We start from the raw sequence: 64492 nt of genomic DNA on the forward strand, positions 1-64492 counted from the left end.
CCCAGTAAAATGTCCTTAATAAACCTTAAGTCTTCATCTTAAAAAGCCTGCCTTTGCCTCATCTCAGTTAAAAAATGAGGGTGTGCTTTTTGCTTTCCCTTTTTTTAGATAAAAAAGAATCAGTAAATTCCTTTAATTTATAAAAAGTCAAGAAGCAAGCAGTAAGTGATGAACAGTCTGTAATTGCTGGAGATGAAAGATGGTTTATTGTGAAAACTACATTTTTATATACACCAGTCGCAGTTAAAGGAAATGCTAAATTCTCCCAAGATTAGCTGCCAGTTCGAGCTCAGAAGCCACACCAGGATCCAGAATACATGCCTTTGAAAGCAAAGAATAGGGAGTTTTAGTTTATAGCTGAAATAAAATTGTGTGCGGTCAATATAACAGTAATGAGGCCTGTAAGTTTTGTTGACATTATCTGAGATAATCAACTTGTTTAAGGAGTGAATATATTCAGCTTTAAATCCCCTGTTTCTGATGCCATGTAAGAAAAATTCGGTGTTTAAAATGAGCGTACTTGACCGTAGTGTTCGGCTTGGTTTTGTTTTTTTATTCCCTTTGTTGGTATGGCATGTGCTGGCACCACAGGCAGAAACATAGATCTGCTTACGGGCTGGGTCGCTTTCATTCACTTCCATCAGCTATTTCAGTCCCCTCTGGGACACCCGTCTCTTCTCGCCTTTCAGAACTGACTTGGTCTGAGAATGGTAGGCCAAAACCGCAGCTGAGCGGTTGAAATTAAAATCATGTTTGCTTTTTAATTAAGGGGGTATAACTGTACAGTTAACATGAGAGTTATTTTCCAGGTACAAAAGAAAGTGAACACACCCACGACTCTTTGTCTTTTACTTGTTCTAAAGTTACTGCTTCAGGTAGCTTCCTTGTTCGCTTCCTGTTCATTCTCTGCTGTTGAGGTAGGGGTGCCTGGCACCAGTCAGTAGAAATCGCCTCTTTCTGTGCTAAAAAGCTACTGACATTCCCAGATCAGCCTGAGAGGTACAGCCAGTGAATGAGGAGTGAAAGCTGTAGTTGTCTTTCAGTTGTGGTGGTTACTCGACCTGGTGGAAGACAGTGGGAAGGGCCAGACTCACACAGAGCCATGCAGCGATTTAATCCTGATGGGCCTCTTCCATGCCCTAAGACTTGCCTAGGGCTACTGGCTGCAGTGCCCAGCTCCTGTTCCTTTCCTGGTCTCCTCCTCATCCAGCCCGCTGTAACACCTTTCACAGCAGGAGAACAAAATGTTTAAAATCTAGAGGATCACCTGCTCTGCTAGGCCTCTTGTATCAGTGGCTTCCCCGAGTAAGGAGCCACAAAAATTGTTATTTGATCATTTATCATTTACGTAACGCTGCATTTATTTGGATTGCACCAACCTGGACATCAAAGTGTTCTGCTAGCAGAAACAAATGGTCTCTGTGCACAGAAATCATAGTGTGTGTCTGAAGCACAGATCCAGTCTTGCTACTCTCCCGTCAGTTGGCATAATCGTCTTGCCTTGACTGTGCCTTTAGGCATCACTGGTATTATTTAGCAGATTCATCTTCCAGAAGCCATTATTGATCTTTTTCCTCAAGCAATAAATCTTACTTCAACTTTAGAACTTTCAAAAAATGTGACCTGTTTTTCCTGTGTATCAGTATCCTCAGCTATTGCTAAAAATGTAAACATAAAAATAAGCGGGACAACCAGTTCTGACTGCTTTAAGTATTGTTAATGAAGGCTGTAAATGTTAGAGAATCTAAAGGAGAGGAAAAGTTAGGATTTTTCAGTCTGAGAGAATGACAGACAGCAAATCAATTGGGGATAAAATTACTCGAATTGTTTAGCTAATGTCAAGGCACAGTCCCAAGAAGCAAGCCAAACTCTGCACATACGGTTTCACAAGTAAACAGGTGTTTAGAAACGTGCAACGCAGCGATCGCTAAAATTCACTAGTGGTTAATCAAAGTATCGTTTGATAAAAGATTCAGCAGAATGTTGCTCAGGCGTGCACCCTCCTGGCCAGAGGGTTGTCAGCTGTTTCCGGTACAGACAGAGGCAGTGTGAACGCAGCGTGGAGCAGGATGGAAGAGAACAGGCCTCGTGCAAGTTACCAAGCCCTTTGCTGTGATGATTATCACAGATCGTTGTTGTTTGGCACAGTGCATTGTTTGCTTAAGCAAGTGGGCAGATAGTGTCCTTTCAAGGCTATTTTAGTAGGTTTCTATACTTCTGTCACTTCATTTTCTAGCACAGATTTATTTTTTTATTTTTTTATTTTTTTTTTTACGTAAATAATTTTGAAGTCTTTAACCAAAAAGTGAGTTTAAAGACCCAAGGTATCACTCAATTTCATGAGATATAAATTAGGCTGTAAGACTTTCCCAGCTTACCTTGGAATAGTATTTTTTAGCAGCGGCTTGATCTTGCTGGACACCTCGGCCAAGCTGGAGGCACCTACCCAAGTAGAAAGCAGCCATAGCGACCCCCTTGGCTACGTATGCCGGAAGGCAGTCAGTTACCTTTGCTAGCGTGTCGATGTCATCATTTTCCGTAATCCTGTTGTGGAATATACAGCGTTAGGTGAGACAATGCTATTTCAAGCAATAATTTAAGTCGACCATATATGGCTTCACAACGCCTCCTTCCCATTTACATCATTCTCCAGAGTAAGCTGACATGTACACCTATTCAGCAGCCTGAAGAGGGTTCTTCTAGTCAGTCGTTGGTTTGAAGTTAGTCTTATTTGAATATTGTGATAGTAAATAGCAAACAGATACGTAACTTTTGCAGTCACTTTCACTCTAATTATACTAGTTATAAGAGGCAGCTTATTTTAGCTAATTGTTCCTATTAAAATATTTCATGGAAATCAATATATATGTGGAAGAAAGGCAAAGCTCTTACTTCACATAGTTGAGCAGGCTGGTCTAGTGAAGGTGCCCCTGTCTGCAGCAGGGGTTTGGAACTAGATGATCTTTAAGGGGCCAACCCAAGCCATTCTGTGATTCTGAAGTTCTGACTGGGATGTTGGCAAATCATAGTAATCTGAACATCTCAGGCATACCTGAGAGCCTCAGGTTATAAGACCCACTTATGATGACCACTTACAACTGTTTCAGCTCAATTATTTTCTTTCTCCTGCATGCATTTGTCTGCTTGCTGTCACCTTATTATCAGCATGTTGTAGGTACAACATTTTTGAAGTGGGAATTGATTTTTTTCCTAACTGCTGTCTTAAACCAGAAACCCCCAAGCCCTGTCTCCTTTCCAGATACAAAACAGTCATTTCATGCTTCTTCACACATCGTTTTAGGTTTTTTGTTGTGTCAAATAGTCACAGACTGGACACAAAAAAAGAAAGAAAAGTGCAAGTAATTTCTGTGTATAGCTACTGCCTATAAATGAGTGTTTATGAAAGGTTGTTCTGAACTAACCCTTTGCAAGTCAGTGCCAGCTAAATCACTTGAATGTGCTGAGCGCAATGTTCTCCCACCTGATTTGGTCCCATTAACAAACACAGTAACACGACAGGAAAAAACCCCGCAAAGACTTATTAGCAAGGACATTCAAATACACTAACAGTAACCTGTTACCTCTGTCATCTTTTCTGACAGACAGCATTTTTGTCTTCCTTTCCAGAAGATACACATCAGGATGCTGATGCAAATAACAACACCCAGTCAAGCCAGGCAAAAACTCTAGTTCAGCACAGCTGACTTTGAGAACACACCATAGCAATGGGTAAGTAGAACTGTATGGGACACGAAGTTGTTGCTTGAAGTGAAGTACCAGTAGCTAATCTGGACTCCAAGTATTGGGCAAGGTTATGCTGTACACAATCACATAATGTTTGTTTGTTTGTTTGTACGTAATGTAACAAACTGCATAGTCGGTGTGAACGTAGAAGGACAAATTCTAGCAGAAAAGGTAACAATGCTTGATACAACTGGTTGAACTGCTGTGAGATTTTTGCCTCAAGGCCGACTGCAATCCCAGTTAAGTGGAACTGTTTCAAGTATGGTGGCAGTATCTTTTGGGTCAGAAACGGTCACTTCTGGCTGTAGTGTGGGATTTCATTGCTATTTTGTGCAATCACAGTTGATGCTGCTGCTGAGGCGCACCATTTGCTTGCCGGAATAATCTACCGTGCAGCATTGACTGGAGGGGCTGTGTTCGGGGGAGACAAGCGAGGCTAGACTGAATAGCTGTCAGTCTGCTTGCAGAGCAGGAGAAAGGAAAGCAGCATACCAGAAAAAGCACGAATGCTGTTGTGTGCAGCTTGTGTAAGTAGTCAGCTAGTCTATCTGCATCTTATTTCCAGCAAACTCATAATCTGATGAACTTTCACCGTTTACTGGCCAGCTCTGGAGGTCTGTCACAGAAACGTGCTGTTCATCAGCTATAGAACTGGCACCGACACTGCTTTTCTCCTCCGTGACTAGTTCGAGGTACAGAAACTTGATACAGACTGGCCGCATTTAACATTGCAGCCTGTACCAGAAGTCGCTGTTTCTGCAGCACGCACACCCCTCCAGAGTGTGTGTGGGTAGAGGAGCGGGTCCCGCAGGGCTGCCCGCAGAGAGGCCAGCCCGTGCTGCCCAGCCAGGGCTCAGAGCAGTACCTCTGTGCAAGCCGGTCATCGCCAGAAGCCGCTTGCGTGCAGATGCCTGTTCTGTGGTCCAGGCTGAAAAATGCCTGTGCGGTGTGCGACCCTGTAAGCAGCAACTGGTGAAAAGCCAAAGGGCAGTAACTTGGCCCTGTGTGCTGCAGCTACTTCTAGGTCCTAGACTGTGGTGCTCGGCGTGCTTACTGCGGGATCCCCCCCAGCATCAGTGCTTGCGTTTGCTGTAAAGGACATAGGAACTGGACCAAAGCACGCTGAGCAAGGAAATAATGGGGTGGAAGACAGAAGGTCAAAATCACGTTAAGATGGAGGATGCAGAATACTTGTGGGGGTTTAAAAGGGAACAGTGAAGGCAGGAGCCTGGAGCAGGCTGTGGACTGAGGAGACCAGAAGGCAGGGTTGAGCCTGGGCGTCTGCTTGGGATTCTAGTTCAAGGCTGTTCTGCCTCACAGGATCAGAAAGCAAAGTTTAGCTGTACTGAATAATTAAGAAGCTTATAGTATTAATTTTGTCTGTTGTTTCCTATTCCCTCTTTAAAGATGAGGTCTTGCAATTCATTTTCTCAAACGTCTCTTGAGTTTGAGAGGCAAGAGCGTGAACTTAATAATTTTAATCTGAGGTCCATGGTCTTACATGAAGAATTATAATAAAAAATCAAGTGAAATTAGCTTCACCTTTTGGCTGCTGCAGCAGCTGTTGAGTAAAATTTTCTCTTGTAATAATGTTCCACAAGATGGCCTTGAGCATAGATGTTTCCACGTTCTGCTGCTTCTCTCAGACACTCCAAAGCAGCTTTAGTGTTTTGACGTACACCTTGTCCATAGAGATACATAACACCAAGTGCTCCCTGTGATTCCAGGTTTCCATTGCCACATGCTTCTGAATGCCAGAAGAAGGCCTAAGCAAAGGCACAAAGTTGGAGTATATATTCAGTTTCGCTGCTTTTGTTGCATGCTGTTCCCATAAAAGCTTTTACTTTAACCAGCCTGTAAGAAGTGCTTGTACATAAAAGGAAGCAGAATCCTTGTAAGGCTTTTAAACCTGCTTCATTTACTGTCAGAGCTTTCAATCAGTGGGACCTCCTTGATTTCTGAAGGGTACCAAGGTGACAAAACTGTAACCCATTATATCCTTCTCTCTGATACTCCCAGTTGAAAAAAAAAATAAAATAAATCTCAGCTAGCAGTGTCAAGTGAGTCAAAATGATGATGCTTAGCAGTACTTAAAATACAGTTTTCAGAGTGAGATGTATGCCTGTACTCTTTCTGTGAAATTCAAAATTAATTTGGCCTCATTGAACCGAAAAAGTACAAGTGGGCTTTACCTTTTTCAGATCTTTTAGAGCTGACGCAGAATAAAGCATTCCTAAAGTACTCTGGGCCTTCACGCTCGCTTTTGTGTTGCCATGGTCTGCAGCAATAAGCCACAACCTAAGAAAATGGGGACAAAGAAAGTTTAAGTAACACAGCATCTCGGCATCTTATCAGGAAAATTCCTGACTGCCGTTACCTTTCAGCCTCTTTAGTTGACTGCTTAACACCACATCCTTCATAATACGCTCTGCCAAGATTGTATGCCGCTGCAAACTTCAAGTGTCTTGCTTTCGGGGAATCGGAGTCAAGTATTTTCTTCATGTATTCCACTCCCTTTTCCTAAAATGGAGATATTTTCGTTATTACATTGAGACTGGGAAGAGGATGAAAAAAAGAACCTGAGAATCCACTACCTTCTGCGAGACAGGTAATTTTTCTACTTTGAAGAAAGGCTGAGGCGTATGGATAGGAGAGTCTGGAGAATGGTGTCATACCAAAGCAGAACCGATCTTTGGTTACGGGGCAGCCCCTAGATTTTTCACTCCAGCATATTTTTAATGTGAAACATTTCTTTATAAATGTTCATCTGATACTCTATTACTCTTCTTCATTGACAAAACCTTTCTCAAAAATATTCTTGTGCTTACATAAATGAATGTCACATCCCCATCTTGCTACATTTTCAATTTTAGTCTCCTGTAATCTTTTACATATAGCATGATGTCTCTGAAATCATAAAACAACCTTAACAGAAGGCACAGTGGTGTGCAAAAAACAATAGCACACTCCAAAAGTTCCTCCATTAAAAATACCTTAGATTTATAATGGACACAAAAAAGAAGATAATGTTAAATAAGCAAATGGAGAACATTGCATAGGAGCAGCTGTATAGTGTATCATCCAAGGACCTCAAAAGTATTTTGGAAACAAGATTTACTCTGTTAGAATTTATAATGGCCATGCTGTTTAAATGCACTAGAAATAGTTCTTTATAAAAGGTTCCTCTTTTATTCACCTCTCATACTGTAATACACAAAAAAGAAAAAACTTTACTAAAATGTTTATTTGCAAGTAAACCAATGTGGTGATTACCCAGGCATACAGAACAAACGAACCACCTCTAAAAACCAGCAGAATATTTTCTGCTCTGCTGACAATCCTCTAAGCACCAGACAAGAGTCCCATTTGTTAATGCACTGTTTAGTTCTTTTTCTTGGCCTCCTGTCTATCTACCCTTTCTTTCATCCTCTTTGTATTCTTTCTTAATACCACACTTTAAAATCTCCAATAAATTAACTTTTTTCTCTTACTGTAGCAATTCATTGCTTTGTCTTCCTTTTTTTTTTTTTTTTTTTTTTGGTAAGTTAATCCTTCAATTTGAATTCTTGAAATTCTTGCAAGCGTAGTTCTTCGTTTGTCCAATTTAAAAATACTACTGCCAACCGCTGGCAGAAGCACACTCTTCTTTAGCATCCATGTTAAGAGAACAGAAAGTACCATAAAAACATCTTTGTGCAACAGATGTTTTATGCTTTGAAATATAGCTGTTTGATTTCCATTTTTACATTTTATTTTCATTTATATACCCTGCTTATTAAAAAGTAACAAATTAATAGCAATTTTGAAACATATCTTCCACACAAAGTACAACCAAACCCTTAAAAGTTATATTTTAAAATACAAATTATCATAAGTATTTTCCAGGTAAACCTATTTTAGTATAGCTATTATTTGAGAAATTCTTCAGCCTAGAACCTTCCCTCTTCAATGATGGTTTGTAAACATCTGTATTTTATGAAACTAATTCTAAATCAAAGACCTGTTTATTTTAAACTAAGTAATCAAGTTTACAAAGAAGCTCTTAGTAATTATCAGCTGCTATTAAAAGAAAAGTAAAAGGTGCACAGCTAGGTTACTCACAGGGTCATCTTTAGTGCCTAGTCCATCATAATACATTACACCAAGCTGATACATGGCTTGAAAATCCATATCCTTGATTTTTTCAAATTGTATTAATGCTTCTTCATACAACCCCTGGGAAAGACAGAATAAGCCACGAAGTACACAGAACAAAGAGTACATGTGGCAGCTTAACTCTCCAGTACATGCTCTCTTACAGTTTTTCAGCCTGGAGCATTTCCCTCATGAACAAAAAATCGTGACCACAAAAGTGTCAGAAAACAGAAGTAGAGTAAATCCACAACTCCAAGAAAGTTGCATGGGGTGGAAGCACTTGGGCCTTTCAAACGAGTTTTCATTTGGTTTATATATATTTAGAAAAGTCCTAAATATAAGTAGTGGTATACAGTCATCATCTCTGAAACCAAAAGGTGTTCTGACAACCTTTCTTCCCCTCCCTCAAAATGCCATCTTATTAATTTAAGGAGCTAAGAGTCTGTCTAATTCAGGTGCCCTGCTCTATCTGCTTGACGTCCCTTCACTTAGGTGAGCTATTCTCACACCTCAAGGGTTTAAGAGTGCTTTTACATCTCAACTAAGGGCTGGTTTCACAAAGACTAAACTCAGGTGTCTGAAGACTTTGTGGACCTAACTGTCTGCTCCACATTTCTTATGAAGGCATCACCTACATCAGGAAAGATACTTTACTTCTAAGAAAAAATCGTAGAGAGTATCTGCTTCTGCATTCAGTCAAAGAAAAAACTACGTTTAAAAATACAGTTAAACAACTGTAGTGTAACAGTAACCGAGTCTGGTGTCCTTACAAAAGTATTTTTATGCATATAAGCATGTAAGCATACTAAGTATGAACAATATTGAAAATAAAATATTCTCTTTACTTTTCCTTCAATTTTTTTGTATGTTTTGATAAAACGATACCAGACTGCAGAAGCTTAGAACTGAGCGATAGTTGGACAGTCAGTCAAACATCCTCACAATGACGAACACCCCTTGTTAATACTGTGCAAACTATTAATTGTCTGAAATACTACTAATTGTCTCAGGAGCTTAGCCATTATGACTGTGTGAGCTTTGGGGTTCTTTTGTTTTTTTTTAAAGAACTCTGGGGAAAAAACCAAACCAGTGCCATTTTACAACCAGCTGTCAGGACTATCAGAAAAAGGAAGTACGGGAGGCACCTGTACTCTCACTTTTTCAGTGCTGTAAGAAGGAGCCATATGGCTCTGATCAGGTAGTGATTTTTTTTCTAACATCTGACATTGCAGTACTATGAGAACAGGCATTTTTAGGCAATACAGACATTACAGCCTGCTCAAAGAATAAATTCAGGGATGGACAGCAATATATAACATGGACATCCAGGCCAGCTCATCAAGAAACAGGCAGGTCTTCTTTTCCAAGCAGTCAGTCTTGATCGTGTCTAAATCAGGCAATTCGTTAATGAAAACATGAAGCAGGACAGGGCCCAGAAAGCAGAAACCCTGAGCGAGTTAATTCTGTTCCTGCTGCAAACCCTGCGACTGATTTACACTGTGCCACTAGCTGCACTATGAACGGTACTCAGTCCATGCACGTCACATTTGAGAATACGTGAGTCGGGACTTGTACTACATTCTTTTCCATCTTCCTGAACTGAGTTATTCTAATTTTCACAAGAAATTCAGGTTTAAGTTCACCTGCCAGCCAGGCTTACGCAGTTCCCTGAGCATTTACTTTCAAATACAGGGGCAATCAATTTTAGCCAGAGTGGGCAGGAACAGGAATCTCAAAGATAATGTTTTTCAACAAGTTTCATCAAAACTGGTGGCTAGGTAGGGAGCGAAGATGAAAAGCTGTGTGTTGGGTCAGGGACCAGCACCACCTAACTGAAAACAGGGCATGTTGTGTTTGGCCAGTCAGCTGGCCAAAAACCAACTCGGTTTGGAAGTTAGCTGCAGGGATAGGCTCCTGCTTGCTCATCTGGTCCTTAGGAGACCTGGGAGGGAGCTGGAAGACACCACGAGATGCTGGGGGAAAATACAGGAAAAACTGATTTAGGGAGAACACCCCGTGATTTTTAGGGGAAAAAACTGGCATAGGCATCTCTTACAGTTTTTTTAAGGCGTCTCTTTTTCCACTGAAATGGTATTGAAAATTGTCACCTTTATTTACTTAAAATAAGGAAACCACAACCTCTTCGTAGTACAGTTGTCCTTTCATAAAATGTGCCAGAGGATCTCCACCTGCTGTCCTCTTCGCCCACAGCTCCTCTGCTTTTGCAAATGAAGCACCACGGCTGCAGTCCTCTGCTTAAAAATAGACATTAATTTTTTTTTTTTTTTTCCCCACAACAGGTGGAGCAGCACCAATAAACCCACTAACGGCCTGAAGCTGGTGGGGTCCCCTTTTTATTACATTTTTTAAAAGACTAAGCTGAAAGAGAAGGCTGCTTGATAAAAATGAGAAGTTCAGTAAAGCAACCTGACCCTTGTGAACGTTAAGTTCGCCGTGGAACAGCTTAAAAGCCAACCTGAACAGAAGAGAGGCTTTCACCTGACAAAATGCCTGCCAGCCTCAGCCGGGAAGCAGCGAGGCTGGGGAGAGCCTCACAGGCCCGGCTCCCACCGCGCCGCCGGGGCGGCGGAGGGGCGGCTCCGCAGGCCGGAGCCCTACCTGGCGCCTCGGGGGCGGGCCGGGCGCCGCAGGCCGGGGGGAGGCGCTCGCTGCGCAGCTTCATCCTGCCGGGGCGGCGAGCGGCTTCCCGGGCGGGCGGAGGGGTGAGGGCCGAGCCTGCCGGGCGGCGGCAAGGCGGGCCCGGGCGGCGGCAAGGCGGGCCCGCCCCGCCGGCCCCAGCGGGTAGCTGCGGCTCGGGAGCTCCGCAGCGGCCCCTACTGCGGCCCGGCTGCCCCAGCCGCCGGCGCGGGGGGCGGTGGCGAGTGGCCGGTGGCCAGTGGCTGTTGGCGGTGTCGCCCGTCCCCCTCGCTGCCCCGCAGCCCCGCGCAGCCCAGCCCGAGCCGTGGACCGCTCTGTAGCCGGACCTCGGGGTCCCCTTCGACAAGGCAGAAGGAGGGTGGGAGACGTAACGGCGGTGTTTTCCCTTTGGGTTTTGGTCCATTTTCTGAAGGAAAGGAGAGTGACAGCGTCACGTAGGGCAGGGGTCTGTGACAATAACGTTTCTAGCTGTTGGCCAGTGACAACGTGAAAACACGTGACAGGACAGGACAGGCTGCGGTTTGGGCACCCACCGGATCTTTCCCACTGCCTGCCGGTCCTGTTACAAATTGGAGGCAGAAGCCCACAACGCTCTGCAGAAAGCGATTCTAGGCGAAGGTAACTGAAATGCTGAATGCAATTCAGGTAAAAGGGCACTAGGCCGGGAAACTTCGGTCTAGCAAATGGGACTTCATGCCTTCTGGTGATCAGCAGATGCGTGTGGCGATGTAATTGTTTTAATTTGTTTTCCCCATACAGATACCACAAAACTTAGAAGGGAAAACACTGTTTGAACCTGATTTCTCCTGAAATGTAAGGCATTGCTTCCACTTCTGTTGATAGCTTCTGGCGCTCTCATAAAAAGGGATGTAATACCAGAATGCTGAGAGAGTGCTTTTAACATAATCTTCAGCTGCATTCCTAGCTTTTTTTTTTTTTTTTTTTTTTTTTCCCCCGGCTGATTATCATCCTTCCATTTTTGGCAGCGCAGTCTGTTTCTATAGCAACAGGGGCAGAGGTGACGGTCAAAACAGGAGAGTAACACTGGCAGATTCGTGTGGTTAAACTTGGGGGCTCCGCATGGTGTTTTCCAACAGTCCCAATTGACTGTTCCAAGCGCCCAAAAACTCCCGAAATCCATCCTGATTCATTTTCCTCGGATAATACAGCCTAAGAATGCTACAGGAGAATAAACTTTTTTCAAAGCACCAGTGAATTAACTTGCTTGACCAGGCAGTGAAGAGCAGTGTGCGAGAGCAGCGACACCCTCCAGCAAAGCCAGTTAACACTGGGCTCTGTGGCTGCTTTTGGTGCCCAAGGGCTTGGGAGTTGGCAGCACGCCTTGGTTTATCCCATTGCTTACACACATTTGTTAGGACCTGTTTTTCCAATTTCATTTTCTTGATCCCTGTGCAAGATGTGTGGTCTGAGATACGAAGCACAGAGGAATTTTTGGTGAGTTGTGTTCAGAACAGCTGTAGCCGGGAAGCCTTGTCCTTAAGTGGCGCTTGGGCTGAGCCATACAAAACAGATCAAAATCGTTGCGCCCATGTTTATAACCAAGACAAGTGTCAGTTATGCAGAGGCAGAAGAGTTCTGCAGGCACTAACGAGGTGAGCAAAACGTGACATGAAGCTCAAGAACTAATTAATAGAATCTGAAGAGAGCTGGGGCTGGCAGGGTGCGAGGGTTTATGTAGGTGGTTAGGCTGGAAAGATGGGATTCCTCGGGTGCAGCCTGAAACCTGTGAACTGCTGAGGTAATGTAGGGGAGGGAAGGTCTTCTAAAAAACACCTCTTGGGCGATTCAAGCCTGTTCAGTCTTAAGCTACTTCTGGATCTGTGTGTTTTCAGAAGAGTCTTTATGGTTGCATAAACAATGACTCTGGATTTCTGGCATCTGTGCAGAGGTATTTTATCCCTAACAATGCAGAGGTAGAAGTGTGGGGATTTTATTTGTTTATTAACTAATTTGCTTGGCTAGCTGTTCAGGAAAAAAAACATTTGGTAATTACAGAGGTGTATTTCTTTCTGTGACAGGAGAGGTGAAAACTGGCACTTACTGAAACACTTCTGCTGAGTCGATACACTGCCTGTTTACCTGGATTTCTGCACCTTTAAAAATCATAGAATCATTAGGTGGGAAAAGACATCTGAGATCAAGTCCAACCGTCAACCCAACGCTACCATGCCCACTAAACCATGTCTTGTGGTGCTACATCTACACGGTTTTTTGAACACCTCCAGGGACGGTGACTCCATCACCTCCCTGGGCAGCCTGTTCCAATGTTTGACCACTCTTTCAGTAAAGAAATTTTTCCTAATGTCCAATCTAAACCTCCCCTGGTGCAACTTGAGGCCATTTCCTCTCGTCCTATGACTTGTTACTTGGGAGAAGAGGCTGACCCCACCTGTATGTGCGTACGTTCATATTCCACTACTTAAATAATTTGTATTTGCTTTCCCAAAGGAGAAGCAGGAGGCAGTTGTCATAATGTTTGTGCATTTATTTCAGAGCTGTATATACCCTGAAGGACCGCTGTTAGGCTTCTTTTCCCACAACTCTTTTTATCAAAACCTTGCAATTATTTTTTTTTAAACACATGACTTTTGTTTTCCATTTTTTTTAAATTATGTTGGTGATTACGAGCAACTTCCATAACAAACATGCAGGCATCTGTCACAGAAAGAAATGCTATAGGGGTAAGGAAACAGAACTGTATACCTTGGTCACTGGGTGAAGAGGCTCTTCTCTTTGGGTTTTAACTGTGAAGGCTGATCAGTGGTAATGGAGTCCTCTGCCAAATTGGATTTTATAGCACGGAAAGGACAGGCAGCTGCTTTCAAACATAAGCTGAGCAAAGATTGCGTCCATGCAAAAGGAAGTTACACATCTGTTCTTGAAACTCGAGGCAGTCTGTGATGGGGACTGTGGTTTCTCTGCACGTGGGCATCCTCCTCTGCCACGCCTGCCCTCCCCAGCAGCCATGGACACAGGCACTGGTGCTCTGCAGGGGGAAAGCGGGATTCACCATGAAAGGTTGCTTCACTGTGTTCAAAACGGATTTCAAGGAATGCTTTTTGACGGTAACTGCCTTTGGGCGTGGCTGTGGTTGGCTCTGGATTCCAGCACAGGCAGGTCTATGGGTGGAAGCTTTGCCCGTGACCTTGGCCCGCACGGTAGGCCTGGCCCTCTCTGGGACATTCCGTGCTCCACAAAGAGAAAATGAAAATTTGTTTTTTGCAAGTGTGCTCTGAGCAGGGATGTAATAGGCGGCTGCCCCGACCTCTGCGCCCACCACCACACCCAGGCTGGTGGCAGCCTTGCTGTCACCCTCGGCTCGCACTGGCGGCTGAGGTTGTCCTGCCCGGTCGTCTCCTTAACCCAGCGGCAGGAAGATGGCAGGGATTTCTTTATGCTGACTTAAGCTTTTTTTGGGGGGAAAAGCTCCAAGTTAATCCTCTTTGTCACTTTTTTCTTTCCTGGGCCAAGGCTGCCTCGATGTCGTCCTTCCAGCCCGGCGTTAAGGTGCGTTGCCGGAGCCGCTGTGGCGCAGGGCGGTGAGCCAGAGGCGCCTGGGGCTCGGCTGCAGCCCGTGTCCCCTCACGACAAGGGCGGGAGGCGGCTCCCCGCCGCGGCGCCCTCCCCGCCGCCCGCCCCGCTCCCCGCCGCGGCTCCCCGCAGCGAGGGCGCCCTTTCCGCCCGCGCCGCTGTGTGAGGGACGTGCCGGGCCGCCCCCCGCGCCATGGCCGCCCCGCCCGCCGCCAGCCCCGCGTCCCGCCGCCGCGCCGCCCGCCCGCCGCGCCCCCGGGGAGGCCAATGGGGGCCGGCGGGCGGCTGCCCGCCCATCGGCCGCTGTTTGCGTACGTGCCGCGGCCGGCTGCCGGCGGCGGGGGAGAGGGGGGGTTCCCCCGCTGATGGAGCTGGCGGGGCGCGGTGCGGGGGGAGCGCTTCGTGCCGGGCCTCGCTGCCTCGGCCGCCGCGGAGCCGCGGGAGGCGGGCGGCTGAGCGAGAGGGAGGCCATGCGGGTGCTGGACTGCGCTGCGGAGGTGAGGGGCGGGGGCCGCCGGGCCGCCGGGCCCGTCTCAGCGGGAGCCCAGCTGCGGAGCCGCACGGGGTGCGGGCTGCCTGGAGGTTTTGGGGCGCTGCCGACGTCGGCCAGCGCTCCCGGTTACGAGATCAAAAGCCAAAAAAAGTCACGCTTGGGTTGGTTGGGGGTTTTTACGAGGGGAGTCTCAGGGAACAAAGGTCCGAGGGGGACGTTTTCTGCTGTGTCGCCGCGCGCTCAGGCTGGCAATAACGGTGTGCTTGCTTCTGTGCCTTTCTCCTGTCTGTCCCGTTTGTGGCAGCCCGGTAGTTTCAGCGATCTGTTCGAGGCAGGAACCGGTGTGAACGCACCTGCAGATGCCTTTGGTCAGTCTCCAGCTCACCTGGCTGCTTGTGGCGGTGAAGCCTTTTTCCTACTTTGGCAACTACAGACAGGAGCGAATTTGAACCAACAGGTAAAAACATGGAAGTTTTGTTTGTCTCGCTTCTAATCTAGCATGTCAGTAAACGCAATTAATTTTATTTACTTTTTCTTTATCTAAGAGAGGCTTTTTACACACAGTTGTATTACATGAGGTACCTGGGGTTGCTTGTTTTACAGTAACTTTATTCTAGCATGAACCAGAAATCCTGTCTATATAGTGTTAGCAATTTCATTTCCTATGTATAAGGTGATTTTCACACTTAAAAAGAACTTAATTCTTTATACAAATGAGTATTCCTTTTTCCTCTGAAATTTGGCCCCTACTTCCAGTAAACATCAGGATTCTTCCTCTAGCTGCAGTTTCATTTGCTTATACCTCTGAGCTGGTAGGAGCAAGCTGTTGGTCACAGCAAGCCCTGAACAGTGCTGAAAGATGCTGTTTTATCAGTGTAGACGGTGTTCTGTGTAAATAATCTCTTAGAAGGTAAAGGTTAAACAACAAGTAGCATATAGGACAGTATTTCTACTTTGCTGTGATGAATACACAAAACATTTAATAGCAGATACCAAGTACACTTCACTAGCTGTATTCCTTTAATCTCTGTCTCAACTCACAACAGACTGGTATACAGAGTAACACGCCGTGTACAGTCACGTTGGAGAACAATATAGCTTCATCCCATTCCCCTTCCTTCAAATGACTGCTGTATATAAACTGTGTTTTTAGGATTGCCTTGGAGAAGCCCCGATTCATAAAGCAGCAAAAGTTGGGAGTTTGGAATGTCTTGCTCTGCTTGTTGCTGGCGATGCCAAAATTGAGTAAGTTGAGCTACATTTAGTCATTTTAGTAACAAAAGATATGTGCGTTTTACACACTTTTTCTTGTTCAGAGTGTGCGTGCTAAGACTGCCCATACAGCATGACTGTAGCCATAACAGTGTATTAAGAACTGCCATAACCACCAAAGCAGCATGGACCACGTAAAGACCCCTATAGTACCCGCTGAGAGAACATTCCTGAGCACAAGTTCTCCTTGTTAGTGTTCCATTCTGACTAACGCTGTACTCATCTTCCTCCTGCCTTTCTGGTAGGCTAAGCCAGTCGTAGTCTGATGACAACTTTATTTTAAAGTAGTTATTCCTTGTTGCATTTAATACCAGCCTGCTGTATGAGTAGAGCCCCATGCTGTCCTTTGACAAACCTTTTTGGTATTGAGTCTCTGTATTTATTTTTATACCTCTGTCTAAAGTTACCACTTAATTAACCTTGATCACTGCTTGCTCATAAGATATATTCCAGTGTAATTGAATGGTCATTGTTAATTCCAGCTTGTGCAACAACAGCGGACAAACGGCAGCAGACCTCGCACTGGCATACGGCTTTCTGGAATGTGCCAAGTTCCTCACAACCATTCAGCACACGCAGACAATGAAACTGAGGGGACAGTCTGGCTACTCACTAAGTGACAAACGTGGCTTGCTGAGAGAGGAGCCAGGTGCACAGAAACAAGAACCTGAAACCAGCAGATCCATAAGCAGGAAGAGGAGAAGATCAGATGGTGTGTAACAGTGTTGGTTTACTACAAGGCAGAATACTTTTATTTATCTTTTTTAAATGCTTTTAGCATTTAAGTAAATAAATTTGGTGTTAGATACGTAGCAGTTGGATGTAGAAGGCCGCTAGTGGAGCAACTTGCATAGGTATTTAAGGTTATGGTCTTAGCGAAAATGGATAGCGCATGGGGAATGCTACTGAAAAGGCTGCTTCAACATGGGAAAAAAGAAAAAGAGCAGGTATTTTTACTGATGTCCTGATGGAGTAGCTACAGACTTGTTCTTGTTTGTTCATATAACAGATCTCATCTCCTGAGAGCTGGCAGAAGAAAGAGCTTGTAATCCCAAAATGAAATCAAGGGGAATCTGAAGTCTGAAGAAACACGACTGGACTATGCATGGAGCAGGCAGACGTGTACGCTAGTACATTGTCTCCTTCTGAGAAGGAGGAAAGCAAGTTTATTTTTACTTCTTACAGAAGACTCCTGTGTTTTGTTTTTGGTGTGGGTTTGTTCCCCCCCCCCCCCCCCCCCCAAATAGTTGTATTCATACAGCTATAAATAAATGAGCATGTAACAGTTAATTCTCTCGCATTTTTTTTCAGTGTAAATATGAGAACAAAGTTCATAAAATTCAATACATATAGCCATTTTCCTCCTGCTCCTTTCCCAAAATGCTGTTATCAACAAGTACCAGCAGCAAATGATGGCTTTGGGCAGGCTCAGAGTGCACAAGACAGCTAGCTGTATGGAACCTGAAAGGTAGAGGACAGTTCATCTTCTTGGCAAGGAAGAATTCCATAAAATAAAAGGATTGGGCATTTAGTCTGTAAAGATTTTAGCATAACAAAAAATGCTGTTTGTCCTAGCCAAAAGAGAGTATTAGTTACCTAATAAATGTATTTGAAGAAATACAGTTCACAGCGGATAACTCTCATTTTCAGAGGTTTCATGAAAAAAAAAATTCTTCAATTACTCAAGCAATGTTTCTATTTCAACTGGGTTTTGATTGACTTAAAGCATTATTCTGATAAATAACAAGACAGTTGTATCTGGATCAGCTAGTATTCTGGCTAAGCACGTCCCAGCATCAGAGTGGAGTTTAAATAGTTTTTGGTCGCTTAGGTAGGCACAGATTGTAATAGGCATCCTTGTTCCAAAACTCCGAGCCCTTCCATCCACACCAGCCCTGTCCAAGAAAAAGCAAGATAGTGTTAAATCTACTATGAACTCGGTTTTTCGTATCTACTCCTATCAGATCTATTCCATGTTACTAATTTTAATCTAAGCTGTATGCAATCTTTTCAAATACCTACAGAAAGCAGTGACAACACAGTTTTCTGCGTGTCTGGAAACACGTTAACGGAAAACACTTCACACAGAGCCTCTCCCGCCCCACCCCAGCTCTGTTCCTAAAAAGTAGCATCTCTTCCCTCCCCCTTGCCACTACCTTCTGCTGCTAGAGATAGACTAATATTATTCTGAAACTCTTATCATTCTCAGCTTCCATTTCTCTTGTCTCAAATCCTTGCCTTCTTTGGTCACAGTTGGTATAGCACATAATTATAGGAGGTGTTTTGGAAGAAAAGAGCTACAAACTTACAGTCCACCTCAGTTCCTCCCCCTCCCCTGGCACTTCTGATGAGGACAGGGGGTTCTGCATCCCCCCCCCCCCCCCCGGACCACCTTGTAGCTGTAACAGCCTTTGGTTTTACAGATGGTCTTTGGGAACTCTCTGTATTCATTCGAAGCGTTGATGGTTACAGGGCTTGCAAAATGTTTCTTCCAACAGGTTTTCCAGTTGGGCCCAACCCAAGGGTCAAATAGAGACAGGAAACGGAAGCTGCTTTTTATTGATAACAGCCATAGGCTGATCAGTCACTTTCACAGTTCGCGTTTCTGACACTATGGTTACTGGTTTGTAATGCGCTGCCCCATCCCCTTTAAATATGGAAATAACATTAAGTATCCTTTAGCTCTTTAGTTTTCCCAGATTTTCAAAACAGCTCAGTACCCACCCTTTAAACTTAGTTCAAGGCCTGATCTGAGAATGCCTAGTGTTAGATTTTTTTATTTTTTTATTTTTAATTTTAAATAAATGGTTATCTTCACTGCTGCAAACCCAGCATTTTACAGGCTGAACAGATATTTCTGTTCCGTTCAAAATACCAAACACATTTATTGTTTATACTACTGGGTAAAAAGGAAGATAGTTTAATTCAGAGAAAGTAAAGCACATTCCTTTGTACTATAATAAATTGATGTAGTTGCTGACCCAATATATTTTTTCCAAAGACACTAAGTTTCAGTAAATAACAATAAGTAGCACATATCAGGTTAACTGGGATCAGCACTTGCTCCATAAGGAACGGAGAAGCCATAAAATGGCCAATTTGTATTTGGCTATACGTTATTTGTTTAATGCCAAAATACGTGTATATACATACATATGTATATGGACATATGCATCAAGCCTCACCTTTTCCAAAATAACATGCAGATCTTCTCCTCCCGTGTAATGTGGGTCTAGAATCAAATACTTTATGTGCCCTGTAATCTCATTCCAAGCCACTCCTAATATTGTGTGAGCCAAAACACCTCCACCTAAAACAGGAGGAACATAAATTGCTAAAAATTTTGCACTGAGATTGGCTAAATGTGCAAGCCTAAAATAAAGGTGTATCAGCGCTTTCTATTAACAGATTAGCTTGGTTATCAGAACAATCTTGCAGCGGGCCTACATAAGATCCTTCACGTTATTAAACAACGTACCTTTACTACAACTAGGGAAGATTACTTCTTTTACTTTACTTAATACAACTAGAGAATTTAACTTTCCAATTTTCTTCTATGTCAGCAAGGCAAGTTAAATCCTCAACACTTCCACCAGATGAAGTCAAGAATAGTTCAAACATCTGTTTTGCTCACTTTTTCTTTAAAGAAACTTAACTGTAGAAACGGAATCTGGAAAACTTCCTGGTTGTAAAAGGACTAAGATTAGAACAGAAATCAGAATTTCTGGATAAAGTTTATCTTTGAGTTCCATCGATGGATATTAAAGGCAGATACTGCAGGCTTTCTCTAGCCTGCAAACAGGGAAAGGGGGTATTTTGATGAGCTGGCCACAGGTAGACTCCTGCATGTTTCTTTCAGATAGCATGAGGAGTTTAGGTCCTTGGGACACTGTAGCAGTGACTCCACACAACAGATAGGAATTGCAAAAAGCCCAAAAGAACACAAGGAAAAAAAAATCCCCCAAACCTACCCCAGAAAGCCAACCTCCACCCCTCCAACAGCAGCAACAATAATTAAACCAATCTACAAAAGAGCAATACAGAGAAGTCACACACGAAACGATTTTTCAATTTTGGATTCTAAATTCTTGAAATTCAGACAAAAAGGCTGTTAAAAGGCCAAGAATATTTCATACCAAAACCTGGACTTCTGGCACCTCTAATTTGAGAGGGTAACACTATCTTCATGGACTGCCAAATACAGATTGTGAAAATTGCCAAAATAAAAATTTTATTAAAGCTGAAAATGATATTTTCAATATTCTTCATTTTAAACCACAGCCGTCTTGGAAATAGTACAGTTAAAGTTACAGCATTCTTATGAATGGCATTTCTTATATTCAGATTATTAAAACTGATCTTAAAAAAGAATTTGGATAATACCTTTCTCTTCAAAGCCAGATAAACACTAGTCTTCTGTGATGAGAAGTTTTGGGGAGCTGTATGAGGAGGAGCAGCAGTCAGCTCTCAAGCAGTTTTTGAGAACACCATTTAGACTGACTTTTGTTGCCAGGTTTAATACTGAACTTGAGCAAAATACTGAGTGAAAGGATACCAGCCAGACTAAATTGTATCGTTTTCCAAGCTCCCTTGGGAAAAGCCTAACTTTTAATTCATCTAGAGTTTTAACTCTTGCACAGTAAACTGAAAGAGTTCTAACTGAAATGAAATTCAGCACAGGGAGGCCATGCACTTTGATTGGCATTCCTTGATACTCGGGGGCACTTACCAATCATAACTGGAGTTCCTTCAGTCTTGAAGTGATTAGCAAGCTCTCTTCCCTGCAATGCTAGTTCAGAACCCTGGCTAGGTAAGAAAAACAACAATAGATTTGTCACGTTCATTAGACTTAATTCTCTAATTATCCATTATACTCATTAACTTCATAGGTAAGTGACTAGAAAGTGGCTTAGAGTTTTCTTGTGTAAACATCCTGGGACAATCTGGAAAAAAAAAAAAAAAAAAAAATTTTAATGCAACTTGCAGATTCTGGTTGGACCAAAGAATCTGCTGTAAGCCTAGTTGCCACTGGGGCACCTGGAGCCACCCAGCTTCTGTAACATGTCTGCTGCTTGTCTCCCGCAGTGGGGACAGCTGGTAAACCCCAATGGCTCCCTCCAAGCGGCTGAAAAACAGATCGGCTACCTCTGTCAGCAAGGGGAAGTCTGAAGAAACAGAACTTTGTCAGAAACGACAAAAATAAGGTGTTGATAAAGGTGCTCGTAACAATGTCTCTCAAGATAGCTTTCCACTGTAATTGCGCAAGCAATTTCAGTACTCATACCCAAGTTGGCTTAAAAAAAAAAAAAAAAAAAAAATCAAAACTCAAATAGCATTAGTATTCTATTCAAAGCAACACCGAACTTCGCTTCATTATAACCTCCCTGCTTTCAACTATAGGGACCAGCCACAGACAAAAGAAATCTACATGGAAGAGAAAGGCATGAACATGATACATGCACGTAATCCAGGCTTCAGAGCTGAAGACGTGTCTGGCAGACACTCATATTCCCTTAGAAGACTGACAGTACTCCCACAAGTGGTGACAAAAGCTAGGCAAGGAAATCAATACAGGTATTTTTAATATCTTGTCTTTGTATTTCTTCATATAGTAGTTAACCTTTCAAAAACCTAAAGAAAGTTTGCCTGCCTGCTTCTCAAGTTCCTGAAGAGAAGGATTAAATGCAGACAGAATGCAAAACTGGAACTCTGGGAAATGGTGCATTTACAATAATGGATTCAGTACTAGTGTTGCTGGTGCAGCTGTGAAGTTTTATTTCCATAAAGGAAATAAGCCCGAGACAAAAATGCTATCGACTGCCAGTGACCAGCTGAAGAAGAAGAATGGTATTTCTTCTTCTCAGCATGGTAGTGATGTTGGCTTTTCATAATCCTGAAAAACACTGGTGCTCCCTTGTAGCAGCACTATGAGCAATTCTACCGAGTTCACAAAGGAAACATAATTCTTATGTGCAGGAATAAAAACCTTCATACTGGCAGGGCTGTCACAGCTGCTATAAATAATAGGTGGATCATCTGCAAATATAAGCTCTGGAACAAAAAAGATTAAAATTGGCTGTATAAAGCTCCACAAAACATTGAAGAACTGAACTATTTTCCTACCAGTAAGAATCACCACCACCATGGTCACATGCTCTTTTAGAATATCTACAGTAGAATTTACTCTAAACAAACAACTCACGAGTAGTATTTTGTTTGACTAGAATTTTCATACAGGTAAGTTAGTATATATTATTTATTTTATGATTGCATTTATCACAAAACGTTCAGGGATTTGTTAGTCTGCTTTGTGCTGCCTAAATGACAAAAATCCTAAATGAGAAAAAAGTAATTTTACTTCTGATAAATGCTGAACATTATTCTTTTTGTCCCAAATATATTTGTAGGGTTCTTTATTGTGTATAAGAGCTTCAGATTGTCAGAATGGAAACAAACCCCTTGCTTTACCTGTCACACAAACCCAGAAAAGAGAACACTATTTCCAGGCTGCTCGGCAATTTGGCTCAATCCTGAACTGATGGGTTAGCTCTGTGAACAAAGTAATAATTTACTGCCAGTGGGCGTTCAGGTCATTATGGCTGCCAGACTACACGCCTGCTTCAAAAATTAGGCTTGCGGTGCAAAGGAACAGGACGAATTCCACATCAGTTTGCATATCATTAAGCAATATACAGCAACTGCAAACCGGAACCGCAAGCCCCCAAGAAATTTAGCAACACCTTCATCTGTAAGCACTTAGCACGAGCAAAGGCAGGAACACAGGGTTTATGAACAAGGCACCCTGGCACCCTTAAAAGATTTATTATGTTTTTATTATCCCTATTCTCCCATTGTAATAGTATTGTAATGGTAATTTGCATTTTAAGGCATTCAGTCTTTTTAATAATTACTGAGCTATTGTGCAGATATTGACTCTTACCTGACAAATAATATTTTTGATGTTATTCCAAAGAGCTGATTCAGAACAAGCTGTACCTCAATTGAACCAATCCACTGCCGAGACCCAACAAACGCTGCAGGCTTGTCTCCAGCATCAACCAGTGCCTTTGCAACATCATGAAGAAGAAGAAAAAACACGAACATCAAGAACATACAGTAGGAAATTCCCCCACTTTTATGGACAAAGTTGGCTTATATAATGGGAATGTGTTTTGCACCTATCTGGTCAAAAGCAGGCAAATGGATGTTGAACTCATTCACTGCGGATCTGTTTCGGAAATGTCCCTTGCACACTAACACAGAGCAGTGTCTATAAGCACAGAACATAGCCCTAGGTCCACAGGCAGGCTTCAAGCTGGGATGGTGAGCACCCCGCTGTCTCATAACGGAGCACACCATGTGTACCGCAGAAGCCACTTCACAGCCTGAAGGCCCTCTTCTAGACCTCTAAAAATACTGCAGGGGTGCACGGACTTCAGTCACTTTTAGGTTTAGGTGTGGACTGAGAAGTGTTCAGGAAATGCAGTTTTAACTTGAGAGCTCACATCCCCTTTGGGTATGCTGAAAGCTGTTTTCTGAACTGGATCAAACTTTGCTAAAAATGTTCAGTAAATAAATATAACACGAAGAACTACTTTTAGAAGACTGAAGATAATTGCAGTATTTCTTGCTAGGTGTACAATAAAAGCTATCCAAGCCTACAGTTTTTCTTCAATGCTGTTAACAGAAATGAACATATTCAGGTACGCATTCGAATTCACAATAGAAAAGGAAGTGGAGTTCAAACAATAGGAAAAGAAAAGCCAACTACTCTCAAAGGCGAAGTTGCAAAAGGCGTCAGTAAATCAACGCATAGCATGTGGGGACTAATCCAGCTGTCATTGAATACAACAGTTTTAAAACTGATTTTAATACGACACATTGGGTTGTTTTCTTTCGCTTGGCAAAAACAGTGAAAATGTCATAATCTGAGCTTCTAATAGAAAACTAATCCAATACTTAAAAGACTATTTTAATGAGTCTTATTTGTACAGATAACTTCACTTGACACTGATAAACACTTGGAGACAGACCTATGATAAAACTTGTTAAAAACAATAATTCAGAACCACTATAATTCAATTTAAGAGATAAATATAAAATACCACACAAATCCAAAGTCTAAAATATATTAATTTGATATTTAAAAAATAACCTATACAAACGTTTCTAGACAAATATGCATAAAATAATGAATTTGCTTAAACGTTCTGTACCTGTTGAATTTCCTTGTGGGTTGGTATAGGCGTATCAATGTAACCTTGGTGCTTGAACCAAGAACAGATTGTCTGCAAAGACCGATAGGCACAGCCCCAACCACTGTCATCAGTCCGATCCTGCATATAGTGGTGATAACTATATACACCATGTACTAAATAAACCTGCACAGAAAGGGACAATACAAATGAACCTGATCACACCTGCCCCAGTTTTCATCAAAGTCATACGACTTGTCACATTTGCACTGTAAAAGCTTTCAGCTGGGGACTGCAAGTCTTTGGAAGAATTGAAGGGTGGTTATACACACTTCACATGTGATTACTCCTGTTTTTGTCTCCTAAACATCTTAGTTCACAGTTTTAGCTTGTTTTCCTGGTTCTGAGAAACTTTTAAAATACATGCTAAAAATGTGTACATCCTTAACAAGAAAATGCAGTTTCCCTGGGACACATACAGCTAAAGCGATGCAATTTTGGGCAGAGAAGCCCTTTTGCTTAAAAGGCTTTCGCTTCAGTTACTTCGCTTTCTCACCTATACAATATTGACTATCTAACTTACTTCTCTTAATAACAAACCTCAAGTAAAATAAAAAGTACTTTCTTACAAATGTTTCAATTTAAACTTACCATACCAGACTCCGTACCAGGTGAATTAAGATGTATATGTGGATTTCTGATATATCCATCTTTGTATGGCTCATCTGGAAAATGATAAGCATTTGCTCTCTTGAAATACGGTCTGTCACAAGGCAGATTGAATAACCCATGCAATTCCTACATGCAAGTTCGAATAAAAATAAAGAGCACAATTCAAATTTTGGATTAAAAGAAACATCACGTTTTAAATAACAATAAAGACACAAGTAATTTTGAACAGCATAGTTGGGAAAATGAATATATTAAAATTGCTTAATTATACATTCAGCATGTACGTTTACTACTAGATCTCACCTCTCAAAAGGAAGCTCATGCAGGCTTACCTGCTAGCTAAAGGGCCCACTATTTTATGTGGTCCTGTTACACAACACCTGCTGCTGGACCCCCACTGAAGATATAATGAGTGACAAGTGTCTTATGAAAGTACAATAAAATACAGCATAACAGAAATGGATTACAGTTTTATCTATATAGCAGCATAGATCCACACAGTCCGAATTATAACCTTAACCAATACTGAAGACATACAAATAGCACATACTGTGACAACGTAAAGATATCGAGCTTATGGTTTAAGCAGATTCAGTCTATTTTTAAATCCTTTAAGCACTGTTTACAACACAGCAGCCACATTTAAAGAGATTTATTGCCTTATTTCACAGAGCTTAAGAGTGAAAGGAATGACGAGATAATCTAGGATAATGCGGGTAACACAGGTAATACATTTTATGCAGATGACCCAGCACTGAACCCAACTGCATTAGCTGCAGTAACCCTTAGCAATCAGCGGGCAAGAGCAAACAGAAGACAGAGAGCAGGAAAGACTTAATGTGCCACCAATGCCTGAGGCCTCTGCAAACGCAAGGAACAGATTAGGTTTTATATATCCTGTAATGCTTCACACGGAAGAAGGAAATGAAATATCCCCATGGCTTCTACACCTCTAAGGCAGCAGAAGATTCTCTCCCTGCTCGCTGAGGGACGTGTAACTGTGACCTGAACTGGTGTCTGCCAGGTACACGTCTCAGTCTGAAAGGACTGCTCCATCAGAACACTTTTCCATCTCATCCATATTCCTTTTTCTAGATGTGTGAACCCAAAAGGCAAAAAACCCAAACAACCAAAAGCTAACTAAGGCTGGTCAGCCGTGAGCCACAAAAAGCAGCTCCCCTCCTCAAACGAACAAACAAAAAAACTCCCAACAACACACAACCCCAAGAAAGAAACCAAAACAAACCAAAAAATCCCAACCCTAACCCTTTCAGGACATGTGTTAAAGCCTAAGAGTAATAACACGCTACAAGTAATCTGATATTCTACCACAGAAGTGGAGAAATTCAAAGAATACAGTACCAGAAGTATAATTTAGGTAAAACCTATCAAACCAAATCCTATGTAGTTTTAAAGTTTCTATTGTCACCTTACAAAAATAAGATCTGGCACATTTTATAAAAACAACTTCTAATAAATCTAGCTTCCACATTCAGTATAATGCTTCAGTTATAGTAAAAATAAATTTTAAAAAATAGTAGTATCTGTTAGTATTTATTCTACATTGGCTAAATGAAAAGCTTTACCACTGCTTCAGTTAAATTAAATTAAAATTCAGAATCTGTTAGTATTTGTTGGCTTTACCTTTCTGTAACTTTCCAGTTGATCATCTGAAATACCTGTAGGATATGAGATTGTTACAAGGTGATTTTTTCCTGGTAACATGAAATGAAATTGTTCTGGTACCACAATTGATGTTCCCTTCATGTATTTCATGATACATCTTTCCATGTCAGTTAACTGCCTGTGAATTGCTTTCACCAGGAGATTTTGAACCCTGCAAAGCAGAAGGGAGCACAGCAATGAGTGGATCATTTTCTCTCATAGCTCTGACAGTTATACACTACTTATGTGCACATTTGCACTTGGTCTGACCAACTTACTCCTGTGCTTCTGGTCCCACAGAGAAAGACAGAACCTCACCATGCTCTACTCATAGCATGCTCTGCATACAGAAACTACTCCCTAGTGATTCAACCCTCCAAAGTGCAGCTACCCTGGTCTTATATCAGAAACACAATAACTATGAGCGCTTGCCAAAATAAAAGTTACATATATGACTATATGGGGTTGTTTTTCTGCATTTTGCATTTTACCCACTCCATTTAGCACCCTTTGGAGTAAAACCCTATGGAAAAAATGCAAGAAAACAAATACAGAGGAAGATTAATGTTTTCCACCTTCACCTACCCAGCTGCAGCCCCTAAGGTAGTACTGAGATTACAAAGATTCACCAAATACACTCCAACTCCCACTTTTATACACACTCACATACTTACAAGAATTTTTAGAACATTTTTCTGACTTTCTCAATTCCTTGCCAAGCAATGGTTACAAATTATCAAATCTATCCGACATTCACAAACTGATTTTTTTTATACATAGCAAAAGGCTCAAGATTATTAAAGCTAGCAGCTGTCTACAGAAGCCTTTATTATTACTACAGTTAAAGTCCATTACAAAAATACCATAAGCTGCTTCATTAAACAGATTAATGACATAGCTTTACTTCATCATTTCAAGAAAAAGCAGAAATAAAGCTGAAAATCCACAAGTTCAGGATAACACTTACTTTCCCCATGTTTCTTCTGGAGAAACGGATACAACAACATCAACTGGTAATGTCATATTTATGTAGTGGTGTTCCTTGTTTTCCCTTTCAACGACTGGAGCCAAAGCAGCTAATGAAGATGTCATTTCCAACATGAGGTCTATATTGACTATCTGCTGCTGCAGAGAATAAAGACACCAGTAGTACATCTCTAACAACACACAAACAAAAAAGGCAAAAGTAGGGTTGTAGATATCAAACTCAGTAATAAAATACTTGGGTTACACAAAAAGCCAGTAATGTTAAAGATAAACTTCTATGTGTTCATCTACTGTAGAGGTATCCCTGCATTCACGCTGTTTCAATGACTTTAAAAAGATTCTTTTAAGTCATGTCATTGTCTATGTGTGTACAGAAAAGCCTAGGGAGGGCAGATCTAAAGACGTTTAAATGACAGATTGTCTGATGCAATTTACTCGTGTGGTGAGACACATACCGTATCTTGTAACTTTTTATCCTTTTTTTTGCCAAGCTTTCGTTTGGTCTCATCATCTTGATCAAATCTGAAGTATCAACAGAAAGAGAAATTACTATAGTATGAAATTACTCTATTAAATAAAACCTAATTTTTAAATATACTCACTGTATAAATTGTCTTATCTCCTTACAAGCGGAATCATCAGTCAGCTCTGGAACAGTGTTCATACCATTGTTAGGCCATACATAGACCGAACTGTGGCAAATTCTTAACACAAGAACATCTGAGGACAGTTTGTTTGCAAGATCACTGAACACGTATCCTAACGCCTTTTTTGTTGAGGCCTCTGAAACACAATAAGGATACAGTTAGCCTAAAAAATTTCATCATTTTGCTACAGCTGCTAGGGATACATTTTTAAAAAACTGGTATGTTTTGACTTTGAATGAAAGCATAAGTGCTGTTATGAGCAAAAAAAAAAGAAAAGCTATGTAAACAAAAACTGAGATATGATTTCACTTAGCAGGTCTGTCTCAAACATTCACACTCACACCTGCCTGAACAGTAGTGTATTTTTTCTCTCAGGTGCTATCAAATACGAAGAACTGAATGAATTGCAGAAGAGTAACCTACACTGTAGTTGATTTTCACACCACTATCTCTTAACCAAGCCTACAGTTGCAAATGAACTTCTATGTAGAGACAAACTTCTACATATGGTTGTATTTAGTCTTTTGAGTAAACCCTGGAAAGATTCAATCCGAGTCACACATTTCTGACTTCATATCATTACTCAGAAATACAAACCAAAAACATCCTAAATTTTTGGAAAAGCAGGGCCTACGCTCCAGCTGCAGACCAAATTTTGGCCGACATAAACCTGTAACTGTAAGCTGCACCCTGGTCAGCCTGAATCTTTATTACCGGTATAGACTTGACTACTGACTTTCAGACCTTGACTTGACTTTTTAAGTTTCACTCATTCTTTACAACCTGAACCAATACGGGCTATGACAGCGCAACTTTTGCACATTGCCAGCACTGTTTTCCTCACTGAAGAGATTAAAGACCATTACTTGGAAGGCAACAAGTTATACACAAAGCCTAACAAGCTATCAAAGACTGGGCTGAATTGTATTTCTTTAATGCATTAACTTAGATTTGGCCACCTTAGTTGACTTTTGCACTATAAGTCTGTAAAAACTACAGTATTAGAAAAGTCAAGCAAAACTCCTCCAAACAAAAAGCATCGCTGCCTTCAAAAGGAATGGTCTGCCATATTTACACACCAACAGGTGTGAATACCAAGCACTTGGACAATCTGAGTATTGCTCTGCTTTGTTGTGGTTACAATTCACTGCACTGTAAACAAAGTTAAATAAATAGCCTTTCTCTGAGGATGGACAAAAAGTTTCTATGCATTAGGCCAATCTATCCAACACTGCTATTCCACATCACGAACTGAAATGAGCCCAAGCTCCTTTTCAAGGTCACTAGCATTGCATTCAGAGTTCCTAGTGATGACATGTCCTTTTAAAATGCAGAATGAGCTACAGCTGAGCTAAGACATCCTCCATCCACACTCTGCCCTATGATCATGGGCATACTAACAGCCTTGGGCTGACTTTCTGAAGTGAATGTCACAGTACTGTAAGGATGTGGGACTAGAGCAGCCTCCTAATGCCATACGGTCTAGTACCTTGTTATCACACGGAATTGCAGTAGCCAATCCCACCTAAATTCAGTAGAGAAACTAGTTAGCTTGTTCATCTTCTCTATTTCTATAGAAAAGACTGGAATGCAATCTCAAAACTGTATTATTAATATAATCTTGTTATAACCAAATTCATTGTCATGAAGTTATTCTCTGTTTGCTTAAATTTCAGGGTCAACTTTGGATTCAAACCGAAAAGTGAACCCAATACCATATCCGTAAGTAGGAAAAATATGTAAGTAAACTGACCTAAAAACAGCAATTTAAACTTTACTTCAAAATAAAATAAAAAACTAAAATGGAAAAAGTGTGTCAGAAAATCAATGGAGATAAAGAATAACATTTTCTGTACCTAATCTTAATGGGTTTGGGAAGAAGCACTTACCACCTGGTGGAATGCCAAGAAAGTAAACATCATAGCTAGCTAATTAATAAAAGGTTATTTATAGAAATGTTAAGAAACCTATTATAGCCTTATATACACACCATCTGTAGTTGCTAGCTGAAATGCAAGATCCAAGCCTCCTCTTATTCTAAAGAGTATGTCCATGGCTTCTGGAATTACCTAAGGAGAAAAAAGCAGCAATGAAAACAAACACCTATTTCAACACGCTTTCTCTCAAGTCACAGTCGACTGTAATTATCACACCACAGAGTGGAAGCACACCAGTGACTCCTGCAGCCGCTCAGGTATGAAAGCCCAGTGAATAAAGAGGGAAGCGACTGGCACAGCAGCAGCACACAGTTGCCGGAGCAATTACATGAGTACCACTACAAACGCAGTCCTTAAAACACATTTCCTACCTAAACAAGAAAGTCTTCATTCCATATATTTACCATTTAGAAACCTTTTGGGTAAACCATCATTTTTTTCATTGTTTTGATCCAAACATCATGTTTCCCATCTTATGAGTCTTCTTCCAGTTCATGTAACCCAAGAACTGCCCCCGAGTGTTAGAGCAGAAAGGTAACTGAGCACGTCTGTAAGTGTGCATTCATCTTGGTTAGGAAATAACAGCTTCAGGGAAAGGAAAAAAAAAAAGGGGAGTGGGACACACACAACCTCTAGAGCCCAGGATGAGTTTTGTATTCGACAGAAGAGCTGCCTATACCAGCAGAGACCACCCAGCTGTTTCTTTCACCTTCCACAGTCCCTGCTCTGTGTCCCCACAACTGCTCGCTGCAGATGTTTTAACATGAACTTCATCACAGAACTCATCCAAATGGAAAACCACCCTATTATTGAGAGAAGACTTTTCCAGCCAGATCAATTCCCAGTCAAGTTCAACATACTCCTACCAAAAAAGCTGTGCCAGTACAGAGAGAAACAAAAGGTGGCAGCCCAGAAGAGTGTGGGTATTGTTCAATCTAATAGTCCACAAAATCGATGCTTCAAGCCTTAATTGCTCTAAAAAACCTCACCAAACACCTGTAAAAATAATTACACTAAGACCCTTTGGAAAGACTTATAGGGTAACTGTTTGCTTACAAAGGATGGGAAACTTCCAGGTGCAACACTATCATTATTCATGAAATAAAAGAATCAAAGCAGAGGACTAATTTTCTTTCCATTAAAAAAGTACTGTAAGTAGAAATACATAAAAAGATACACATGCCTGATGGAAACATAAGCATCTATATTTTTAGCTTTGGGCGAAGGATTTTCAGACTTCTATGATTCCAGAGTACCCAAATTTACTCCAAGACACAAAAAAGGCAAGATTGCAAGGTCTAACATTTTGGCTCCTGAAGCATAAAGCTGAACAATTTTAGGTAACATGGTTATCTACATTAAAAGCATCTCAGAGTGTGGATCCACAAATGACAGCATGTGAAAAAAAGTTTGCCTGGGCCGATGTGAAAGATGTTTATGTGAATTATTACACACGATACATACAAATAATGTTCACGAACGAAAAGCAGGGCTCTGCAAAAGCAGTAAGAGAGGACTTGGCCTTTTGAGAGCGTCTCATCACGGGTGATGAGGTCTTCCGACAAATCCCTGACAAAAGCCACGTGGTCTGAGACCCCCAAGGGCGACGGGGAAGGGCTGCTGCGAGGGCAGGTGAAAGGCTCAGCGCGGGAGGTGCCACTGCCCCGTCCGACACAACCCAGGCTCCGCGGAAAAGGCCTCGCACCCTGAGCTGCCCAAAAGGCCGCGACACCCCCCACCCACCCCGAGGTGCCCCGCGGGGCTGGAGGCCCATCAACGCCGCTGCGGGCCACCCGCCCGGAGGCGGGCAGGCGGACACCAGCCCCAGGCCCGCCACGCCGGACGGCGACCCCGGCCCTTGCCGCTGCCCGGCGGCCGTTCCTCGTGCATAGGGAACGGCTGGAGGGGCCTTTAGGGCAAGCCCCCGGCCCTGCTGCCAGCCCGGCCGGAGCGGAAGCCCTCCCCCCCTCTCTGAGGACAGACACCCCCCGCCACCCTCGGCTCAGGGTCCCGGGGGGCGGGGCGGGCTCACCACGTCCGTCAGCGCCGCAGCGGGGGCCGAGCCCGGCCGCATCCTCCGCGCGCACGCGCGCTCCGGCCCGCGGGGAGGTGCCACGCGACCTGGGGAGGCGGGGCAGCAGTTTCCCGCTCCACCCCCCACCCCCCCCGGCAGAAGCCACGTGACGGCTGGTACCACTCCTCCCCCACCCGTGCACCCGCACTGCCCTGGTCGCCTTGGGCCGTACCAATGCAGGGAGCCGCGGGGGGGTGGGGTGTTAGTAGGCGGGACTCTCGCGCTTTTTACGTAACAGGCAGCAGTAGCGGTAGCAACGAGCGGGCGAGCGGCCGCCGCCGTCTCATGCCAGTGAGGTACCGGATCCGGAGATTAGGTGCCGCTCGCTTCCCTCTTGATTCACCGGCCTTCCGTGCCCTGCGGTGCTGCCGCGCTTACCGGGGGGCCGGCGCGCTGCGGTGTTGTGCGTAGAGTTGAGCTTCCTTCAGCTTGAGCATCCAGCCCCGGCTGGGCTTCGTCCCGGTGACGCGATATCGGCGCTCTGTGCCAAAACGCTGGTATGTGCTCGCCTTTCCCACAGATTGCCCTGGGGACGCTGCGGAGCCGCGCCCGCCCCCTCGGCGTAGCGCTAGTTCAGCCCCGGGCTCGTCCAGCTCGGCCCCATCGAGCTGCTGAGGTCCGAAAACCCTTCACACTTACCCCTTCCTTGGTCAGCGGTCTGTGCTGTACACTGTAGAATTTAATTCCAGGTCTATTTGTTTTCAATAAATTATTCCTATCCTCAATAACGCCAACCAGCTTCATAACGGCGAACCCTTCGGTTTGTTTCCAATGGGTCACTTTGCCATCACCTCTTCTTCCAGTGCTGGTTGTGGTTGCCTGCCCTTTGGTTCCTAACCCAACGTCTAGGTCTCCCAATGATCCAAGAACAGGACTGAGTTCACCTGATGAAGTGATAGTGCATTTTACCCTGCCTGAACCTCCACTTGTTGCAAAAGAAAATGGCTTCACACTTCTTAAAAACTTCTGCATGCTGCCTATGCTGTGCGCTGAGCGTAAGCAAAGTGTGGCTAGCCTTCCATCATGCACAGTGTTCCAGCATATTTTTTTTTCTAATAAAATACATAAAATCTATGTTATATATATTTCCACTGCTGCTTTTCTAGTCTGCACCCACATGCCAGATCCAGCTAATGTGTAATACTAATCTCTCAGAGTTTTCTGCTGCCTGAGTTATTTTAATTCCTATTTTTCATCTTGCCTTTGCCCTCATAGTTAATACCAACATGGGACTTGATCTACATTGTCTTTAATCTGTATTCCTCCTTAACAACTTCCCTGCTCTCTTTTGAGCTGCATGGACACAGATACTTGAGCTATTTGTTTGCATATCCTTGTTTTTTTGGATAATTCTTACATTTCAAGACTTTCGAGAAATAGTTTTCCTAACATATTAACCAATTTCTTCTACCTTAATGAAAAAGCTAACTTTTACTGTAAATCACTTGCCTTAAAACCATGAAGAAATTAGAGATATTTACCATGACCAAGTCTCGGATTAGGTTTGAATCCCCTTCGGAAGAGGGCTTCCAAAATTCTGCATTTATGTTTTACCCCAGATTTGTCCATACGCTGACCTTCTATACCATTATTAGCAATGATTAGAAAATTAGAAAAAAACTGAAACCCATTGCTAGAGATAACCCACAAGATGGAGGAAGAGGCTGCTTGGCATGTTTTATTACTAGCTGTTAATACCACCAAAACCTCTCATCTTAGTACTCTGAAGACACCTGTTATAAATTTTGACCTAAACTATGTAAATTCAGTAAGAGTTACACCAGCGGTATTACAAATGCATTTGATTTTCTCTCTGATCATGTTCTGAATTTAACAGTGTCTAAATCCCATAGTCCATTTGTCCTATAAGCACCAAAGCTGTGAATCGTCTTGTAATTACTTTCTTCAGATTACTTTTATTGCTATTATTTTTAACCAAAACTTCTTGTATTTTACTTAAACTTTTTTGTTTACAAGTGTGGACTGCTTATAGACTTCTGCAGTGGAGCAAATAAACAAGGATACTTCAACCCTTCTAGTGCAGTGCACTGATACACAGATCCAGCCATGCCTGTGGAAGGGAAAAGTGATATGGAGAGAATTGGCCTCTTCAGTGAAATGGGTTATGTTACCATTGGAGATAAATATGTATCACATTATATGCGTAAGTATATTTAATTTTAATCACTTTTTTGTGATAGGGACCACATTTAGTATCCATCTATTCTCTAATGTATTATTTTTTTGTTAGAGGGAACTGCTTTTTCATACGTGTTCTTTGTCAGGTCTGTTTTATTAAGAGAAAGGGTTGATACGTTAGAATGAATGTATTGAAGAAAGGAGGAATCCAGTAAAACTGAAAAATATGGATGCACAAGAGTGATAAAATCTTGTAGTGTATACGTTGCTTTTAAATATTAATTATCTGCAAGTTACCACTATTTTCCTGCTTTTGTGAAAAACAATAGTGGGGTTTTTTGTGCTCTTTCAGCAGATTTTCTATGGTTGACAACTACATTGTCTTAACTTTTAAATCAGTGTCACAATTTTTTTTTCTGTTCTGATCTGACTCATGTGCGTGAGATCGCTCATCTTGTCTTTTTAAAGAATATTCTCCTTGTTGTTTCCTGGGAATACTCATTGAGAAATGTAATTTTTGTAATAGTAAGGTTACAGAGGTTCACCCTCAGTAGCTGCTTTGAAGTGATAATGCAAAATAATCCTGGCTTCTCAATACAGGCATTTCTGCTGTGTTGTGTCAGTGATGAACACGTCCGCCAGAACCCCAGCTACTTCTACCACACTGAGCTGCTGGGGATTCGAAACCCAACTGGAGGCACTTAAGCTATTCTATGTGGTCTGTAATCAGTGAGAGAGAAATATGCTCTACTGAAGTATTAACTTGTAGTATATAAATAGGCATCAGCTTTAGCTCTGAATTGCAGTCTGGAGTCTCCATTGCCTGTAAAGCAAGTGTGGGGGTTAGAAAACTAAAACTAGGTGCTGTGAATACCTTCTCATAGCATTGTCCTTCAGACACAACCGCTTACATGGATGATTTACAAGTTAAATACTCTTGTGCATTCTTTGAGACACCCAGATCCAGACCTTAGTTTTTTAATGTAGGCTAAGAGAAGCACTAACATCAAACAGTTATTTACAGTGCTTACTTTTTTAAAGGCCCTTGTAATGAAGCCGCGACCAAGAACAGACAGATGTTACCTGGGGGCACCAAAACATTGTCAGCTCTGCAGGCAGGTTATTTTGAGCCTCAGTTTGTGAGGATTTTCGATGGTGAAGCCTACTCAAACCCTGCTCAGCTAAGGAGACGCTATAGATTGGCAGAATCAAAGAAAAATTTGGACAAAGCTTTCCTTCCTAGTAATGGAGACAAATTGCCGTAAGTGTTGTGAAAACGTTTTAAATTGATCTTTTTTCTTTTCTCTACGCTAAAGATGATTTTCACAGATTTCTTGTATAACCTGTAATGAGAGTACAATATTGTTGTTTTATCCAATATAGTGTTAGTCAGTACTGAGCAAAAAATTTTGATCAGCAACAGGGGAAAGGCTGAACAAAGGTAGAAATCATGTCCTGATGCTTGCTCTTAACTACTATTTTTTGCTGCAAACAGTTTTCTTACCCTTTTGCTTTTTATTTTCAATGAAAATGAAGATGGATATGGGAAAAGGGTGTGGATAATTAACAAATGAATATTTCGTTGTAATTTAGGGGGAAATCTGTCAGAACTTGTCAGATATAGTATCTTCTCCTTCCAGTTTCTGAGCCTTCCGAAATAGAGATGGCATATATCTTGTATGAACAGTAGGAGAAGGGGCCATTATCCAGGTGCAACGTCTTTCTCTCAGCAAATCCATATCCATTATCTTTTTGCTAGAAAAAAATACCAATTATCCTTTAGGTTGATCAGAAGATGTTACAGAGCTGAGGAATATATGCAGAATATTAAAATAAATGTATCTTTGCTATTTGCACATTAACTGCATGACAAAATGACACCAATGCAATTGGTGTCATGTAGCTATTATTATTCACATCTAAAAAACAGAGCCTGGATACTCATTTATAACGATACAATCTTGGTTTGTTTTTGTTGCTGCAGTGAGACAGGAGGATTCAGGCTGTGTACAGGGCCTAGTTCTTACAGTCTCATAGTTATATTTAGTCATATCTTTCTGCAGCTTTCCTTTTGGAAAGTTTGGAGAATAACCTATTCTTTATTTTATATATAAGTTTTAGGATGCAAGGATTAGCTATGTTCTGTTGTATGTTACAGGGACATCTTAGCTTTTCATAGGAATGTAAGACATGGTGTGTCAGCTTTCTGTTGGATATGCCTATACTGTTTTTGATGGAACAGGCAATGTGTGAGACTCGTGTTCAAAACTTCCTTTCATCCACAACTTTACTTCATAGCAATCAAGTTATTTATAAGAATTTAACTGTTAGAAACACCTAGGCACTGATTTCAAATCCACGTCAGTCAATGAGGGTCCTGTTCACTTACTTTCTGGGTTCCAAGTCCAACAGTGGGAGTCTTGCTTACAACTAAGACCTGCTAATGCACTCTCTTCCATGTACTGCCTCTACAAATGCACTTGTTGGCTGTGAGTGCAACAGCTCATGCTGTTATTCTTGTTTTAAGATTTCAAATTCTTCTAGGCATGACCATTAGGATAGGTTCTTTATTGTCTTTATCCTCCCCTAAATCCGTACTGGCAAAGCAGTTCAGAGCAGAGGCAGGGAAAGTGGTCAGGTTGTCTTTAATGGAATTGCAAAGCACTTATGGAGAGCTGACTCCCATCGTAACTAGGGAACTAGCGCAGAGCTCTGTTGCTGTTCATTGAGTTGTTCTTGGCTGCCTGAATGATAAGCCGCTCTTGGGAATCGTTCCTTTACATTAGAGCTGCGGTCGTTGTTGGTTGCAAATGGAAAGGCTGCAAAGAGATGTCCCATTCCGAAGATGTGACTGAAGCCTGTCTGTTCTGTTATTTTGTTACTGGCATATAAAAAGCCAACATTTAAAGAATATGAAATAAAGCACTTCAGAGGTAGGAAACACTAAGATAAATGTTGTCTGTGCATTGTTGGTTTGCCCATTTTTTTCTATATATGATTTATGAAGTCCCTGAATAAAGAGAGGGTAATGAATGAAAGGCAGGTTATCATTCTGTGCAAACATAAGAAATGTTATCTTGGCATCCTAATCCTATCAGTATTAATTAATGGCCCTTTTAAGTAGCAAGTCATTGAGGCACTTTACCTTTTCCCCACAATAATTGCAGACAGTACAGGCAAAGCAGATTACCTCAGCTATTTGGAGTAGTTGACAGGTCTCATACAGTGGCCTCATTTGTTTTTTTCCATTCTGTTTTGGGGTATGGGGGCAGGTTGTTGGTTGTTTGGGGATTTTTTTTTTTTTTTTTTTGACTGCTGCAGCTTAGTGGACCAAATTGCCATTCAGCTATTTCATTAGTTTTCTCAGGTTTTTCTCCTTTAGCAGCTGCATGATCATGTACTTTGAAAGCATGTCATGCACTTGTCAGCAAATACTGATTTTCAAGTTGTTTTTTAAAAAACAGTCTTTGCGAATGTCTACATTTAGCCCATATCCAGGGCTAAACTATAACAGCCCAACAATCCCTCACCAGCCAGGGAGGGGAATGAGGAAAAGGAGAGCAGTCCCATCAGTAGAAGTGAAAACAGATTTAATGAAACACCACCAATACCAAAAAAGGTATACAAAGTTATACTCAGTCAAACTGGAAACAGCCAACAGGAAAGCAGTCCCTAGGAGTAGGGAGAAGCCAGAAGGGAAACAGAAGAACTCCCCCAGGAGCTCCCCTTTCTCAGCAAACCTTCCCCCTTTATAATGACCATGACATTATGGGATGGGCTACACCTGCAGCTAACTCAGGTCAGCTGCCCTGGCTGGCTCGAAACTGCTAACGGCCTGCCTAGCCTGGCTGGGCTGTGATTCTATCCCAGCTAAACCAGGACAGTGAATTTCTTCAGCTGTGTTGGCTGAGGTATTTCTTCTAAATGAGCTGTACCTCCTTTTACTTTCCTTCAGTGACAAGACAGAAAGTTAGTTAGTCTGAACATCTCCCAGGAAAAAAACTTGTCAGACAGGTACCCCACATCGCCTGCCACTCTGTTATCATACCAACGCTAACTTACTGTTCTCTGTGAACTTGTGGGATAGACTCTCCTCTTGTCATTAAGCATCAAGTCTGTTTATCCTATCCCTCTGTGTCTCCGTTTGTGAATCTGCTTCTACTAGTGTTGCTTCACCTTGGCGCATAATTAAAACAACCTCTACGAAGCATATTTATCTTATTAAGATGCCATAAAACTTAATCTCTGACACCATCTTGTTTCTTTTTTGTCCATAACACTGTGCATGGCATTGCTGTAGTAGCAGATTTATATTTAACTCTTGAGATGTATATACTGTTTGGGTTTTCTGCGTACAGTTGTTTTAGCACACTAGATATGGAAAGTCTGAAATAAGTGCAAAATGTTAATTAATGTTCATTTGCTATTTTTAGATGTGGACTTGGCAGCTATTATGGAACCATAGGAGGTTCATGTGCCTACTTCAGTCCACAACTGAGAGCCAAGGAAAGATACATTCCTCCTGGAAAGAACTTTTATACTAATCCAGGAAAGAAAGGAACTGGATATGGGTAACTTCACAATATTGCATCTTGCAGAGTATTTTATTAAATGGTTTTTGAGTTTTGAATACCTAAGTAATTAATTTTGTTTTTACAGTTATGCAAACCTTACCATAGGTAAACAATATCTGCATGAACCTGATGGGTATGAAGTAGAAAGAATAAATGCAAAGGTAAAAATATTTCTCTTCATTATGTGTTAGTGTTACAGTTATTTATTACAGTGTACATGAACTTTTTGATCCCTGTGGTGTTTCCTTTAGCTTGAAATCACTAATGTTTATTTACAACATGGAGGAAGGAAAACAAATTAATGACCACACTGTATAAAAAAGATTTAGGTATTGTTCATTTATTATTTTTGATTTGAGACATCTGGCAGCATCCCACATGAGTTCTACCATACAGAATTTGCCCTTAATTTTTTATTTGAGGACCATAAGCTACAATGCAATAATGACCAAACAATGCCAATAGCAAGAACAATGATACTTCTATGTTGTTGTCAGAATAACAGGACCTCATTATCCTAGATGCTAAATAAAAAAACCCTGTTCCTTTTTTTCCTGTAAGCAACCTTGTAAATTTGCTTGCACTGATTTTAGTTATCCTGTATATTTTCATCATATGTAGTGAAAAATGGCAGCAGGAGACATTTTTTGGTTTAGGGTAAGAACAAGATTGGAAGAAACAATTCAGCTATCTGCAGTGAAGACAAATGCAGAGTCAAAACTAAGCATTAATTGTAGAAAATGAGAAGAATGGAGAAAAAAGGGAGGTGGGATTGTTTCCACTGGATAGAAAAAAAGGAATTTGCTCTGAGACATTAGAATGCATTACCAGGTGATACTGTATTACTGATGGTACATTTTATGCTTTTATTTTAATTGTTCATACTGTTTTAACCTATTTTGTTTTAAAATAGAATCTAGGAAGAACAGTCAACATCTCCCATGGTACAAAGAACCAATTCCTAGGAAAGCTCATCTTAGTGAGGTGCTCAGAATCTGAGAAACATAGTGGCCAGAGTTCACAAGTGTGGGCAGCTAGGGTGCATGCAGGCAGACTTTTCAAGCATGTATGTGTGCATGTATGCTCAAGATACAGGTATACAATACTGTTAGACACATCTTAAATGCACAGTGCTTTTCCTGACATTTTCCTACCATGTTTTCATAGTGATTGTTGTGCTTCCTGGTCAGTGAATGTATGTTCTGTTATACATGATGGGTATATAAAATACCTCAATCAACAAACAAGAGCAAAGAAAGGTAGAGTGAACATTATCCAAGACTAAATTTAAACGATTTCCATTTTTCTCTTAGAATAACATACAATAAAAATCCTCAGGATTGTTTCTTTCAAAGTATTTGTTTTACAGAAAGCGCGAGAGAAACACAAACAGTTGGTTAAAGGAGGGCCTTTCAAGTTAAAGCTATATCCCCAGCAGTATTTTGACATGAATCCCTACTTTAGTGACAAACCTTTGCCGCCTGTGAAGAAACCACCTCCAGAGAAGCCAGTTGCACCACCTTTCAAACCAAGTTCTCCTGCTAAAAAGGTTAGTTTGTCTTATAGCTAATGGAGACAAAAGATAAATATTTGGATGTTTCCTGTTAAAAGCTTTGCTTACATAAGATAGAAATAAATGTTTGGTTTTGCTATTAATTTCTTATTTCTCTTACAAAAGATATTATTCCATTTACTTTAGTTTCAGTTCACAAAGCAATGAAATCTTGTTTGACTCAACAGCAACTGCTAACTGGTTTCAAGTAAACAGAAAAGTGTTTCTGTTTAAAATCTGCATAGTGCTATTAACATACAGTTAATTGACTGCATACACCACAAAAAGATACAAAGCAGAAGTTTACAATAAATGACAGTAAGACTATAGATTACTGTGGCAAAATGAAATGCTCTCCTATTCTCCGTCAGTCACTCATATAATTTTTTAACCGCTAATTACTCTCAGCCTATATAGACAAATTCCTAGAAATGTCATGGGAATGGAGAGCTGGAAGGAGCAGAAAAACTCAAGTTAGTTCCTCTGCTAAGGGAGAGGCTGCAGAATAAACTCAAGAGTGATCCGTTGCTTGTCCATCAGCAGGCACAAATTTGGAATCTGCTTTAGAATGTGCCAACTCTTCAGTAGTTAGAAGAAAAGGAGGAAAAGGATGGGAATAAATACATGTGGAAGATGTTAGAGGGTGTAAGAAATAAAGCCTGGAGTTAGTATGAAGGATGTAGAGGAACGTAGTTCATTAGTTTCAGTTGCTTAGTGTCATTATTTCTTAAAATCTAAATGGATATTTTTTCATTCCGTTAAGCATTCCATCTTGATATGTTTTTTTGAGATGAGATACTAAATTTATGCCATTTACCTTAGGCTAAACCTTAATTTCACTTTGAAATGGGTTTATGAGACATAAATACCTCTCTCTCAAGTGACTTTCAATACCTAATAGAGTAACACCCCTTAATCTGTCAATTTTCAGCTCTTCATTTTGGAGTTAGGTTGTCAGTCATTTAATACTGTGGTCTGCTAAGCACTATTTTCCTATTATTATGTCCTTTGCCCTTGACCTGACTGACGTTGATTCATCTGAGGAAGATGATGATAGCAAGGAAAATATAACTATTCAGAAACAGACAGCAAAAATGCTTAAAAGCAAAAAAAAATAATGGTGTTGGGTGTTTGGCCTCAGAGATGATGCAGCTGAGATCTTTCGGAATGGAAATCTGTTCAGAAAAGTGAGCTGCTAGAAAGTCAGCACCTCGTCTGGCTGACAGTGCTGATGATCCTGCTCCAGGCTCCCCATCCTTCACACCTGTATATTTAAATTATGTGTACTTCCCAAGCTACTGCACACTTTTCCTCTCTGCTGTATAAATTCTTATGGGAAAAATTGCTTTATTGTTGATTGAATTGTTTACTGTGGCACTTCTCAGGAATGCAGCCTCAGCAGCCTGTGGGGTTTACATGTACTAGGGGATTGCAAAAAGTTAATCAGGTGTCTGTGGTTTTTTAACTAAAATTTGCCACTCTCGTAGTACCAGTGGACATAAAGTTTCAGGAAAAGCCAATGCTGTATTCAACCTTACATGTCGAAAGCATTTTGATAACAATGCCCAAGCCCTGCTGTACGTAACAATCCCTACACCAGTACTGGGCATGGAGGTGTACTACTAAACTAATGATGACATAGGAATTCCTTTTTTTTTGCTGCAACATAGCTCATTTTAGTGAGTTATGTTTTTAATTTTTCTGTCACATTTTTAAGATTCTTTCCTCAAAATGCAGATTTACGAAAGAACATTTAAAACTAAGAATTCATCAAAATAATGACTGAAATTTTCCTTAAAGTTTCCATTGCAAATTTAAGGAATATTTTGATTTTGTTTTTTATATAATATGATGCAGTTTACTATTCAGCAGTCTTACTTACTTTTGCATGAAAAATATTTTAATTAACTCAATTATATTGGTGCTTCAAAAAAATTATTTTTTTTTCAGCCAGGGGGCATGAAAGGAGGCACATTTGATCCTTACCCAAGCCATTCTGCTGACCCTTATGTAATTAAAAAATCTAAGGCTGCCACAACTGATAAACTTGTTTTTCATCCTCCTCCTGGACCAAAAAGCAGGCCTGTTACAAGCATAATAACTTTAAATGTCACAAGGTAAGCTCCTTTAATTTGAATTCGTGTTTCATGTATGCTGTCTACCAAAAGTCATTAGCACAGCTGTTACTGTCTAAAATAATTGAGTAAATGAAGGAATGAATTATTAACAAAAAGAAATGTATAAGGAACTTGGTTTTCAAAATTTATTCCTACTCTCTTCTGTAAATTCAGATTACTTTACAAGGCTATACATATCACAGAGACCTTCAAAATCATGCTATACAGATGTCACCAAAAATTATTATTTTTTATTCTTCTCTGACTTGATAAATATAAAAAGACCGGGAATGTTCTCGTTGAAAACAAAATCTGCTTTCGTTTTCCCTTATGTTTATGCAATAAAATTGTCTCCCTCTGCTGGCAAACATAATATTAGGTAATCTAAGCCTGTGAAGCTTTTGAAACAGTGGCACTCAAATTGGATTCCTAACAACAAACATTTCACTGTGCACTGTTAGAAGAGATTTATAGTACACAGTGTATGTATAAGGGTGGATAAGCACATAATTCTTTACTTTTTTATCTTACTGAGCTGTAACCCTTGTATTTAAACAAATTTATTTTCTGGTTTTGGCTCTTGTAATTCAAACAGAAAATCAAGACTGTTCTTTAGAGTTATTTAGATAAATCACTTTCAAGTGCAGACTTCTAAGATTGCATGTAGAACAGTTAAGCATATTATTTTGCATAGTCCATAAGTAACACGAAATATTTTAGAAATATGTGATTAAAATTTGAAAAACTGTCTTAGAGGAATCTGTTTCACATTTGTGATTTGTCTGTTACATATACGTGAAGTCTAAGAAATACACCCGCCTTATTCACCCATTGCTTTTCTATTGACTTTATTTCACCACATATTGGCATTGGCATAATTAATTTTGAAGTTGCAGGGATAGTTTGAAGTTTTTGTTTACACTGACAAGGCAGAAACAGGAGCTACATATTGCTTCATGTTGATTTTCATTACTAATGGAAAGTAAGAACGAATTGAAAGTAACTTTTTGGTACATCAAAAAGTGTGGTAACTACCAACACTCATGTAAGAAAGTACAACCTTCCATGTGCGCGCTGGTGTTTTTAAATTAGTAAAAGAGAAAAAGAACGGTATATTGGTCTGAATAGCCTTCTTATCAGTGTTATTGTTTGCATTATTGTTTTATCAACAGAATAAAAATTCTTGTTCCCCAATGAAGTCGTTTTATTGGGAAAAAACCTTAACTGTATGTGAAGTAGGTTTCAAAATTGAAAGGGGGGGACTGACTGTGAAGTATGACTATGAGCTCACAGGTACAGTTATGATGGACTCATTAAAAATATTTGTAAAGAGAAAAATTTTACATACCCAACAGAAATTTCACAGAGTACTAAACTAAATTAAAACTAGTATTTAAAATTCTTCACTACTATTTCCCTCATAAGAATTTTAAAGAATGTATTTATTTTTGGTTCATTATTCCTAGGTTTAATATGAGAACTGTGAACTGAATTTATTCTAAGTGTGAAGCTCATAGCTCATAGATTTTAAGAAATGTGGTAAGACATTTTGCAAATAATCTTCTTCCCCACTGAATTACAGTTCTTTATGTTCTTCCAGTGGAAAGCTTGTCTTCTGATATTTGGACCGTAATCCTATAATTGGATTTGCTAGTGTAGATTTGTCTTCATTTAGTCAGTTGTTTTATCACCCAGTGCCCTACCCCCAATCCAAGGAGGGGAATTCGGAAAAGGAAGGGAGACCCATGGGTTGAAATGGAAACAGATTTAATAAAATAATAATAACCCCCTAATATTAATACTAATATAAAGTACACAAAGTTATACTCAGCTCATACAGTGGTCATGAGCTGCGCGCTCCCAGCAGCGGATGCTCGATGTCGAGCACTGGGAGCACCACAGCTCCAGCGAACACGCAACGGTCCCAAGAAACGGGAGAGCAGGCCTCGGGAGCAGAATGGCGGGCGAGACCCTCCAGGGATGGTGACCATTGAGGAGGAGGGCCGTCCCCAGCAAACCTCCCAGTTTATAGTGAGCGTGATGTTTATGGTACGGAATACTCCTGTTGGCCAGCTTGGGTCAGCTGCCCTGGCTTTCGCTCCTCCTGGCTTTGGCACCTGGCTGACTGGAAACTGCCGAAGGCCTTGATCAGTATGGAGACCTGCGTACCAGGCTGGCCATGAACAAAACCAGCTTTGTTCTTACCGAATTGGGTGCCTCAGTCTTCTCAAAAAATGCAGCTTTCCTGGATAGAAAATGGATTCTATGATTCTATCGCAGAAAAACCAGGACAAGATTCTTGCTCTCACACAGAGCTCTATTGAAATAAATTTGACCTCCTGAGGATTCAAATCATTAAATCTAATTACAGGACTGGGTGTACTGCAGTTTTTCATTTTTACGAAGACTCTTGTAATTTGTACAGTGATACTCTACAAAAATCTAATAAGTTTCTTTTAATTTACATTTCAGATCATTAAATGTAAAGAACTACAAGACTGCACAGCAGCCATCTTATTAAGTACAAAAGGTGAAATGAAGGGTATACTTTTTAGACACTGTAAACTGTTAACAAAGCAAATAAAAATGTGAAAAGTGGAATTCAAGTATACAGGGCAAGCCAATCTGTTTAATTATTGAGAATGCAATCTTTTGTTTCTAAATATAAAACTATAATAAATAATTTATTTATTAAGTCCAAGGTTGTATTTTTATATATTTTTCATCTTACTGCTTAACTGGGCTTCTGAAATGCACTTTTAGAAAAAATACTTTCTAATGAGTAATTTGGGTTGCAAATTGACTATATATTGCAGTGGAAGAAAGTGCATATATTTTAAAGTGAGTATCAGTGTATGTATTAACCAAGTTAGTCACGTGTGGCCCACAGTGAAGCTAAGGTCATTGTTTCCCTTTAGTAGAATTACAACTTGTACTTTATTTCAACTATAGTCTCGTGTAAGATCGGTCTTAAAGACATACAATTTTCAGTTTTGATGACCTTCTCAAAATGACCAATATTAAGCATTGTCCAAAACCAGACCGCAAGAGGCTGTTATGAAGTGAATCGTCTTTACCAGCATTATTCACCACTCTTCCTCCATTTCCTGACAACCATAGTAAGTACTGCCATATTCTCCAAGAGCACCTTAATTTCACTTTTGCATCCATGGAGGGTTCCTAACAAATCAGATGCATCTTTCAAACTAGCTTCTTCTCAGATGGAGCTGTGATCCTAAATATACACCTTACCTCCATCTCAATAATTTTTGTCGTGTTTTAATATCTGGTCCAGAAATTTGTTCATGTAAATCAAATGTAATTTATTATAAAAATAAAAAAAAATACTCAGCATTTATTTATCCGAAGTATTACATGAAGACAAAATTTCTTTATTAATTTTTATTAAAGATTTATCGTACCACTGTAGAATATTCATGAAATGGTATCCTTACTGCTGTTCACAGGATAATAGTTTTTTAAAGAAATTCCAGATGGATCTCACATTTCTTGGCATCAATGAAAATAAAAATAAAACCAAGAATTGTTTGTCAGGTCTTCCAGCATGCGTTGAAGCATAAAAGCGCTTACCTTGAGATCAACAGGGGCCAACAATGTTTTAAAATATTAATTTATACAAGAATTTTGATGGGTTTTCTATCCAAAGACCTGTAACAGAATTGCTTCTCTCTCTGTTCGTACCTTGTATTAGATAATGATACTGGTGCTGACTTTAGGTACCTTAGTGTCATCTTTGTGCAGAGTATCAGGAGCATTTGCCATGTTGTTCATTGGTGAAGCCTGCAGACACAGCATTCCTAGGGAGATTGAACTGTATTGTACTACCCCCTAACTGCTGTTCTGATGAGGTACAGCTGATGAAGACTGCTCTGAAGTTTTTCTTTGTCCTTTTGTTTCCTCTTTTTTGCAATTCTTCCTCTTCTATTTTCTTCTGTATTTCAATAATCTTTTCATTCACTAACAAGATGGAAATACTCAAAGCTGGTTAAAATGTATGGAGCTTAATTAAAAAAAAATAATCAATCCAGCTTGTTTCAGATGTTCATGTACATGGGCTAGCCTCGTGTGGTCATCATGGGAGCCAATAACATCTCCTGGTAAGTCCCCACTAGAAAAATGTGTGGCCCCACAGAGGTGACACCCAATTCTAGCTAGGGCCTCAGTATGCTGTTTTAATACAAATGGTAATTGTGTTCCTTGGCTGCTTGGCAGTACCTTTGACTGTGATGGTGGAATTTGAAACTTTCTTAAATTTCATTCCCCAGTTACCTAAGGTAAGGAGGACATTAGACGTTACTTACCTTGTTTTCATAGTAACAGCTTTCCTGCATCTTTACAGCATAGACGTAGCCAGTCTCCTTTATAACTTAGACTTAGATCTTTAATGTAGTTTTTAGTCATTCTACTGTATGTATCAGTCACAATACAAACCCACGCTCTCTTATGTTTACAGTCTCGTATTACAAACCAGGTAAACAATTGTTAATTTGCGGCAATTGGTCTTTATGAATTATTGGAGAAAGGGAGAAACGGATTACTTTTATGTCCTTGAAGAGATGGTGCCCTTTATTGGCCAGGAGCTTGTACATCTAGTGTTGTACTAATGAGGAAAGTGAGGATAAATAATCACCTCGAAGTCTATTCTGGGAACACCAATAACTAACGACATGGTTTTACTTTCATCGATTTATCTATTAAGGAGTGAGTAAAAGAAGAAGTTCCTAAAATGTAGTCCCAGTAGTGTTGTAGAGACAGTGCATACAGGTGGCTTCTACTTCACCGACTATTACATGCTGTGTTTTTGAGAACTTCTTCCTCCCCATGGTCCCTTAGCTGAGAAAATCAGAGCATTTGTGCAGGGATTCTACCCAAGAGGATAATTTTTGTGCCTTTCCTAGCCATGACCATGTTCTCTGAATATTTTCACACTGAAAATCTTAAAATTCACGTTGTAGCTAATAAGCTTTCTATGTCAGTCTCTAGTATGAAGAGCTAAAGGGTACCTTGTGTTGTTTAAACATAGGCCAGAATTAGGTGTCACCTAAAACGTATATATGTAAACGTAGACTAAATGTCATTGAAGACTTCTTGCAGAAATAACCAGTAAAATATAACGTGTACTAAGCCGTTCAACTACGAGGTCATTAAGATTCCCTTCTGACTCGGAAATTCTACAGAGAGAGTTCTACCTTCTGTAAGCTGTCACTGTTTCATTCAGTTGCTTTATACTACTTACACTATGTAAGGATCCGCCTCTGTGAACCTGTGAAATTCAGGCAAGTATCAAAAAACCAGGTAGTCATTTTTAGAACATAAGCAAAACACGGAAGTGACTCGACATCAGAACCGTAAATGTTTGACAGAAGAGCATGGTTTATTGCAATTTACTGGAAGCAACAGACTGTTGTAGATTGCCAGGAATTGCCTGGAAAAGAAAATCAGCTAATAAGATATTGCAGAGTAAAGCTCGTACCTTGTGAATCGTACGTTTACTTACAACAGAAATTTCTCTACAAATACTAGTGGAATGTTCAGAGGAACAGTTACATCGCAAGGTACGAGTGCCGCGGGACCCAGTAGCCTGGTTTCCCTTGCCCACAGACTAGAGCTGTGGCTTGCCATCGGAGATGCAGGTAATCTTCCCGCCAGTGGTGGAATTCAGATCGTAATAGATCTCTCTACTTTTCAATAGTGCAGACGTGATTTTCTAACAGGAAGTGTTTGTCAGTCAGTTGTCTAAGGTCACTTTCGTGTTTAGAAAAGACTTCCCGCAGTTCTTTCTTAAGTAACTCATTTTCCTCTGTCATGTTTGTAACTGCTGTTGATAACCTCTTGCATTCCATGTTTGCATTGGTCAAGTTAGACTTTAGAAGGTCAATACTGGCTTTTGTGTTCCTGAGTTCAGACTCAAGTTTATTTTCTGGATAAGCTTTGTCCGATGGGATTTTCTCAAAGTCCTTCTGCAGCATCTCTTTGGTATAAGAACATTGCTGCGGGGTCATTTCAAGGTTAAGTTTTTTGGCTTCCAATATTTGCACTGAGTGAAGACAAAGTTCCCATTCAGATTTCGCTCTGAGCCCTTTCTTCTCCTGGGGAACTTCCTTCTTTGGTAAGCTGGGAAGTTTCTCTCTTAAGTTTTGTATTTCTTTCTTTTAGCTTGACGCATTCCTGTTGCAAGAGCATTATGAGTGGATGGAGACTTTCTCCTTCACAGCTCACAGCAGTCACCTTCTCTTCTGCTTTCTGGTTCATCATTTGAGAATCAGGCTGTGTCTGTATTGAATGTTGCTTGCCATTATGGAGCTGGCGCCTCTCTTGCTCAAGGATGTTTTTCTGGGTTTGGAGTTCTTTCCAATTGCTGAAGGTGTTCTTTGCTTCCTCAATATGTTCCTTGTTACCTTCTTGTGATTTAACCAAGTGGATGGGCACACTTGTCTTTTCTTCAGCGAAATCCTTCATTTGCGTATTACACGTTAATACATTTTCTTTCAAAGGCAGATTGGTAACAGTGAGAGGTTCCACTTTGTTCTGGAGGGATAAATTTTCATTCGGAAGATCACGTACTCTTTCTTGCCAAAACCCAGCATGCGGGAAAAACGGCAAAACGTTGCAGTCCTGGAAGCGTAAGAGAGTGAACTTGTTACCCAAGCTACTTATCAATCCTGACTTGTCCGGCTTTCCTCTGCCAGTGCCATTTCCCCATTGAAAGAATGTAAACAATTAGTGTAGGCCCCATTTCACTCAGTACTGGGCTTTGGAGCAGGCCCAAAATAGCACGTAAGGGTCTTACATTGATTAAGTCTATTTCCAGCAGAGGAGAGGTGACTTAAGGAGGCTGGAGTTTGTCTTACATTGTTTTTGTCAACCCAGTCGCTATGAAATGAGGGCAAACTGGAGTTCCCATTACAGACAGACAGAAGAAGTAGGGTCTATGCAGCATTTCATGGGCGAGGGGCAAAATTTACTCCCTCTCCTCATTTCTGTCTCTTCTCTCCTTGACTCTGCCCGGTCTCCCTATATGCTTTACATTGCCTTCCATGCCCACTGAAGAGAACCCGAACTACTTTGGGGAAGATCAGGTTACAGTTCTACCTGAGCAGAATAGAAACTGGGTTTTAATCATAATGGGTGGGAGGGAAGAGTATATCTAATCACGGCTAAAGTTCTGCTACCCAGACAAAATCTCAGGAAGAAGATACTGTTTGGGTTTTGGTTTGGTTTGGTGTTTTTTGTTTTGTTTTGTTTTGTTTTTTTAAATCCAGAATGTCCCTTGGGTTATTTTCCAAAACCATGTCACCCTCAAAACCCAAGGTCCAGCCGCAGAATAACTTGCTGGTAGGTAACAATTGTTAAGCATACCAAAGATGTGCTGCTTGGTGTGCCAGTCATCTGAATCTCGCCTGAACTGTGTACTGGAGTTTTCCTTTCAAACAGATTTTTAGTCAGCATCTCCTGGATTTTAGACTGCACCTGAAAAAGATTGAGATTGTTTACAGAAAACTTAGCAAATGTAGAAATATTTCATTTTCCAAAACCACCCCATTACTCCAGAAGTTCTCTGTTAGGAAGGACAGACCAGATGGAAGTGGAACATGGAATTGTATAGAACCAACAAAGCATAAAGCTAACTGTCCTTCCAGCATCAGCTATTTAGCTTTTCTATAAAGAACGCGATAAAAGAGTGGCAGAAAAACGCTCCTGAAAAGGCGGCTTAGCACGTTGTGAGACATGGCAGTTTGCAACACCAGAAGAAGTTCTGCTGGCAGTGACACGATGTGGAATTAACTTCTTTGGAAGCAACAGAGCTTCCTTGCATTTGCAGTGATAGGAAGGAGAGAAGGATCTTGTCCTTCCCTTTTCCTAACTTGGCTTTGTTTTTCCTCTGTTTTTTTCTGAGGTTATAAAATAGTTTCTAGAGGCCCTCAAAGAATGCTGTGACAAAGAGCAAGCAAGAACCCGGAAGTGAAATTAGCTTCTCAGCTATTTGAAGTTGGACAGGGGATTAAATGTGTACTTTGTGTACACATTAGTCTAAGAACAGATCTTCCTTTCAAACACCTAGGGCAGTATCTCAAAATGCAGCAGGAGGCTTTTGTGTTTTGAGAGCAGTCGTGTTCTGCTTTTACCCTGTTAATATTCTCTAGAGTCTTCTGCTGAAATGTCCAAAATGATTTCAGCTGTTGCTGAAGAACCTGAAATGTAAAAACCAAATAGCAGAAAATAGGTAGGTAGGGTGTTTTTTTGGCTGTTTTTGGTTTAAAATATTGAGATGAGTTAGGCTATTTTCTCAGCTGAAATTATGTTTCTTTTTCAGTCCCAAGATTGTTTTGACCCAGCCTGAATCAAGAGGGGTTCACCAAATGCTTCTTTCACCAATCAGTAGAAGCTCATTTGCAGGGTTGGAAGGAGTTCAGCATAGTTCTTCGCAGACAGATGTTCAGGTTACAGAAAGCACTGTCACACCTGGCATTGCTCTGGATGTCGGTCTTTGCAGTGAGACCAAATGTTAGAATTTCTACTTGAGTTCCAAAAATCACTGCTCTGGTTTAGACTGTGGCGTAGTGGTTGGGCCATATAAGAATGTTGGAGTGTCTCTGGGATTATTAAAGGGAAAGCCTTGTATTCTGCACTAACAGAAGTTGTCTTGGCAAACAACTGAGAAGTGCTTTAAAATCCATAGTGCACATTCTTTACATAGATCAAAGGATTCTTCTCCGAATGAATCCTTCTTAGGTCCCAGGCATTCAGAAGCTCGGTGAAAATCTCAGCTAGAGGAACGAGCATGTGCATAGAGCAAAATTTGCCCAGCTTTCCATGTGTTCTGCTTTGGAAGAAAATTCCCCCAACTACAGAAGAGGAAGAACTGCATGTACACTCAGTACTGTTCGTACACCCCGTGGCAGAGCTATGCGACTGTACGGCTATTCAAAGCAAAGCCCAAGCATACTGTCATGGTTTGAGCCTACCCTGCTGGCTCCAAAACCTCCATGCAGCCGCTCGCTCACTCTTATGCCGTCCCCTGAGGGGTGGGGAGGAGAAAATGCAACCAAAAGGGCTTGAGGGTTGGGACAAAGGACAGGGAGGGCTCACTCACCAGTGATGGTCATGGGCAAAAGACAGACTCAACTTGGGGTTAACAACACACCTTTAACACAAAACAAGCACTACCATCAAGGAGAATGAGAGACGGAACCATATCTTAAGTACAACACACCTTCTGCTGCTGAACACCCCTCCGGCCTTCCCGGGCTCAGCTGTGCTGCCTCTTTCCCCCCAGCGGGGCAGTGAATGGGGATTACAGCCAGTCCGGCACAAAATGTCTCCGCTGCTCCTTCCTCCTCAGCGAGAGAGAGATCCTCGCAGCCCTCCCCTGCCCCACCGCGGGGTCCCTCTCACGGCAGACAGCCCTCCATGAACTGCCCCAACGCGAGTCCTTCCCGCGGGGCTGCAGCTCCCCAGAACCCCCCAGCGCGGGTCCCTCCTGGGGCTGCCGCCCTCCCACCGACGGGTGGCTCCAGCGCTGGTGGATCCGCGATCCGCTCCGGGCCCGGTCCCTGCTCCTCCGGCCCGGGGCCCTCCGTGGGCTGCAGGGCAGCCCCTGGGCCGCCGCTGGGCTCTGTGCTCGGCAGGGGCTCAGCCGCCCCCCCCCCCCCCCCCCCCCCGCGGGCCGCAGGGGAACCTCTGCACCGGCACAGCTCCCCCTCTCCTGCCTCACTGACCCAGGTGTCCGCAGGGCTGTGTCTCTTCCACCCCCCTTTGGCTCACCAACACAAACAGAGCAAAGAGACCCGACCAACGGCTTCTTAACGGCTTCTTTGACTCTTAAACCGTTATTTGCAGAGGCACCATTGGTCTGGCCTTGGCCCGAAATTGGAGCCAGGGTAGCTTCTCGAAGCCTCTTACAGGGCCTACCTCTGTAGCCCACTCCTCCACTGCCAAAAAGGCGCCAAAACCGCAGCAGACACCAAGCCACCACACATATTTCACTAGTCAGTATTCCAGTGGAAGCTGCAGGCTGCAAGTAATGCTGTCAACCTGAGAGCACTTCAGCAAGTCTGATTTCTCACTGAACAACATCCACAAAGAGTGACAGCTCCCGTTGTACGGCCTCAGCCCTGCCCGCAGTTAGAAGTCTGGTGAAGCAGTCGAACCCTCCCTGGGTTTACGCTCACAGAACTGCTTGGTGCGAGTTGAGCCACGTTCAGGAGACCGTCTTTAAACTCAAGCAGCCCGTGGATGGTGAGAGCTCGTGCTTCACCTGAGCAGCGCCTGGAATAAGGCCCCTGTTGGCATCACCAGCAGGCAGCCTGAGCTGCGCTTACTGCTCTGGTGAAGGCTGGTGCAGGCCACCATGCCCGCCGGCGGCGTTTTGGCACGGGGCACGTCCCTACATGTCAACAAAGCCACCAACCACAGGGCAATTCTGGCAGCTGAGCCTCTTTATGCCCAGCCCCCCGGCTTACTGCCAGTGCTGCCTGCTCCCCCGCAGGAGGCTGCTCAGGCTGCTCCATCGCGGGCCTCTCCGAAGAGCAGCAGAGGGGACAGCTGCACAGGGCCGCTGCCCTCGCCGCCCCGAGGCTGCTGAGTGTGCTGCCTCGCTCTGTGGCCGAGATGTCAGAGCCACAGCTGGTGGTGGCACTGCCCCTGGTGCTCCCAAGGTCTTGAGCTTGCTGTCCTCATGCGGGGGGCGCTGCCCGGCCCCGCCGTACCCGCCGGCAGCCCTGAGGGGGGTGAAGTGCCTCTGCCTTCTTCCTGCTCCTTCTGCTGTTGTTGTTTGGGGCATTTTAGTGGGTTTCTTGTTGTTTTCTTAACTTGTTATTGCACACACTCCATGTGTTGTCACTCTGGGCGGGCCTGCTCTACAGTGCAGTCGCATCTACGATACGTGTTTTTGCCAGTTAAAGTTAAAAAGTAATATTCTACCGTATGTCGCTGGAATTTAAACAGATTACACGAGTGCAGTTTCATCCTGCTGGGGAAAAAAGGAGAAAAAAAAAAGAGAAACAAGCTTCACTACCAAACTATTTGGAGGTCCTAAGACATATATGAGCAGTATTCATTGTTAGTGTTTTCTGTGCTTGAAGTACAAAAGCAGACCTTTGCGATGAAAAACTTGTATTTGCGTGAGCAGGCTCAGTGAGAGACTCGTCCCCTAGCTGGGGGGCTCAGGGGAATAAAGTCTGTGATACAGGAGACAGGTTGTTGAACATAATTGCTTCTCATAAAGCACCTGTAAGGCTGACACACATGGGAAACCTCTGGTTGCAAAAGCTAACCTAGGTCATTGATGTTATTTTGGAGTCCAGTATTACCAAAAGTTTAGTGGGTTTTTTTTTTTTATTATTTTTTTTTTTTTTTTAATTTTAGTCTCTGTCAGACTTTCAAGTTAAAGATTGTGTAACAGTCAATTGGTGGAAGTTATATATATTTTTAAACTTAATATTGCATAAAAGCTAAAGATCTGGCAGGATTTATTGTTGAAAGAACTAATTAAACCACAACCTTTTTATTTCACATTCAGATAGTGTGTAGTTATTTCTTTTAACATTTTTTTTAATAGTGGAAGTGCATGAATTCTATAATACAATTGTTTAACTAGTTTAGTGGCGGGAGATGTTGAAGAAATTGTAGTTTTTTAGTATTAAATAGTGTGACTTTTAATTCAGTGCTTATACTGAAAGTTTACTTGTGTGCTTATGTATTGGAAGTTATAGTTGCCCAGACCGACAGAGATATTGATAATGGTCCATTGGAACGTAATTTTGGAAGGAGAGTTTGCGATTACGTGGATAAATGAGTGACGTTGGGATTGTGACTCTCAGTCCTTGAGAATGGCATAGCTGTAACATTCAAGGTTTTCAGGCTCTCCAAATAGTTCTAACGAGTTTTTGCAGAAGTACAAAGTTAGTGAAACTGCTTTACACCTGTTGAGGGACAGCTGAAGAGTTTAGTGGCTGGAAGTAATCCAGCAGTATTACACAACACCAACAAACATAAATCTTATATTTAGCTACTTACATTCCCTCCCAGAAACATTTTTTTGTTGTTTTTGTAACATCATAAGGGAAATACCAAGTTTTTGCTTATGTTTGCAATCCATAAGTAATAGAACATAAAATCTGTCACTGTAATCAGTCACCGCTTACAAATTTTGAGGTTTTTTTGGATCCTATTCTAACATTAGTGACAATGTTGTCCCCAGAAGTGTTTCTTCAGTACTCTTCCATGAACTAGAAGCAGAACCTTTTACTGGGAGTCACTGATGGAGAAAATTTCTCCTAAAATTTAGGGAATGGCTTTTTACTGGTTAATGGTTTTTGACTTTTTGAATCGGACACTTCATCTTGCCCTTAATCTATGCTAGCAAATCAAATATGACTCTCTTTACATTGGGCTGTTCTGTCAAAGATAACTTAGAAAATGTTGTGAACGACCATCTTATACCATGAAAGGTCTGGAAGATAGCAGAAGGCTTTGCTGCCAAGCAGCGCAAGAGGAAGAAGAACGAACTAGTGATGCAAGAAAAACTGACAGTTTGAATAAATGTAAAAATAATTTTCAGGTTTGACTCCTTCATGATTCTGGTATAAGCCATCCAAATTGTGGAAATTTCTCGGAATATTCTCGGAATACCTTCTTTGTCTGTGAAGATAGAACCATTAAGGCCAGTGAGTTCTGTCACTGATACATGTAGGAACTGACATACACCACATATCAAGTTAGTATCACCTGGAGTCTATGTGTGAATCTCAGTCAGGGAGAGAGCGAGTCCTGTGGTATATTACCAGTTTAAAGACTAAAGAAGGGTTCTAAAGAATGGAACTGTAAGTCTAGCCTGAAAAAGAACATTTACTTGGAAGTTTCTTCATGGTATTTTGCTGCCTGTTTGTGCCATCAGGGGGTATATCTGCTACAGAGGCTGTTCTTAGCATATCTGCGTTGTGGTCTTCCTGGATTCCTGAAAATCCAGTAAGAACAGTAAGGGCAACAACAAAAGTCTTCTGGAGTTCTCAGCTCCTGTTTGCAGTTAAGTAAACTAGATCAGCTGTTTGAAAATGGAAAACAGCTCCCTAAATAGAGAGAAGTGTCTAGTCCCAAATTTGAGATGAACAAAGACTGGGTATGGAAGTCTTGGCCTGAAAACAGTATAACCATTGTAAAATTCTGATGTCCATGTTTATCTGAAACAAGACCAGTACCTTGTTTTGATTAGAAATAAACTATATTGTGCCCTTGATTTTATATAAACACGTTCCAGAAATTAACCCATGAGAGGTCCACTGTACTTCTCCAGCAAGAAAAACAGCGAAAACTAACAGAATGTTCTCTTTGGATTTCTTATGCAAGGTACAGGAAGATTTTCCAGTGCAGAAAGAAGAAGAGCCAGGAAGTTAAACACTGCACAAAATCTCGCAAAACAACAGTGGGCCATTAGGTAATTGGCTGCAAATGAAGAATTGGTTTAGCCAGTTCGAGTTAGTTCTGTGTTAGCAGGCAGTACAGGTATATGTAACTGTCCTTCCTTCTGTCATGAGCTCTTTTCCATAATATTTTAATTAGCTGTTGTGAAGATAAAGACTCATCTAAATTGCAGCTCCAATGCAGCAGGCTTCTTATTAAAAAACACCCAAAAATCTTCACAAGAGGTGGAGGGAAAAGAAACAGAAAACCATGAACAGGAGTAGATAAAATAGAGCAGCAGCTAAAAATTCAGTGCATCTGAAAATTGCCGGAAACGTAGCAGTGAGTGGATGAAATTCAGGACGCACTGACGAGTACAATGAGGAGAGGATTCTGAGACACAGGATTTGTTTAGCAGCATGCAGTTACCTGAGTAACGACAAGGCAATTAGTTATGAGATTGTATTACTAAGTTTGAGGAATAACATAGTGTTTGAGCAAAAAAACCCCAGCTTCCAAAAGGTATTGATTTTATGCGACAGTTTTAAAATATGAAGAAATTTATGAAGCATTCTTAGCACTTTTCAGGCTGTTGAGCTAGTTTGGAAGAGCTGATATAATAATTCAGCCTCAAATTTTAATGGTGATCAGAGAGTAAAAAATGGGGGAAAAGTCTGGTAGAAGAAGCCTAAAGTCCACTTTAAAGGTGGTATTTTGGAATTCGCTAGGCTTCATAAATTAAGTTTATCAGTAGTTTATCAGATTGCAATCAATTGTGAAAGAAAACAGAAAAAAAAATCTGCTGAAATATGCAAGGATGAAGCAAAGTAAAAATTACAAGGAGGAGATGATGTGACACAAGCAGTTGCATTGTAGGGAAAAACTAGGCATGCATTTAATCATAGCATAGAATCATAGAATTGTTTGGGTTGGAAAAGACCTTTAAGGAAGGTCATAGAGTCCAACTGTTAACCTAGCACTGCCAAGTCCACCACTAAACCATGTCCCTGAGCACCACATCTAATAGAAGAAAATAAATGCAGGGACCAGTTGGTATGTACAAGAGCAAAACTGTCTTAACAAAGCCAGCAAACAGGGACAGTACAAACCTATAAAGAAACAATGTACAGCACCTTGTGCAATCAAGAGTATTTCAAGGGTACCTTCCGAGACCTCCCAGCTGCCTGTGTTCTCCCACTACTTGGGAGATTACCTATGAGAAGAGACCAGCACCTGCCTCTCTACAATGTCCTCTCATGGAGCTGTAGAGAGCAATAAGGTCTCCCCTCAGCCTCCTTTTCTTAATATTGAATAGCCCCTGTTCCCTCAGCTGCTCTTCATAAGACTTATTCTCTAGGGCTTTCACCATTTTTGTTGACAACTTTTTGTCTCTCCCAACTGTAGTCATTCATCTGTGAATATCTAAACCTCTTTGATACTTAGAAAAGTGTGTGTCTGTATTGGATTTAAAACATTTCTCTTTGGGGGAAGGTCAAGGGATACATTTTGAGTGAATGTTTTGCCTGGAATAAACTGTGCTTGCTCGGCCCTTTTCTGGAGTTGCTGAGTTAAGCAGGGAAAAGGAACCTTTAGAAGAGGTTGCTGATAGCTGGTGATGTGAAGCAGTGTTCTGTCTTATGATACGAGTTAAGTCTTTCTCTTATCTCTTACAGGTAGTCATTTTAAGATGGAAAAGACATTCTCTGAGGATGGGGGTAAATTTTTTTTTTTTTTTCCCTTTATTCTAATAAGCAGGTATGTTTAGAGGCTAATAATTTGAATAAGATCAGAACTAGTATCTTGTTAAAAACTGATGCTGAATACATTCCCCACCCTTAAAAAAATTGCAAAAATACTGATTTATTTTACAAAACACTTCAACATCATCTAATGCAAAACTTTAGAAATATTGCAGACACTACTATTTTAATATGAGGGTGCATGAAGTGCCAAGGATTACTAGTATTTTCCTTAACCAGTATTTGACATTGATCGTCTCTTTCTTAAAGAAAGCTTTCACAGAAAGAGTCAGCAATAGTATTCACATATTTAAAAAAAATATAAAAAGAAAAAGGAGAGAAACATGTCTGGAAACAGTCCATTGTTCTTATAACTTGCAATATCAGATACCAACCTGTCTTGAGACTGCATGGCTCAGGTCTTTATAGCCCCATGAATCTTCTTAGGGAAATGTGGCCTAAATATGAACAGCTAATTAAATTTGTCCGTGTCCCTAAATATGATAGAAATGTTAGAATCAGCTTCAGGGACAGCTGTCATCTCTTGATTATTGTGAGACGATGAGTGGACATGTTCCGCGAACCTTTGAACAGGTGCAACCTAGACAGGTTTATTAAAACATGATAGCAGTAAGTATACAAGTATGTGAGGCATTGGGGTCTGACAGGGTGATCATAGAGACAGAATATGTTAAATATTTGGGGATGTCATTTTGGTTCTCTAACTTGAAAGGCAATGTATAAGTGAGAGCTACTGTCAGTTTACATAAACCGACGTCTCTCAGGGAGGGCTGAAGTATCAAGGGCAGAGTCATTGAAGATAGAAATTCAAAAGAGGATTCTTTTATCACCACTGTGGCAAACTTGCCCACTTTTATGTGTAGGAATCTGTATGAGTGTAACTATTACATTGTTCTACTCTACAAATTCATTTTTATCATATACCTAATATCCTCTGTTGTTGGTACTTAAGATAGAAAGTTAGGCACTGAACATTTTTGTCTGACCTTAGAATTTGGGGCAAAAAGAATTGTCCCATTTTCACATTACTATATTGTCTTTTGTGTCATGGTGAGAACATGAGTTTGAGCCCTTTCAGCATTCAGGAGGAAGGGTTGTTTTCAGAAATTTAATTGCCGTGAAAAACCTTTTGGCAAACAGCAATGAGATCCAGTGCAACACTGCAGTCTGAATGCCTCAAAGGTTTTGTCTTTTTCCTTACATGCCACAGTAGAACCATGATTAATTTGACAGCTCATTATTTGCCCAGATGCTAAAACTGCAAAGGATATTTTATTCAATCCTTACTTCTGCCTAGAGCAGGGCGATAGCTGGTACAGTTTTTGCTAACAGACATCAAAAGGTGTATCTGTGCATAGGTGTGACTCTCAAAGAACAGCCTTTATGTCACAGGGCCATTAGAACTCTGCACTTATTACAGAGACTTAACTCATTAGCATTTTTGTGGACCTGTAAGGAAAGACAGCACTGTATCTCAATGCACCATGTCTAAAATGCTACACTTTCATACCCTGTCAATGGTGTGAGTAGCCCTTGACTCAGGAAGGCCTGTTGTTAGTAAGCAGTGAATAGGAAGTGTGTAGGAAAGGCAATTAACAGAGCTGTGTGTATGTATTTCTAGAGAAGAATCTCATAAGAGGTCATAGTGAGAATGGAAATGGATAGGTGAATTATGAGTCAGAGAAGAAATAAGGGAAAAGAAGAAGGAAAAGCATTTTTAGAATTATAATCCTGTGTTAGGATCAAAAAATCTGAAATTGTGAGATTGTGTAGTTGTAAGTTAATTTAGATTTGAACAGAAGTGTGAAGAACTAATCCTATTAACATAGTGCAGGAACCTTACCTGGTCCTTCATTTTTCCAATTCATTTGAATTTAGGGAAGAGAGAAATTTTTGTGAGCCAGCTGGCAACTGGATCAGTAGATAAAAGATCCTGCTGGTGTGTTGGTGTATGACCAGTTTTTACACATTTTACTATCTGTGTTCTTTCTTTGTGCTGAATGGTTATTTGTGCCTTTTTCTCTCACTTTGTAACTTACAACTTCTTTATTTCAAACTCAGTTCACCAACATTACATGAAAAAAAGCAAAAGAACAAAATGTTTATAAATTATCATGCCATTTATCCTTCATATTGTGTCTTTTCCATTCCATACTGTAACTGCCTTTTCTGCTTAGTCTGAATTTTAAATTGTGTCTACATGTTGTTTCTTATTCTCTATACAGTGGCTGATACAGTTGGGACATCTCTTGCTTTTCTTATAGATAATAAAATGAGATAAGGTAGACAGTGGAAGAATCTCACTTTGAAACAATTACATACATCCTACTTGTTTATAGTTTTGAATTGCCTTGCTCAAGCCTGTGCAAGAGGTCTAGAGCAGTGAAGAGGAGCTCTCTGTGAAAGTGACTGTGGTTTGGAAGGTAGGGGTATTCTTGCAGTGCAAGTAAAATGAAATTGAGGGAATTTGCAAGAGTAAAACAGCAGAAAGGGATGCAGTTCTTGGAAAATATTAGAAAACCAGAATAAAAATGTCTTAGCTAAGTGTCTCATATTTGACCCACTCCCAACTTTCTTAAATATGCAAGCTGTAGACGTAAAAATGTTACAAGTCCAATCTCCACAAAGCATAGCTATGGTGAGAATTATTAGAGAAATTTCAGTCAGAAATATGATTAATAAATAGACAGCATTCATTGATAATTAATAGATTGAATGAGTTCTATACACAAAATGAATAGTCACTATGTGAAAAGGATATTTTACCTGTAAGTAGACAGAAAGACTAATTCTAATTTGTGCAATCATAGATTCTCTTTGGTATTTACTCTTGCTCAAAGAAAACTACCTATACCTGTGCTTTGTGTGTCTGCACAACCTGCAAGCACCTCGGAATTACACTGGCTGCAAAGCTGTTGCTGGGAAACTGAGACTCTCTTCTATATGCAAATGGACTGAATATTTCTGTGCCTTGTGGCAGGAGTGTAAGGTGTTGCTACTGACACCCTACAGGTTTTGTCTAAAATCGTAAACAACATCGCTCTTTGTTGTTTTGTCTGAATGTGCTGAGACAGTTTGGCTGCATTTTTCATTTTCTCCTTTTTTTTTTTTTTTTTTTTTTCCCAATTGAACATCTTGTTTCAATCGTAACACTGCAGTGTATCGGGTGTAATTAATATTTGATTATTTATAGGCTACTTGTTTAGCAGGATAATTACAAACCTTTTAAATCAAGAATATACTGAAAGGATTTAAAAAAAAAATAGTTTTACAGAGAATGAAATATCTATAAAAATCTGGTTTTGAACAGTGTCTGGAAAAGAAAGACTATGAAAAGCTTGCAAGAGACTTTTCCTCTTGCTCAGAATTCTTTTGGTATTTACTGAATATTTTGTTTTCTTCATAACAAATAATAATCTTTAACTACTCTACAGTTTCCGTGTCTCTGGATTTGTCACTCCAACACTACTGTAATTTTGTCAGCACATGAACTGTATGAAACAGTGTTTCTTTAAAGTTTTTATTTGGACAACTGTGCTAGCCTGTGCCAAAGAGAGCATTTTTTTCAGAGTAATATAATATACAGTCTTTCAAGACTCTTCTAAAACCTTTACTGGTCTTTGGATCATGCCCTGGTGTGGAGAGAGGGAGTATTAGATAGACTGAGTGTAACTAAAAACACTCAGTGTGCTAAAACAAATGTGTGCTTTACCATATATAGAAACAAAATCCTTTGTGAACTTGGACATTGTGTAGATAATATTACTTAGCAAGCATATGCTGCGACGACAAAGATTTTAATTGGTGGTACTGAGCATGTGCTGAAGACTTGTATGCATTTTATTTTAAAACTTCATGTATTAAGTAAAAAGGAATAATCTACTTGTGGAAGTTTCATGTTAACAATTTCAAAAGAAGTTATCCAAATAGCTTGCTGGGATGAGAGGAGGGAAAAAAGAAACACAAAATACAAATCTGCAGAGGATGGTTTCCTTTAGAGATAAAACCTGCTGGATATAAGCCAATAAACATGTTTTATTTCCCACCATTTAATTTATAAGTGTATAAACCCACTAGGTAAATAATCTTGTCCTCATGAAAACACCCCCCCCCCCCCAAAAAAAAAACCCAGAGTTTAAATCAAATGCATGTGTTCTATATGCAAGTCAGATCTATGCCCAACTGCACAGTTGTTCCCTTTTCTATGGTTTATAGAAATTTGAACGAAAATTCTTGATCAAACACCTCTGAGCTTTGGAATGTCTGAAGCCAGGTCCAAATTCTGAGACTGGATATGTCTCTAGTTTTAAACACTCAGTAATTTCATTTCTGTTAAGAAGCTTTTTCTCTATGAAAGTTGCAGGAAGTGCTTCAAGCTATGTCTGTGTTAGCAGGCAGCATGCAGTCGGAGCAGATCAGTTGGTATTGAGGACCTGTCATCTACCTAATATGTATTTCAGGGAGGGGCTGTTTAGCTCTAGTTTGATTCTATGGACTGAATTCCCATTAGTGGTTTGTGCGTGTTAGCCGTGCTCCCAGAGATCATCTTCTAGTTGAATTTCATCGTAAAGGAAACCACTGTGTGCACTTTCAAGCTGTTGTGTGATGTGAACCAAAAGGCAGGAAGTGAGAGTGATGGGGGATTTACTTTCAATAGCATACTTCTGATCTGAACAAAAGTGTCAGTCTAATTTTTTACATGATGAAACGTGGCTGAAAACCTGAAAAAAGTTATTAAGTTGATGGAAACAATGTAGTATCTATTAACTACTTTAGAGAACTTTTTAGGTTTCAGATGGTTGGCCACACTTCAGCATTACTTAAAAGACCAGAAGCATTTGTCTTGGAACAACTGATACAAAAGTACCATATAAATTAAGCTTGTGTATTTTGACATACACACACAAAACGTGTACTTTCAGATGCAATTCTTGGCTTACTCATTTGGAAAATTACAATTTCATGTAAGTTTTTAACACCTCCCAGAACAGCCCTGCTGTTTAGGCAGCAGTAGCATAGCTGAGGAAAGCTTTTCACACCTGTTGATCAACATCTGAAGAGTTGAGATAACAAGCATGTGAAGTCACACTTCCTATCTTTCTCTCCATCTAAAAATAAATGCCATAGCTCTCTCCGGCTTGTAATATATATATATATATATATATATAAAGTCCGGACACAGCTGAGAGGCACAGTAGCATTAAACTGTCATGATTTACTGGCTATGCCGTTCTTAAGCTGTAAGATAAAGTGGATAGTTCTTTAGCTGGACACTTTGTAAAGGATTCGTACCAGGAAACATTGACACCCTACTGAGATAAAGAATTTGGCTTTGAGCATGTGATAAAGAGAATTACTCTACCTTTCTCTCACATTTAAATCTCTATATTCAGTTCGCCGAGACTGAAGTGGCCGTAGGATGAATTTCTTATTTTTCTCCTCTGTCAGGATCAAGGATTTTAGAATCTGCATTAACTGAAAATCTTTGTTTCCTTTACATTATATTGGTGTAAAGGTTTTCACATAGGTTGGTACTTGCAATTAGGTGGGTTTGCCTTCTCGTTCTATCAAAGTCATGTCCAGTCTCAGACCTCTCAGAATAGCACCATGTGATGATGCAATACCACTAACTTTCTCAAAGTTCTGGCATCAGATCATGTTCTATTACTTACTTTTAACCTGACAGTTCTTGTATCTACATTTCTGAGAGTTTTATATTTACAATTTACATTTACAACTGGTATGTTTGGCCTCTTAAGGAGAGAACAGTTTTGGGTCCTCAGTTTTGAAAACACATGATCTAATTCAGTTTTAGAAAGCTAATTTTGCCCAGATTATATACTCAAATGCTTAGTAGGCAGACTGTGTCTCATTCTTGCCAGTGATTTCATAAATCTGAAGCATACTCCTCTGTCAGGCTGAAAACACCAAACGTCTATTATTGTCAAGTCACTTGACCCTCACACTTTCTCATTTTTCATACCAGTTGAGAAGAAATACAGAATCTTTATCATATGTAGTAGATTCATTTTTACCTTCAGTTACTCTACAAAGAAATGAACATTAAGCAAGTATTTTAAAGCACTGTTGACATTTTAGGTTTGTGCACTCTCACTTTCAAAATGATTTTCAGATTTGTTTTATGTGCTTTATCGGTGGAAAAATATAAAGGCTACATATAGCCTCCATGATACATGAGGAGCAGAATTATGTTTTATGCCCCAAAATAATTCTGGAACTAATGTTTAAAAGGGTGCAACACTTTTTTTTATGTCTGCTTTTCATATGCAGTTATAACGTACAAATGCAGTGACACACACATTTTTAAAACATAAATTCTGAAATAATACTTTAAGACGTTTTCAAAAGCCTTTGACTATGCGGATATTTTTTTCAAGCTTTGGGACTCATCTGCGTTTTTAAAAGAAATTTTAAGTATGTATAGATGCTTATTTTGATTCCATAGTCTTCTTACATTTTAAGCTTCATATATTGTAGAATGGGAAAAGTATCTAAGACTGTTTGGCACTGAGTTGTTAATCTCTGCTAGTCTTGTAGAATTGATACAAAATTTTGTAGATTTTTCTACTTTTAAGCAGGTTCAAAATACTCCAAAAAATCATTTATGAACTGTGTTGGTTTTCTGAAAATGCTAAGGTTTGGTTTGTCAGTCAGGTATGTATATGTAGCTGGCACATACCTGAAAGCAACACCGTCCTTAAAAAGTTCCAGAAATTAATTTAAAAACTGTGTTCTTTCAGAAGTTTTTTTTTCCTTAAGACTTCATCATGCTTTTTATAAAAGAACTTTCCTTTGCATATTTTAGTTAACATTTATTTTTAAAGTTGTTCATGTTCTAACTTTCCGGTAATAAAGATATTGTGATGATATTTCCCCA

General features: G+C 40.8%; 4 protein-coding genes across 6 annotated transcripts; 2 read left to right on the plus strand and 2 right to left on the minus strand.

Moving 5' to 3' along the window:
- Positions 1 to 255: 255 nt before the first annotated feature.
- On the minus strand, positions 256 to 10561 carry LRP2BP (LRP2 binding protein). The gene is made up of 8 exons (XM_086463997.1): positions 10498 to 10561; positions 10018 to 10133; positions 7846 to 7959; positions 6122 to 6264; positions 5937 to 6042; positions 5287 to 5510; positions 2379 to 2544; positions 256 to 321 (listed from the first exon to the last, which is right to left on the minus strand). Exons 1-8 carry the CDS (start codon positions 10559 to 10561, stop codon positions 256 to 258), a joined length of 999 nt encoding a protein of 332 aa, XP_086320123.1.
- A 3997-nt stretch (positions 10562 to 14558) lies between these two features.
- Positions 14559 to 16589, plus strand: ANKRD37 (ankyrin repeat domain 37). Its single transcript, XM_086464542.1, has 4 exons — positions 14559 to 14585; positions 14886 to 15038; positions 15735 to 15826; positions 16336 to 16589. Exons 1-4 carry the CDS (start codon positions 14559 to 14561, stop codon positions 16571 to 16573), a joined length of 510 nt encoding a protein of 169 aa, XP_086320668.1. The 3' UTR covers positions 16574 to 16589.
- Positions 16590 to 17120: 531 nt separating this feature from the next.
- On the minus strand, positions 17121 to 32229 carry UFSP2 (UFM1 specific peptidase 2). 3 transcript variants are annotated; one of them, XM_086463996.1, is made up of 12 exons: positions 32203 to 32229; positions 30010 to 30088; positions 27975 to 28155; positions 27828 to 27894; positions 27353 to 27510; positions 26365 to 26557; positions 24700 to 24846; positions 24070 to 24234; positions 22794 to 22918; positions 20583 to 20659; positions 19039 to 19163; positions 17121 to 17748 (listed from the first exon to the last, which is right to left on the minus strand). In XM_086463996.1, exons 2-12 carry the CDS (start codon positions 30071 to 30073, stop codon positions 17662 to 17664), a joined length of 1389 nt encoding a protein of 462 aa, XP_086320122.1. In that variant the 5' UTR covers positions 30074 to 30088; positions 32203 to 32229; the 3' UTR covers positions 17121 to 17661. The 3 variants fall into 3 exon arrangements, with proteins under 3 accessions (XP_086320122.1, XP_086320120.1, XP_086320121.1); XM_086463994.1 differs by lacking the exon at positions 32203 to 32229 and adding an exon at positions 31989 to 32030; XM_086463995.1 differs by lacking the exon at positions 32203 to 32229 and adding an exon at positions 31992 to 32018.
- A 1861-nt stretch (positions 32230 to 34090) lies between these two features.
- Positions 34091 to 45031, plus strand: CFAP96 (cilia and flagella associated protein 96). The gene is made up of 7 exons (XM_009961781.2): positions 34091 to 34194; positions 35211 to 35430; positions 38603 to 38740; positions 38829 to 38904; positions 40113 to 40292; positions 42246 to 42412; positions 44885 to 45031. The coding sequence occupies exons 1-7, from the start codon at positions 34098 to 34100 to the stop codon at positions 44931 to 44933; spliced, it is 927 nt and encodes a 308-aa protein (XP_009960083.1). The 5' UTR covers positions 34091 to 34097; the 3' UTR covers positions 44934 to 45031.
- The last annotated feature ends 19461 nt before the right edge of the window (positions 45032 to 64492 follow it).

This window comes from Leptosomus discolor, chromosome 4, assembly GCF_034619465.1.
Source record: "Leptosomus discolor isolate bLepDis1 chromosome 4, bLepDis1.hap2, whole genome shotgun sequence".
Taxonomy (NCBI): Eukaryota; Metazoa; Chordata; class Aves; order Leptosomiformes; family Leptosomidae; genus Leptosomus; species Leptosomus discolor.

Bases quoted from the DNA above. Each gene is read 5' to 3' on its own strand.
- ANKRD37 (XM_086464542.1), top strand. From the start codon at position 14,559: ATGCGGGTGCTGGACTGCGCTGCGGAG. The intron at 14,586-14,885 runs GTGAGGGGCGGG...CGTTTGTGGCAG, and splicing joins TGCTGGACTGCGCTGCGGAG to CCCGGTAGTTTCAGCGATCT. The intron at 15,039-15,734 runs GTAAAAACATGG...CTGTGTTTTTAG, and splicing joins GAGCGAATTTGAACCAACAG to GATTGCCTTGGAGAAGCCCC.
- CFAP96 (XM_009961781.2), top strand. From the start codon at position 34,098: ATGCCTGTGGAAGGGAAAAGTGATATGGAGAGAATTGGCCTCTTCAGT. The intron at 34,195-35,210 runs GTAAGTATATTT...ACTTTTTTAAAG, and splicing joins ATATGTATCACATTATATGC to GCCCTTGTAATGAAGCCGCG. The intron at 40,293-42,245 runs GTTAGTTTGTCT...TTTTTTTTTCAG, and splicing joins CAAGTTCTCCTGCTAAAAAG to CCAGGGGGCATGAAAGGAGG.
- LRP2BP (XM_086463997.1), bottom strand. From the start codon at position 10,561: ATGAAGCTGCGCAGCGAGCGCCTCCCCCCGGCCTGCGGCGCCCGGCCC. The intron at 6,265-7,845 runs GTGAGTAACCTA...TCTCCATTTTAG, and splicing joins TAGGCACTAAAGATGACCCT to GAAAAGGGAGTGGAATACAT. The intron at 2,545-5,286 runs GTGAAGCTAATT...ATTCCACAACAG, and splicing joins GCTGCTGCAGCAGCCAAAAG to GATTACGGAAAATGATGACA.
- UFSP2 (XM_086463994.1), bottom strand. From the start codon at position 32,030: ATGCGGCCGGGCTCGGCCCCCGCTGCGGCGCTGACGGACGTG. The intron at 27,895-27,974 runs GTGAGTATATTT...TTGATACTTCAG, and splicing joins GAGATAAGACAATTTATACA to ATTTGATCAAGATGATGAGA. The intron at 22,919-24,069 runs GTACAGAACGTT...GATGTTGCAAAG, and splicing joins CCCACAAGGAAATTCAACAG to GCACTGGTTGATGCTGGAGA.